We start from the raw sequence: 72,089 nt of genomic DNA on the forward strand, positions 1-72,089 counted from the left end.
GACTGACAGGCATTTAGAAGAACAGTGTACGTGATCTGCAGCCACTGCAAATAACACAAGGTGTTTTTAAATACGGGGTGTTATTTATATGTATAGCAGTATACACATGGTGCATACCAAGTAACGACAATAATCATTGAAGATGCACATGGGGTAATGGGGGAGATTACAGAGTGTGTTTGGGAATAGTACTAAGTGAATGAGGATGTGAAAGTTGTGTGATTTTGAGATATGATATATTAAGCTGTAACACAAATTATAGACATTTGGATATTAAATGCATTGAAAATAGTACTATTAAAATTGAAATTTACAGTTGAAGTCGGAAGTTTACATACACCTTAGCCGAATAAATTTCAACTCAGTTTTTCACAATTCCTGACATTTAATCCAAGTAAAAATTCCTTGTCTAAGGTCAGTTAGGATCACCACTTTATTTTAAGAATGTGAAATGTCAGAATAATAGTAGAGAGAATGATTTATTTCAGCTTTCATTTCTTTCATCACATTCCCAGTGGGTCAGAAGTTTACTTACACTCAATTAGTATTTGGTAGCATTGCCTTTAAAATGTTTAACTTGGTTCTATTGTTTTGGGTATTCTTCCACAAGCTTCCCACAATAAGTTGGGTAAATTTTGGCACATTCCTCCTGACAGAGCTGGTGTAAATGAGTCAGGTTTGTTGGCCTCCTTGCTCGCACATGCTTTTTCAGTTCTGCCTACAAATTTTCTATAGGATTGAGGTCAGTGTGATGGCCACTCCAGTACATTGACTTTGTTGTCCTTAAGCCATTTTGCCAAAACTTTGGAAGTTTGCTTGGGGTCACTGTCCATTTGGAAGACCCATTTGGAATTTTCCAAACTGTTTAAAGGCACAGTCAACTTAGTGTATGTAAACTTCTGACCCACTGGAATTGTGATACATTGAATTATAAGTGAAATAATAACAGTAACAATTATTGGAAAAATGACTTGTGTCATGCACAAAGTAGATGTCCTAACCGACTTGCCAAAATTATAGTTTGTTAACAAGAAATGTGTGGAGTGGTTGAAAAACAAGTTTTAATGACTCCAACCGAAGTGTATGCAAACTTCCATCTTCAACTGTAGCTGAATTACTGAGTGAATGAGAGATGTATGGGGACTAGCTCTGGTGTACAAGAGGATTACTGAGTGAATGAGAGATGTCAGGGGACTAGCTCTGGTGCACAAGAGGATTACTGAGTCGAATACCACAACCAGTTCTGTGAGCTGAGTTTTCAGATCTATAACATTATCTAGGAGGTTCTGTCCACCACCTCCCATCGATCTACAGGTAGTGAGCACTGACAGGAGAAGCCATTGAAACGTTTGAGAGGGTAACAGTTGAGATGGGTAACGGCTGTAACAATGTATCAATAGTTTATCGATGACCCCCGGACACTGAGATTTCCTTGAGAACCCGATATGTGTACCTCTCGGGCTGCTGCGCTGTGGTCGTTGCTGCCATGTGGACATGAATAACTATTTATAACGTTATATAGGGCTTCTGTATGGAGATATGAAAGAACAGATTATTATTCCCAAATATGCTGTTAAATAGAAGTAGTGTACATATCTAAACCCTTGTATGAATAGAACACTAGTCTAAAAGAGGAATTTTGTATAATGGGTTACTAGAGAAAAAGTAACATAATATTGAGTATAATGGGTTCTTATGATGATCTGATAAGGCAACAATAGAAAACTATAATAATGTCAAACTTGCACACCCACACGTAGACGTAGGAAAGTGGTGTAAAAACTATTCTGAGGAATGTTCAGAGTGGTCCCTTTATGGATCATTTGAGAAGGACAAGGTTGATGCATTGTACGGGACTTGACTTTCCCCTAACCAATAAAACTATAAACACTTGAGATGTCTTCCACTCTGGTAATAGATTTTTGAAATAAACCCCATACCCTGCTAAATAGAACCAATGATTTTCTGTATTCACCTACTCAACCGTTTAACTTGCTAGGTAGAGACTTTTCATGGACAGAGCATACCATCTACAGGGGACTGATAGACAGTGCCATCACAGTGAATTCATAATAATCCCTACAAACCATTACACATGAATCTTAAAATACAGACATTTCATAAATATTGAAGCAGAAAGTGAATATCCAACAGAGATTGGTAATAAACAAATAGAGAGTAACTTTCTGAATGTATACTAAAATGAATACAATGCATTCCAATACGGAGAAATATATCATGTTTGTTTTGTTTTAAACCTTGCAATAGGGGGGGAAAAGCAAAATGTTGTTTGAGAGTGATGCTCATAATGCAGTATTTTAGTAATTTGAAGATTGAGCATTGGGACTGATGTTAAATTAGAGGCCGCTCACCCTTCAAGGCCTGGTCCACTGCTCTTGTGCGTAAGTCATCTGTTGTTTGTGATAGATAAGCTTCCTGTGGAACAATAGAAGGCTGCAAGAGACACAGTGGGGAAATTTGGGACAGAGGTATGAATAATTGAGTAAGACACGTTTTTGACAATTTATTACAAAATTCTATAGTTTCTGGGTAGCACCAGGGATTTAAGTAAGAATCTAATGTCATCTAAAACAATAATCTGTTTTCATTATGTGGAACTGTGTTCAGAATTGAAGTAGATCCAGGTAAATGTTTTTAGTACAGAGTATTGAGCTGATAACACATCACCAACTCTTTTGAAGGTCCTAGCAAATTTGTTAAATAGCAGGTTTTATATTTCAACTAAGTTCATGTCCCAGAGACAGGTTGTACAGAATTGTATGTCAATGCTACAGGTCAAAATTACATTGATTACAAGAGAGGGGCTCTGAGATTGTTTACTTTAGAAAGTGCCTAAATTCAGCTTTACGGGACACTGTATCATCTTAAAGGTACCCGGATCCAGCTGTTAAGGGAACTCCCAAATTTAGTAAGACCTGGCCATTTAGTTTGTTATTACCCTACTATTTTTACTATATACATGCCAGCACCCACACACAACCCACCTTTTAATTAATATTTGTTAGCGGTTAATACTCTGTTTGAGTTATTGTGTGGGGTCTTTTAATTTTGGTTTTAGGATGCTGTACCCAAATTACCTTTTCTGAAGTTTCTATTGTCAGAGTTTTGGGTGCACACATGTAAATTCTCTTGATTAGAAGAAATGTACTAAAAAAACAAATGTAAACCTGATACACAAAATGTCTGAAATGTTTGAAATATCTTTAAATAATGTCTAAGGTACAGGAAAAAAAACACTCACTTAATAGGGCTGACTGACCTCTGACCTCTGTTCTGACTTCCTGGTAAGGCCTCATGCCTTTCATGCCTTTCATGCCTCTCATGCCTTTTCTCTCAGGAGTGCGACATGAGTTCACGTGGTTTGAGCATGGAGAGAGAGATCCCCGTCCGAACTTGCTGGTGTACTGGTAGGAAAATGGACAAGACATAATGGACTGTAAATGACAGCGGAGACATAATGGACTGTAAATGTGGTGGTTCAGGTGAGAGACATTATCAAGGGCCATCCACTTTGAACATGTGCTATTGGGAGGACAAACTGAAACACTATCTGAAGAAGAACATGAAGAAACGCCAGAAAGATGAGTGCCGGGATGGAGGGGGGTGGTTAACCATGCCCATAATTGATTTAGGCTTATCCAAAATGGTTAATTTGGGGTATCAGGTTGATTGTGGAGGTCTGCACACTGCAAAATGTATAGTAATTTAGACTAAGATTGAATGGAGATACCAATCTGTCAATACCACAAGTATTGAGAATAGTTAATACTAGAAATATAAGATGAATATACTGTATGTCAACGTAAATGTACATTCTGCCAGTGTCGTCGGTGTGTGCTAAGTTGAGGGTCTTAAATTAAAGTGATAAAACCAACGTGACGCACTAAGGACTGTCATTCTAAATCTGGGTTGGATCATTTATGAATAGTTCTAATTATGATATGGAAAGGTGAGGCTTCTAGAGAGAGAGCGATGCCGCTAAAATATGAGGAGAGCCACTAGATTGTAGCTTGCCCCAATCTCATTCTTATCAAGGTTGGTGTGAAACTTTTATATCATGTGTTCTCGCTCTTCCCTGTGAAAGTCAATATGCATGTGCCCTAGATCAAATTCGGGAGATCTCTAGAAAATAATTGTGTAAATTGGCTCTGCAAAACAGAGAGGCTCTTGACTATCTTTTGGCAGGTCAAGAGTGCGATCATTGGCAATAAATGTTGTACTTTTGTCCCAGATCACTCATCTAATATGACTGATCTCACCGAATACATTGCCACTGTTGCTAAGAATAATTCCCCACAAACAGAGTGGACGCCTGCAACTTGGTTGGATTCCCTGTTTGGAAGATCCCAAGTTGCCAAATGGGCTGCAGCGTGTGTTATTTAATATGCTGTGTGTGTGTATTTTTAATAAATACACTCTCATTAATAGAAGTACAACCTTAATTAAGAGGATAGTACACCATACCAATTGGATTGTACAACCCAGAGTGAAGGGCTTGAATTGATGAAGTGTCTGGTTTGTGTTGATTTCCCTTACTTCAATAGACAGATTGATATAGAAGTTAAACACTTGCTTACCTTAAAATGTAATTACTATTATCACACAAGTCATAAAAGGATGGAATGTGAAGGACATTTTACTTAATTGTACTTACTTGACTTTGGTGTCATAAACAATCATTGGGTCCTGCCTGTGCCTGGTAAAGATATGAGGGGTCATGACCTCCTTAGACTATTTGGCAGAGGAGACGGTGCCAGATACATGCCGGAACCAACACTATGAACTATGCCTATGTAATGTGTCTGTAACCAGTATATAAGGGAACTAACGGGACTGTCCCGTTAGAGCTCCCTTCAGACCGGTACTTTATATACACTGCTCAAAAAAATAAAGGGAACACTTAAACAACACAATGTAACTCCAAGTCAATCACACTTCTGTGAAATCAAACTGTCCACTTAGGAAGCAACACTGATTGACAATAAATTTCACATGCTGTTGTGCAAATGGAATAGACAAAAGGTGGAAATTATAGGCAATTAGCAAGACACCCCCAAAAAAGGAGTGATTCTGCAGGTGGTGACCACAGACAACTTCTCAGTTCCTATGCTTCCTGGCTGATGTTTTGGTCACTTTTGAATGCTGGCGGTGCTCTCACTCTAGTGGTAGCATGAGACGGAGTCTACAACCCACACAAGTGGCTCAGGTAGTGCAGTTCATCCAGGATGGCACATCAATGCGAGCTGTTGTGACTAATGTTGACTGGTGCTTTTAACTAGAAAAAGAAATCCTCTTTGGGCTGACTAATGTGGACTGGTGTTTTTAACTAGAAAAAGAAAGGCTCTTTGGGCTGACTAATGTTGACTGGTGTTTTTAACTAGAAAAAGAAAAGCCCTTTGGGCTGACTAATGTTGACTGGTGTTTTTAATTAGAAAAAGAAAAGCCCTTTGGGCTGACTAATGTGGACTGGTGTTTTTAACTAGAAAAAGAAAAGCCCTTTGGGCTGACTAATGTTGACTGGTGTTTTTAATTAGAAAAAGAAAAGCCCTTTGGGCTGACTAATGTGGACTGGTGTTTTTAACTAGAAAAAGAAAGGCTCTTTGGGGTGACTAATGTGGACTGGTGTTTTTAACTTGAAGGGAAGGTACTCTCTCAATGTTGTTTATGACACGCTCTCAGGGATTTTCCCCACCAACAGCTTTCAACCAAGTGGAAGCATTTCCCACAGCATTTGGTGGAGGTAAAGACAAACTCTTATCGCCTATGTGTTATTGAATTAAAAGCGTATGTGCTCAGGGTAAGCATGTCAACTGAATGGTCCTATTTCATCGGAATAAATAATTGGTGTAAAATGGTGAAGAAGGGAGGGGGGGTAGTACATTGATCGCTGTCATTGTCTGTAATTCCTATTCATTCTGACTGTAATCATTGTGAGAGACATGTTCATCCATCCCACAGTGTGTGCTATGCCTGTCCATAATCTGCATTCAGCGGTCCTCAACACCACTTCGTTTTTTTAATGTCAAGTCATTAAATTAATTAATTAATTAAAGGAGTGTTTTAAAGGAGTGTTTTCTTCAAAGAACATATTTTGCATAATTTGCCGCTGACTTGGGAGTTTAACCTGTAGCCATTTGTTGAGAGTAAGGGATATCTTAAAGGATCTCAGGGGTAAATGTGATGAAATTGCCTGAGTACTTTCAGATTGACATTCAGCTGTCACCTGTTTTTGCTTTCAAGTGGTTTAACATTCTGGGGAATAAAGTAGAGGACGAGAGATGTGATGTTAGTTCCTGGCATTTCAACGGGAATTCGTTGCGGTGACCAACGCAATTTCCCCCTCAAAGAATATTTAAATTTATGCAGATGAGCTCATCAGAGTTGCCTGCTGAGCGACAACATCTCGGTCTGGAATTGTGTCAATACTAGCAACGGAAACAAATACCAATCGAAATCAAAATGAATATGTTTTCCCCCTGAGGAGGTAACATGACAGGATCCTGGGAAACCAGCACTGTGCCGTTCCCGGTGAGATGACACACAGAAGTCACACGTCTACAGATAAGAGACAGCGGAAAATAGAAACACCAATTGGTGGGGATCATTTGGCTATTGTGAAACACAGCCTTTTTTAGAGGCTGCTGACGCGTACGGTGATCTAACTAGAAATCAATGCGTCATAATAATAAAAGCATTGAGTGAATAGCCAGTAGAGGAGCAGTAGAGTAGCTTACCGTATAAGAGCCAGATGAGCTGCAAGGGATTCAAGTTTTTCTATGAGTATTCTGACCTGAAATGAAAATAGCTTGCTATTCACTCGCTATTAGTTTGAGATCGAATAAATTAAGGTGGAGGAGGTGTGTCTACAGATCGAATAAATTAAGGTGTAGCGGAGGTGTGTCTACAGATCAAATAAATTAAGGTGTAGCGGAGGTGTGTCTACAGATCGAATAAATTAAGGTGTAGCGGAGGTGTGTCTACAGATCAAATAAATTAAGGTGTAGCGGAGGTGTGTCTACAGATCAAATAAATTAAGGTGTAGCGGAGGTGTGTCTACAGATCGAATAAATTAAGGTGTAGCGGAGGTGTGTCTACAGATCAAACAAATTAAGGTGTAGCGGAGGTGTGTCTACAGATTTAAATAAATTAAGGTGGAGGAAGTGTGTCTACAGATCAAATAAATTAAGGTGTGGCGGAGGTGTCTACAGATTGAATAAATTAGGTGGAGGAGGTGTGTCTACAGATTTAATAAATTAAGGTGGAGGAAGTGTGTCTACAGATTTAATAAATTAAGGTGGAGGAAGTGTGTCTACAGATTTAATAAATTAAGGTGGAGGTGTGTCTACAGATTTAATAAATTAAGGTGGAGGTGTGTCTACAGATTTAATAAATTAAGTTGGAGGAAGTGTTTCTACAGATACGCCGTATTCTGACTTTGACTTAATTCCCTAATAATTCCCTAATAATTCCGTATTAATTTCACCACCTTTACATGAGAAAAAAACATGAATAAGGTCCAGCGAACCTCATTTGCTTCCTCTGTAAAACGCTGTCATGTGGTTGTTACTGAGGATCATTATTTACAGTTGATAATACATATATATATATATATATATATATATATATATATATATATATATATATATATATATATATATATATATATATAAAAGAAACATAGGCTAATTAAATCATTATGGAGCGGAGCGCATACCAAGCCATAACCGTTTGAACCCAATGCATGGCGCAATACTTGGCCGTGTCATCACGAAGTTCCATGGTTAGTGCAGGCGAATTGAGGCTGTTCTGAGGGCAAAAGTGGGGAGTGCAACTCAATATTAGGAAGGCGTTCCAAATGTTTTGGGCTGCCATATCATTGCTGTTGTCCATCAATTTTACCTGAAGTACTTACCACTGCTGCAGATTGTAGTACACTGAGGCGTTTTTCTTGTGTCTCTTGAGATTCTCTTGACAAACTGTTTCTATACTTCTCAGGGTGGTTCTTCTCAGGGTGATTTCTCCTCAGGGTGGTTCTCCTCAGGGTGATTCTCCTCAGGGTGATTTCTCCTCAGGGTCATTTCTCCTCAGAGTGGTTTCTCCTCAGGGTGATTTCTCCTCAGGGTGGTTCTCCTCAGGGTGGTTCTCCTCAGGGTGATTTTCCTCAGGGTGATTTCTCCTCAGGGTGGTTTCTCCTCAGGGTGATTTCTCCTCAGGGTGGTTCTCCTCAGGGTGGTTCTTCTCAGGGTGGTTCTTCTCAGGGTGGTTCTCCTCAGGGTGGTTCTCCTCAGGGTGGTTCTTCTCAGGGTGGTTTCTTCTCAGGGTGATTCTCCTCAGGGTGGTTCTCCTCAGGGTGACTCTCCTCAGGGTGGTTCTCCTCAGGGTGGTTCTCCTCAGGGTGACTCTCCTCAGGGTGGTTCTCCTCAGGGTGGTTCTTCTCAGGGTGGTTTCTTCTCAGGGTGATTCTCCTCAGGGTGGTTCTCCTCAGGGTGACTCTCCTCAGGGTGGTTCTCCTCAGGGTGATTCTCCTCAGGGTGGTTTCTTCTCAAGGTGGTTCTCCTCAGAGTGGTTCTCCTCAGGGTGGTTCTCCTCAGGGTGGTTCTCCTCAGGGTGATTCTCCTCAGGGTGGTTTCTTCTCAAGGTGGTTCTCCTCAGGGTGGTTCTCCTCAGGGTGGTTCTCCTCTGGGTGATTCTCCTCAGGGTGGTTCTCCTCAGGGTGGTTCTCCTCAGGGTGATTCCTTCTCAGGGTGGTTTCTTCTCAAGGTGGTTCTCCTCAGGGTGATTCTCCTCAGGGTGGTTCTCCTCAGGGTGGTTCTTCTCAGGGTGATTTCTCCTCAGGGTGATTTCTCCTCAGGGTGGTTCTTCTCAGGGTGATTTCTCCTCAGGGTGGTTCTCCTCAGGGTGATTTCTCCTCAGGGTGGTTCTTCTCAGGGTGATTCTCCTCAGGGTGGTGCAGAGGTAGAGGAACATTGATTCAGCTGGCCTTACATTCAGGCACACTAGTGCTACTACATCAACAAATGTCCTTGTACCATACATACATTGGAGTCTTGTTTAAAGTAACTGACCATTGTTTCAAGATTTATATGGAATATGACCTATAATTACTTACAGTACAATATGAGTGAAATAGTTTTCCTTCAAAAAAATAAGGTAATTAGGTATGCTAAAAAGCAGCTTTTCTGTGTTGGAATGGTGTGGGCGTATCCCAACAACAGAATGTTGTGGGTGTATACTCATTACAAATATTCACGCAAGTAGACTGGTGATTGGCCAGCTTATCCTCCTCAGGGAGATGACATCATGTTCTATGAGAAAATAGCAAGCATTTTTTAAACGTTCTGTTTGAAATACAACTTTAAGCTTTAAGTGTTTTTTCTCCAATTTATGCTTTTGCCACAAATTCGAGTATAGGAGGAGTCAACAACATTATTTGGAGTTAACAGAATATGAACTTTTTAAAGTGAGATTTTCATTTGGCAGTTACTTTAATGCTTGAGCAGCATAGAAGCAGCATAGACTTGGCTGATTTGCTGTGTAATGAGGTACACTAGCTGAGGTCGACACACCTTGAATAAACTAAACCACTTCACATGGTCTGATTTAATTTATGTGCTGTTAAAGATAATTAGTTGGTGTTAAAGATAATTAGTTGCTGTTAAAGATAATTAGTTGGTGTTAAAAAGAAAGGTGACTGTGGTAAGAGTCATGATCGCATAATGAGTATGATAATATCAAGTTAACTAGAGTGGGGTCGCGACCGCTATTGTAAATAGTCACGGCTCGTTTTGGTGTGTTTGTGGGGTTGCAGCCTTTTCTGACAGTTGATTAAGCAAGATAAATCATGTCGGCCCTTGAACCACACCTTGGAGAGATAATTATGATCCTCAGGCAGAATAAAGCTTGATAGCTTTAGAGGCACCATTTGTCAAAAAATAATGACATTCTGTGTTCCGCTGTAGCACGTGTGTATACAAATTTAATACAATACACAAGTACAGTAGCTCATATTCACTTGAAAGCTCAGCTTTTTTTGCACATAAACCGACAATAAAATTACAAATACATTTGTAAAAAAACGTCTTGATTTTTCAGCAACCTCAAATGGTTTTATGAAAAGGGACATTCCCTGGTTTACCAGAGCAGAGTCGCATTTAAACGTTCATAAGACACTTCACGTTGTATTTCACTTAAATTATAAATCCAAGCGGATGTTTTTCATACACTACAGTAAGTGAAGACGAAAGCAAATCACTTAACAAAAGCAGACAGGACTCAATACCTTAACAGCAGCAATTCGTTCAACAGCCTCACAAAATTGGAGCTTGAATTGTGTAAAACACGGACATCTAAATTGAACAGTATAGCATGAAAACACATAATAGCATGAAAGCAATGATTTTCTTCCCCTTCTGCTCACAGCAGTCAGAACCATGGACATACATGTTTTTCTTTACTTTTAACAACAAACCACAGAATAAAAAAAGACAGAGTTAATGTCTGATGGTTTTTGGTTATACAGTACAATGTCTGGAACCTTCCTGGGTGAACATAAATTACCCTTCCGTCATTCATCTGTGACCTAATCACACGGCACCCAGATGAGAGCAAGGCCCAGACCCTGACCTTTCAGTCCCCAGAGTCCCGCTGGTTTGGACTGACACACTCCATCCCCCCACACTCCTGGCTGATGATCCCAGATCTGATCTCAGAGCTGTGGATAAGGCTGTTCGACAGGGACTTGGGCCTGAGGTCGCAAGCCATGTATGACGGCTCCTCCAATTCCGTATGGGGCGGTGAACATTGGCCGTCTGGGGGTCCATAGGCACTGCTGTCTGAGCCCCCCTCCCCGTCCCTCCCCACCTCCTCCCTAGGCCCTTTGGTGTGGGAGTCCAGGGGTGTGTTCCCTTTGGTGGGGCTGCTGGACGCAGAGGAGCACTCCTGCAACTGGGGACTGCGGGCACGCTGAGACTTGAAGTAGGGTTTGATGTTGGCCACTAGGATGGTGCTGTCCCGCTGCTCCTTGCCGAACGTGCTGAGGGTTTTTCTGGCTGCGCTGCGGTTGAGGCTGCCATAAATCTCTGTCTCCACCATGGCCTCCATTCCCACTGGGATGAAAAGGTCGGTGCGATTATCGCCGCTGTCTGCTTGGCCTCCTACCCGTAACTTTGGCATCCAGCATCTGTCAGAATGGCCCAGCGCACGACATTCATCTGTGCAGTGAACTGATCTGCCTTGTCCTAAGGAAAGAATTAAAAAGTTGCTATTAAATGACAACCACTTTACAAAGGGATGGGTGCATTTGAGGTATTATCAAATATTCAAGTTAAATAATAAAATGTAATTCAGAGCCAGCTCAATCTCAGCACTAGAGACCCATCTGTCCTCCCAAACCTACTCGAATAAAAACTATAGAAGGATGAATAAATGATTTCTAGGGAATTAGTACAACCACTCCAATTTCCAGTCTGTCAGGACTACGATCAAGAGAAAATGTGAATTCAAAATGCATATTAAATCAAAAGAAACAGTTCGATTTGGCAAAACTGAAACATGGATCCCACACATTACAATCCCTGTGCTTTTGAAGGCATATCCAGCAAGGCAGACGAACTACAGATTACAGTCAATCTAGCTAGCGCATAAAATTCTGAGAACCATCCTAGCTAGCACATAGTGTTCTGAAAACCATCCTAGCTAGCACATAGTGTTCTGAGAACCATCCTAGCTAGCACATAGTGTTCTGAGAACCATCCTAGCTAGCACATAGTGTTCTGAGAACCATCCTAGCTAGCACATAGTGTTCTGACAAGCATCCCAGCTAGCACATAGTGTTCTGAGAACCATCCTAGCTAGCACATAGTGTTCTGAGAACCATCCTAGCTAGCACATAGTGTTCTGAGAACCATCCTAGCTAGCACATAGTGTTCTGAAAACCATCCTAGCTAGCACATAGTGTTCTGAGAACCATCCTAGCTAGCACATAGTGTTCTGAGAACCATCCTAGCTAGCACATAGTGTTCTGAGAACCATCCTAGCTAGCACATAGTGTTCTGAGAACCATCCTAGCTAGCACATAGTGTTCTGACAAGCATCCCAGCTAGCGCATCACGTTCTGAGAACCATATGTTTCTTAGAGCTTGGTGAGAGCGTGGTTGTCCTATGGTTATTTAGCAAACAACCTTCCCACAACTTTCTGGGAATGTTGCAGGATAGTTGCTTGGCTTTGGAATAATCTCAGCACATTTAAGGAACTTGACAAAAAAACTTTTATTCTTGTCTTTAACAGAACATTTCCTAAAACTTCAAACATGGTTAGATTGAATTTAAATGTTGGCAATGTTCTAGGAACGTTCTCCAACTGGTTTGACATTGGGAATGTTCTCAAATAGTTCAGAGAATGTTAAGAAACAACAATCTTCTGGGGGAATTTCCATACTTCAGCATAACGTTTCCTTCAGGTGTCCTCATGGTTCTATTCATGGTTATTTAAAAACATATACATTCCATTCTCAGCATCAACAAAACTCTCTCTAACCTCTATCTTGTTAAGTGTGTTCAGGTGTGTTGGCCTCACCCACTAATTGGCCACACCGGATCTTAATGAGTGCTTGTTTCTTTGAAATGAGGTCTGTTTGAATAGACTAAAATGAACAGCTTTGTAAGCTTAAAAAACATGTCATCCTAGCTCCATCCAGGTGGCGCAGTGGACTAATTCCATGGACAGAGAAACCAAGATTATAGGTTTGAATCTCACAGATGTTTTTGGATGATTAATACCTAAGGAAATGAATTTCCATCTGTGCTTGGAGCTCAAAAGAGTTAACCCCAAAAATAATCTAGCATTGTTATTAAAAGTCTTCATTCTGTGAATGTTTTAAGAAAGTTATAAAAAAAAAACTCCAAATGGCCTCCTGAGTGGTGCAGCGGTCTAAGGCACTGCATTGCAGTGCTGAGGCGCCACTACAACCTTGGGTTTGATCCAAGGCTGTGTCACAGCTGGACGTGACCGGGAGCCCCATGGGGCGACGCACAATTGGCACAGCATTAGGGGAGGGTTTGGCTCATTGTGCTCTAGTGACTCCTTGTGGCAGGCCGGAGGCATGCAAGCTGACCTCCGGTTGTCAGTTGGATGGTGTTTCCTCCAACAAATTGGTGCGACTGGCTTCTGAGTAAAGCGAGCAGTGTGTTAAGAAACAGTGCGGCTTGGCATGTCATGTTTTGGAGGACGCATGACTCTCAACCTTCGCCTCTCCCAAGTCCGTTGGGGAGTTGCAGTGATGAGACAAGATCGTAACTACCAATTGGATATCACGAAAAAGGGGGGGTAAAACTTCCAACCTCAAAACAACCAATATTTTTTAGTATTAATAAAACTTTCAACGGACCAGAGTAAAACGTTCTCAGAACCTCCCTGCAACCTAAAATAAACGTTCCCAGAACAGGCAAAATTCACTTCCGATCACAGAATGTTTTATTTTTTTATTTTTATAGTTTTACTAGTCAGGAAATATATGGCTTCCTTACCAGAACCAATAGGAAACTAAAAACTTCTAAGGAACCAAATATGCTGCCTGGGAACTGCTTTTCATCTCCAGTCAGAGGAAAAACCCCAGCAGTTTTACATATCTATACATCTAGTGCATTCGGAAAGTATTCAGACCCCTTGACTTTTTAAAAACATTTTGTTACGCTATAGCCTTATTCTAAAATGGATGAAATAAATAAAAATCCTCATCAATCTACACACAATACCCCATAATGACAAAGATTTTTTTTGTTGTTGAAATATTGGCAAATTTATAAAATAACAAAAACTGAAATACCCTATTTATATAAGTATTCAGAACCTTTGCTATGAGACTCGAAATTGAGCTCAGGTGCATCCTGTTTCCATGAAATCATCGTTGAGATGTTTCTACAACTTGATTGGAGTCCACCTGTGGTCAATTCAACTGATTGGACGTGATTTGGAAAGGCACACACCTGTTATATAAGGTCCCCCAGTTGACAGTGCATGTCAGAGCAAAAACCAAGCCATGAGGTCGAATTGTCCGTAGAGCTCTGGGACAGGATTGTGTCGAGGCATAGATCTGGGGAAGGGTATCAAAACATTTCCGCAGCATTGAATGTCCCCAAGAACACAGTGGCCTCCATCATTCTTAAATGGAAGAAGTTTGGAAGCACCAAGACTCTTCCTAGAGCTGGCTGCCCGGCCAAACTGAGCAAATGGGGAAGAAGGATCTTAGTCTGGGAGGTGACCAAGAACCCGATGGTCACTCTGACAGAGCTCAAGAGTTCCTCTGTGAAGATGGGAGAACCTTCCAGGAGGACAACCATCTCTGCAGCACTCCACCAATCAGGCCTTTATGGTAGAGTGACCAGACGGAAGCCAGCGGCAGGGACTGGGAGACTAGTCAGGATCGAGGAAAAGATTAATGGAGCAAAGTACAGAGAGATCCTTGATGAAAACCTGCTCCAGAGGGCTCAGGACCTCAGACTAGGGCGAAGGTTCACCTTCCAACAGGACAACGACACTAAGCACACATTAAAGACAATGCAGGAATGGCTTCAGGACAAGTCTCTGAATGTCCTTGAGTGGCCCAGCCAGAGCCCGGACTTGAACCCAATCGAACATCTCTGGAGACCTGAAAAAAAATTCTGACACAGCTTGAGAGAATCTCCAGAGAAGAATGGGAGAAACTCCCAAAATACAAGTGCCAAGCTTGTAGCGTCATACCCATAAAGACTAGAGGCTGTAAAGCTTCAACAAAGTACTGAGTAAAGGGTCTGAAAACTTATGTTAAAAAATGTAAATATAAATTAGCAAAACATTCTTAAAACTGTTTTTGCTTTGTCATTATGGGGTATTGTGATGTCATTATGGGGTATTGTGATGTCATTATGGGGTATTGTGTGCAGATTGATGAGGGAAAACAACTATTTAATACATTTTTTAATAAGGCTGTAACGTAACAAAATGTGGAAAAAGTAAAGGGGTCTGAATACCTTCCTGAAGGCACTGTATAACAACCACAACATAGGCAGTACGACCAGGAAAGAGACTAATTTAAATGTATTTTTAAAGGTAGCTATCCCCACTGTAAAGAAACTAGCCTTTGACAATGATGTAGAGAGAGAGGTCTGTATATTGAAAAGGTTCATGGAAGCATTTGCACAGTTGATATTTTGGACTACAGTTTTTATGACTGTAGTAACTAAAAATCCAGTGTTACATTCACTACTCACTATGTGCGTTGAATTCAAATGAGTTCAGACAATTAAGAATTGATATATGGGTTGAGCATCTGTTGAGAGAGGTGCCAACAAGGCATTTTATGTTTATTTTGCAATGCATATGGAAAGTGGTTAAATATAGGAAACTATCATACCTTGACTCACAGTGATAGTTTATTTTCACAGCTTACAGGCGAAGACTCACTTTGCCCGAAACAATAGCTCTTTGTTATCAAAGTTAGTGTGTTTGTGTCAAACGAGTTGCACACCCCGTGCCAAGATACATCTTTCAGTGGTGGATGGTATGCGGATTTGCCATGTCTCACACAACACAGACCAACCACACGTTAGAAACTTCCCTTTGTACATACAGATGTAGGATCTTAATTTGACCAGTTTCTCACAGCAGGAAAAGAATCCTGCAGTAACAGGAAATGTTCATTATTATGTGGATTATAATTAATGGACATTTTTTTAGGGGTTGATACATTTTTCGTTAATGCAAATTAAGTCTGAAATTGTGGAAATTCAAAACTTTAGAAGCATTTTTATAACTCAAATACACGTTAGCATTTCCTGTGACGCAGGATTTATTTTTGCGACAACAGAGTGGTCAAATTAAGAGAGAACAGCTGTACTGTAGCTATTTCTAAAGACATTGTGGGGGATCTTACAAAACATAGCCAGAGTAGACATCTGGCTGTGTCTTGCCATGTACCTGCCAGAGTCAGTGTAATTAAAATCTCTTAAAGTACCATAGAGTTCCAAGACTAATCATCTTTAATGGGTCTACAATTGCAGGCGTGTGCCTTGTGGACGCTTGTTAAAAGCCAGGGACACAAAGAAGCCATTTAAAGGGATCACACGGGTGGTGGTATTACGGCTAAGCTGGGGGGGGGGGGGGGGGGGATGTTTTCAAAGACAAAGAACCTGCCTGGTCGTGGTAAATAGAAAAAGCCTAGTAACAGAGACGCCCGGTACGTACGCAGCTAGAGGCTCCTGGAGACAATACATATTTCGAGGGGGACAGCTATTGGTGCATTCATCGCCTGTATCACAGCTGAGAGGAGTCTATGATAAAGGTGAAAATACAAAAAAAAACAACACTCAATCCATCCTATTGTTAGGGCTTGTGGTGACTTTGTACTAAGTCTAAACTATTATTCCAGACCATATGATCCTGTCCAGGTAAAGAACACATCCACCTGCACCTCACTACGTGGGCAACTTGGGCCTATAGAGCAAATACATCATACCACAAACCGATTGCCCCAGAGGATCAACTGTCTGCAAACTGCATGTCAATTCAATATAAAACTGACCAACCCTTAGAGTAACCATTTAGTGTAACAATTAGTTTAGATTTAAAACAACATTTTGTACAACCAAAGACACAACTCTGAGTACGTCAGAAAAAAATCCATAACACAAGCTATTCATATTAAATGCATTGCCCCTGTTCTTTGCACTTATCTTATCTCACAAAATGCAGGTCTATAAATTAATTGACATTACAGTCAAGTAAGCATCTGTTCCGTTTGAATATATGAAACATTTCTTTCAATATCATTCCATTTGATTGGTCTTTGGACAGGGTCTGGAGAATAACATTCAGAAATATGTGCTCCAGAAAGGTGGGATTGAATTTACACATCCCACAGAGTCTGGCCCTGCCGTTTCCCCTGACAACACACACACACACACACACACACACACACACACACACACACACACACACACACACACACACACACACACACACACACACACACACACACACACACACACACACACACACACACACACACACACACACACACATCCCCCTGGCAACCATTTTTGTCCTCCTGAGCATACCACAAACACACAGCTCATAGCAATGGAGTGGAAAGCAGCCCACCTGATGACAACAGTACTGTCCACCTGATGACCACAGTACTGTCCACCTGATGACAACAGTACTGTCCAGGGACATGAAGACCACAGTACTGTCCACCTGATGACAACAGTACTGTCCACCTGAAGACCACAGTACTGTCCACCTGATGACAACAGTACTGTCCACATGATGACAACAGTACTGTCCACCTGATGACAACAGTACTGTCCACCTGATGACAACAGTACTGTCCACCTGAAGACAACAGTACTGTCCAACCGATGACAACAGCACTGTCCACATGATGACAACACTACTGTCCACCTGATGACAACAGTACTGTCCACCTGATGACCACAGTACTGTCCACCTGATGACAACAGTACTGTCCACCTGATGACAACAGTACTGTCCACCTGATGACAACAGTACTGTCCAGGGACCTGATGACCACAGTACTGTCCACCTGATGACAACAGTACTGTCCACCTGATGACAACAGTACTGTCAAGGGACATGATGACAACAGTACTGTCCAGGGACATGATGACCACAGTACTGTCCACCTGATGACAACAGTACTGTCCACCTGATGACAACAGTACTGTCCACCTGATGACAACAGTACTGTCCACCTGATGACAACAGTACTGTCCAGGGACATGATGACCACAGTATTGTCCACCTGATGACAACAGTACTGTCCACCTGATGACAACAGTACTGTCCACCTGATGACAACAGTACTGTCCACCTGATGACAACAGTACTGTCCACCTGATGACAACAGTACTGTCCACCTGATGACAACAGTACTGTCCAGAGACATAATGACAACAGTACTGTCCACCTGATGACAACAGTACTGTCCACCTGATGACCACAGTACTGTCCACCTGATGACAACAGTACTGTCCACCTGATGACAACAGTACTGTCCACCTGATGACAACAGTACTGTCCACCTGATGACAACAGTACTGTCCACCTGATGACAACAGTACTGTCCACCTGATGACAACAGTACTGTCCAGAGACATGATGACAACAGTACTGTCCACCTGATGACAACAGTACTGTTCACCTGATGACAACAGTGCTGTCCACCTGATGACAACAGTACTGTCCACCTGATGACAACAGTACTGTCCAGGGACATGATGACCATAGTACTGTCCACCTGATGACAACAGTACTGTCCAGGGACATGATGACCACAGTACTGTCCACCTGATGACCATAGTACTGTCCACCTGATGACAACAGTACTGTCCAGGGACATGATGACAACAGTACTGTCCACCTGATGACAACAGTACTGTCCACCTGATGACAACAGTACTGTCCACCTGATGACAACAGTACTGTCCAGGGACATGATGACAACAGTACTGTCCACCTGATGACAACAGTACTGTCCACCTGATGACAACATTACTGTCCACCTGATGACAACAATACTGTCCACCTGATGACAATAGTACTGTCCACCTGATGACAACAGTACTGTCCAGGGACCTGATGACCACAGTACTGTCCAGGGACATGATGACAACAATACTGTCCAGGGACATGATGACCACAGTACTGTCCACCTGATGACAACAGTACTGTCCACCTGATGACAACAGTACTGTCCACCTGATGACAACAGTACTGTTCACCTGATGACAACAATACTGTCCAGGGACATGATGACCACAGTACTGTCCACCTGATGACAACAGTACTGTCCACCTGATGACAACAGTACTGTCCACCTGATGACAACAGTACTGTTCACCTGATGACAACAGTACTGTTCACCTGATGACAACAGTACTGTCCACCTGATGACAACAATACTGTCCACCTGATGACAACAGTACTGTCCACCTGATGACAACAATACTGTCCACCTGATGACAACAGTACTGTCCAGGGACATGATGACAACAGTACTGTCCAGGGACATGATGACCACAGTACTGTCCACCTGATGACAACAGTACTGTCCACCTGATGACAACAGTACTGTCCAGGGACATGATGACAACAGTACTGTCCAGGGACATGATGACAACAGTACTGTCCACCTGATGACAACAGTACTGTCCAGGGACATGATGACAACAGTACTGTCCACCTGATGACAACAGTACTGTTCACCTGATGACAACAGTACTGTCCACCTGATGACAACAGTACTGTCCACCTGATGACAACAGTACTGTCCACCTGATGACAACAGTACTGTCCACCTGATGACAACAATACTGTCCACCTGATGACAACAATACTGTCCACCTGATGACAACAGTACTGTCCAGGGACATGATGACAACAGTACTGTCCAGGGACATGATGACAACAGTACTGTCCACCTGATGACAACAGTACTGTCCACCTGATGACAACAGTACTGTTCACCTGATGACAACAGTACTGTCCACCTGATGACAACAGTACTGTCCACCTGATGACAACAGTACTGTCCACCTGATGACAACAGTACTGTCCAGGGACATGATGACCACAGTACTGTCCACCTGATGACAACAGTACTGTCAAGGGACATGATGACAACAGTACTGTCCACCTGATGACAACAGTACTGTCCACCTGATGACAACAGTACTGTCCACCTGATGACAACAGTACTGTCCAGGGACATGATGACAACAGTACTGTCCACCTGATGACAACAGTACTGTCCACCTGATGACCACAGTACTGTCCACTTGATGACAACAGTACTGTCCACCTGATGACAACAGTGCTGTCCACCTGATGACAACAGTACTGTCCACCTGATGACAACAGTACTGTCCACCTGATGACCACAGTACTGTCCACCTGATGACAACAGTACTGTCCACCTGATGACCACAGTACTGTCCAGAGACATGATGACAACAGTACTGTCCAGGGACATGAATACAACGGTACTGTTCACCTGATGACAACAGTACTGTCCAGGGACATAATGACAACAGTATTGTCCAGGGACATGATGACAACAGTACTGTCCACCTGATGACAACAGTACTGTCCAGGGACATGATGACCACAGTACTGTCCACCTGATGACAACAGTACTGTCCACCTGATGACAACAGTACTGTCCACCTGATGACAACAGTATTGTCCAGGGACATGATGACAACAGTACTGTCCACCTGATGACAACAGTTTTGTCCACCTGATGACAACAGTACTGTCCACCTGATGACAACAGTACTGTCCACCTGATGACAACAGTACTGTCCACGGACATGATGACAACAGTACTGTCCACCTGATGACAACAGTACTGTCCACCTGATGACAACAGTACTGTCCACCTGATGACTACAGTACTGTCCAGGGACATGATGACAACAGTACTGTCCACCTGATGACAACAATACTGTCCACCTGATGACAACAGTACTGTCCACCTGATGACAACAGTACTGTCCACCTGATGACAACAGTATTGTCCACCTGATGACAACAGTACTGTCCACCTGATGACAACAGTACTGTCCAGGGACATGATGACAACAGTACTGTCCAGGGACCTGATGACAACAGTACTGTCCAGGGACATGATGACAACAGTACTGTCCACCTGATGACAACAGTACTGTCCAGGGACATGATGACCACAGTACTGTCCAGGGACATGATGACAACAGTACTGTCCACCTGATGACAACAGTACTGTCCAGGGACATGATAACCATAGTACTGTCCACCTGATGACCACAGTACTGTCCACCTGATAACAACATTACTGTCCACCTGATGACCACAGTACCCGTCCAGGGACATGATGACAACAGTACTGTCCACCTGATGACCACAGTACTGTCCACCTGATGACAACAGTACTGTCCACCTGAGGACCACAGTACTGTCCAGGGACATGATGACAACAGTACTGTCCACCTGATGACAACAGTACTGTCCAGAGACATGATGACAACAGTACTGTCCAACTGATGACAACAGTACTGTCCACCTGATGACAACAGTGCTGTCCACCTGATGACAACAGTACTGTCCACCTGATGACAACAGTACTGTCCAGGGACATGATGACCACAGTACTGTCCACCTGATGACCATAGTACTGTCCACCTGATGACAACAGTACTGTCCAGGGACATGATGACAACAGTACTGTCCACCTGATGACAACAGTACTGTCCACCTGATGACAACAGGACTGTCCACTTGATGACAACAGTACTGTCCACCTGATGACAACAGTACTGTCCACCTGATGACAACAGTGCTGTCCACCTGATGACAACAGTACTGTCCACCTGATGACAACAGTACTGTCCAGGGACATGATGACCACAGTACTGTCCACCTGATGACCATAGTACTGTCCACCTGATGACAACAGTACTGTCCAGGGACATGATGACCATAGTACTGTCCACCTGATGACAACAGTACTGTCCAGGGACATGATGACAACAGTACTGTCCAGGGACATGATGACAACAGTACTGTCCAGGGACATGATGACAACAGCACTGTCCACCTGATGACAACAGTACTGTCCACCTGATGACAACAGTATTGTCCAGGGAAATGATGACAACAGTACTGTCCACCTGATGACAACAGTTTTGTCCACCTGATGACAACAGTACTGTCCACCTGATGACAACAGTACTGTCCACCTGATGACAACAGTACTGTCCAGGGACATGATGACAACAGTACTGTCCAGGGACCTGATGACAACAGTACTGTCCAGGGACATGAATACAACGGTACTGTTCACCTGATGACAACAGTACTGTCCAGGGACATAATGACAACAGTATTGTCCAGGGACATGATGACAACAGTACTGTCCACCTGATGACAACAGTACTGTCCAGGGACATGATGACCACAGTACTGTCCACCTGATGACAACAGTACTGTCCACCTGATGACAACAGTACTGTCCACCTGATGACAACAGTATTGTCCAGGGACATGATGACAACAGTACTGTCCACCTGATGACAACAGTTTTGTCCACCTGATGACAACAGTACTGTCCACCTGATGACAACAGTACTGTCCACCTGATGACAACAGTACTGTCCACGGACATGATGACAACAGTACTGTCCACCTGATGACAACAGTACTGTCCACCTGATGACAACAGTACTGTCCACCTGATGACTACAGTACTGTCCAGGGACATGATGACAACAGTACTGTCCACCTGATGACAACAATACTGTCCACCTGATGACAACAGTACTGTCCACCTGATGACAACAGTACTGTCCACCTGATGACAACAGTATTGTCCACCTGATGACAACAGTACTGTCCACCTGATGACAACAGTACTGTCCAGGGACATGATGACAACAGTACTGTCCAGGGACCTGATGACAACAGTACTGTCCAGGGACATGATGACAACAGTACTGTCCACCTGATGACAACAGTACTGTCCAGGGACATGATGACCACAGTACTGTCCAGGGACATGATGACAACAGTACTGTCCACCTGATGACAACAGTACTGTCCAGGGACATGATAACCATAGTACTGTCCACCTGATGACCACAGTACTGTCCACCTGATAACAACATTACTGTCCACCTGATGACCACAGTACCCGTCCAGGGACATGATGACAACAGTACTGTCCACCTGATGACCACAGTACTGTCCACCTGATGACAACAGTACTGTCCACCTGAGGACCACAGTACTGTCCAGGGACATGATGACAACAGTACTGTCCACCTGATGACAACAGTACTGTCCAGAGACATGATGACAACAGTACTGTCCAACTGATGACAACAGTACTGTCCACCTGATGACAACAGTGCTGTCCACCTGATGACAACAGTACTGTCCACCTGATGACAACAGTACTGTCCAGGGACATGATGACCACAGTACTGTCCACCTGATGACCATAGTACTGTCCACCTGATGACAACAGTACTGTCCAGGGACATGATGACAACAGTACTGTCCACCTGATGACAACAGTACTGTCCACCTGATGACAACAGGACTGTCCACTTGATGACAACAGTACTGTCCACCTGATGACAACAGTACTGTCCACCTGATGACAACAGTGCTGTCCACCTGATGACAACAGTACTGTCCACCTGATGACAACAGTACTGTCCAGGGACATGATGACCACAGTACTGTCCACCTGATGACCATAGTACTGTCCACCTGATGACAACAGTACTGTCCAGGGACATGATGACCATAGTACTGTCCACCTGATGACAACAGTACTGTCCAGGGACATGATGACAACAGTACTGTCCAGGGACATGATGACAACAGTACTGTCCAGGGACATGATGACAACAGCACTGTCCACCTGATGACAACAGTACTGTCCACCTGATGACAACAGTATTGTCCAGGGAAATGATGACAACAGTACTGTCCACCTGATGACAACAGTTTTGTCCACCTGATGACAACAGTACTGTCCACCTGATGACAACAGTACTGTCCACCTGATGACAACAGTACTGTCCAGGGACATGATGACAACAGTACTGTCCAGGGACCTGATGACAACAGTACTGTCCAGGGACATGATGACAACAGTATTGTCCAGGGACATGATGACAACAGTACTGTCCACCTGATGACAACAGTACTGTCCAGGGACATGATGACCAAAGTACTGTCCAGGGACATGATGACAACAGTACTGTCCACCTGATGACAACAGTACTGTCCAGGGACATGATAACCATAGTACTGTCCACCTGATGACCACAGTACTGTCCACCTGATAACAACATTACTGTCCACCTGATGACCACAGTACCCGTCCAGGGACATGATGACAACAGTACTGTCCACCTGATGACCACAGTACTGTCCACCTGATGACAACAGTACTGTCCACCTGATGACAACAGTACTGTCCACCTGAGGACCACAGTACTGTCCAGGGACATGATGACAACAGTACTGTCCACCTGATGACAACAGTACTGTCCAGAGACATGATGACAACAGTACTGTCCACCTGATGACAACAGTACTGTCCACCTGATGACAACAGTGCTGTCCACCTGATGACAACAGTACTGTCCACCTGATGACAACAGTACTGTCCAGGGACATGATGACCACAGTACTGTCCACCTGATGACAACAGTACTGTCCAGGGACATGATGACAACAGTACTGTCCACCTGATGACAACAGTACTGTCCACCTGATGACAACAGGACTGTCCACTTGATGACAACAGTACTGTCCACCTGATGACAACAGTACTGTCCACCTGATGACAACAGTACTGTCCAGGGACATGATGACCACAGTACTGTCCACCTGATGACCATAGTACTGTCCACCTGATGACAACAGTACTGTCCAGGGACATGATGACCATAGTACTGTCCACCTGATGACAACAGTACTGTCCAGGGACATGATGACCACAGTACTGTCCACCTGATGACAACAGTACTGTCCACCTGATGACAACAGTACTGTCCACCTGATGACCACAGTACTGTCCACCTGATGACAACAGTACTGTCCACCTGATGACCACAGTACTGTCCAGAGACATGATGACAACAGTACTGTCCAGGGACATGATGACAACGGTACTGTCCACCTGATGACAACAGTACTGTCCAGGGACATAATGACAACAGTATTGTCCAGGGACATGATGACAACAGTACTGTCCACCTGATGACAACAGTACTGTCCAGGGACATGATGACCACAGTACTGTCCACCTGATGACAACAGTACTGTCCACCTGATGACAACAGTACTGTCCACCTGATGACAACAGTACTGTCCAGGGACATGATGACAACAGTACTGTCCAGGGACATGATGACAACAGTACTGTCCAGGGACATGATGACAACAGTACTGTCCACCTGATGACAACAGTACTGTCCACCTGATGACAACAGTACTGTCCACCTGATGACAACAGTACTGTCCACCTGATGACAACAGTATTGTCCAGGGACATGATGACAACAGTACTGTCCACCTGATGACAACAGTTTTGTCCACCTGATGACAACAGTACTGTCCACCTGATGACAACAGTACTGTCCACCTGATGACAACAGTACTGTCCACGGACATGATGACAACAGTACTGTCCACCTGATGACAACAGTACTGTCCACCTGATGACAACAGTACTGTCCACCTGATGACTACAGTACTGTCCAGGGACATGATGACAACAGTACTGTCCACCTGATGACAACAATACTGTCCACCTGATGACAACAGTACTGTCCACCTGATGACAACAGTACTGTCCACCTGATGACAACAGTATTGTCCACCTGATGACAACAGTACTGTCCACCTGATGACAACAGTACTGTCCAGGGACATGATGACAACAGTACTGTCCAGGGACCTGATGACAACAGTACTGTCCAGGGACATGATGACAACAGTACTGTCCAGGAACATGATGACAACAGTACTGTCCACCTGATGACAACAGTACTGTCCAGGGACATGATGACCACAGTACTGTCCAGGGACATGATGACAACAGTACTGTCCACCTGATGACAACAGTACTGTCCAGGGACATGATAACCATAGTACTGTCCACCTGATGACCACAGTACTGTCCACCTGATAACAACATTACTGTCCACCTGATGACCACAGTACCCGTCCAGGGACATGATGACAACAGTACTGTCCAGGGACATGATGACAACAGTACTGTCCACCTGATGACCACAGTACTGTCCACCTGATGACAACAGTACTGTCCACCTGAGGACCACAGTACTGTCCAGGGACATGATGACAACAGTACTGTCCACCTGATGACAACAGTACTGTCCAGAGACATGATGACAACAGTACTGTCCACCTGATGACAACAGTACTGTCCACCTGATGACAACAGTGCTGTCCACCTGATGACAACAGTACTGTCCACCTGATGACAACAGTACTGTCCAGGGACATGATGACCACAGTACTGTCCACCTGATGACCATAGTACTGTCCACCTGATGACAACAGTACTGTCCAGGGACATGATGACAACAGTACTGTCCACCTGATGACAACAGTACTGTCCACCTGATGACAACAGGACTGTCCACTTGATGACAACAGTACTGTCCACCTGATGACAACAGTACTGTCCACCTGATGACAACAGTACTGTCCAGGGACATGATGACCACAGTACTGTCCACCTGATGACCATAGTACTGTCCACCTGATGACAACAGTACTGTCCAGGGACATGATGACCATAGTACTGTCCACCTGATGACAACAGTACTGTCCAGGGACATGGTGACAACAGTACTGTCCAGGGACATGATGACAACAGTACTGTCCAGGGACATGATGACAACAGCACTGTCCACCTGATGACAACAGTACTGTCCACCTGATGACAACAGTACTGTCCACCTGATGACAACAGTATTGTCCAGGGACATGATGACAACAGTACTGTCCACCTGATGACAACAGTTTTGTCCACCTGATGACAACAGTACTGTCCACCTGATGACAACAGTACTGTCCACCTGATGACAACAGTACTGTCCAGGGACATGATGACAACAGTACTGTCCAGGGACCTGATGACAACAGTACTGTCCAGGGACATGATGACAACAGTATTGTCCAGGGACATGATGACAACAGTACTGTCCACCTGATGACAACAGTACTGTCCAGGGACATGATGACAACAGTACTGTCCAGGGACATGATGACCACAGTACTGTCCACCTGATGACCATAGTACTGTCCACCTGATGACAACAGTACTGTCCAGGGACATGATGACCATAGTACTGTCCACCTGATGACAACAGTACTGTCCAGGGACATGATGACCACAGTACTGTCCACCTGATGACAACAGTACTGTCCACCTGATGACAACAGTACTGTCCACCTGATGACAACAGTACTGTCCACCTGATGACAACAGTACTGTCCACATGATGACAACAGTACTGTCCACCTGATGACAACAGTACTGTCCAGGGACATGATGACCACAGTACTGTCCACCTGATGACAACAGTACTGTCCACCTGATGACAACAGTACTGTCCACCTGATGACAACAGTATCTGTCCACTGAGACGACAGTACTGTACTGAAAACAACAGTACTGTCCACCTGATGACAACAGTACTGTCCACCTGATGACAACAGTACTGTCCACCTGATGACAACAGTACTGTCCACCTGATGACAACAGTACTGTCCACCTGATGACAACAGTACTGTCCACCTGATGACAACAGTACTGTCCACCTGATGACAACAGTACTGTCCACCTGATGACAACAGTACTGTCCACCTGATGACCACAGTACTGTCCAGGGACATGATGACAACAGTACTGTCCACCTGATGACAACAGTACTGTCCACCTGATGACAACAGTACTGTCCACCTGATGACAACAGTACTGTCCACCTGATGACAACAGTACTGTCCACCTGATGACAACAGTACTGTCCACCTGATGACAACAGTACTGTCCAGTGACATGATGACAACAGTACTGTCCAGGGACCTGATGACAACAGTACTGTCCAGGGACATGATGACAACAGTACTGTCCACCTGATGACAACAGTACTGTCCACGGGACATGATGACACACAGTACTGTCCAGGGACATGATGACAACAGTACTGTCCACCTGATGACAACAGTACTGTCCAGGGACATGATGACCACAGTACTGTCCACCTGATGACCACAGTACTGTCCACCTGATAACAACATTACTGTCCACCTGATGACCACAGTACCCGTCCAGGGACATGATGACAACAGTACTGTCCACCTGATGACCACAGTACTGTCCACCTGATGACAACAGTACTGTCCACCTGAGGACCACAGTACTGTCCAGGGACATGATGACAACAGTACTGTCCACCTGATGACAACAGTACTGTCCAGAGACATGATGACAACAGTACTGTCCACCTGATGACAACAGTACTGTCCACCTGATGACAACAGTACTGTCCACCTGATGACAACAGTACTGTCCACCTGATGACAACAGTACTGTCCAGGGACATGATGACCACAGTACTGTCCACCTGATGACCACAGTACTGTCCACCTGATGACAACAGTACTGTCCAGGGACATGATGACAACAGTACTGTCCACCTGATGACAACAGTACTGTCCACCTGATGACAACAGTACTGTCCACCTGATGACAACAGTACTGTCCACCTGATGACAACAGTACTGTCCACCTGATGACAACAGTACTGTCCACCTGATGACAACAGTACTGTCCACCTGATGACAACAGTACTGTCCAGGGACATGATGACCACAGTACTGTCCACCTGATGACAACAGTACTGTCCACCTGATGACAACAGTACTGTCCACCTGATGACAACAGTACTGTCCACCTGATGACAACAGTACTGTCCACCTGATGACAACAGTACTGTCCAGGGACATGATGACAACAGTACTGTCCACATGATGACCACAGTACTGTCCACCTGATGACAACAGTACTGTCCACCTGATGACAACAGTACTGTCCACCTGATGACAACAGTACTGTCCACCTGATGACAACAGTACTGTCCACCTGATGACAACAGTACTGTCCACCTGATGACAACAGTACTGTCCACCTGATGACAACAGTACTGTCCGACCTGATGACAACAGTACTGTCCACCTGATGACAACAGTACTGTCCACCTGATGACAACAGTACTGTCCACCTGATGACAACAGTACTGTCCACCTGATGACAACAGTACTGTCCACCTGATGACAACAGTACTGTCCACCTGATGACAACAGTACTGTCCACCTGATGACAACAGTACTGTCCACCTGATGACAACAGTACTGTCCACCTGATGACAACAGTACTGTCCACCTGATGACAACAGTACTGTCCACATGATGACAACAGTACTGTCCACCTGATGACAACAGTACTGTCCACCTGATGACCACAGTACTGTCCACCTGATGACAACAGTACTGTCCACCTGATGACCACAGTACTGTCCAGGCACTGATGACAACAGTACTGTCCACCTGATGACAACAGTACTGTCCACCATGATGACAACAGTACTGTCCACCTGATGACAACAGTACTGTCCACCTGATGACAACAGTACTGTCCACCTGATGACAACAGTACTGTCGCACCTGATGACAACAGTACTGTCCACCTGATGACAACAGTACTGTCCAGGCGACATGATGACCACAGTACTGTCCACCTGATGACCATAGTACTGTCCACCTGATGACAACAGTACTGTCCAGGGACATGATGACAACAGTACTGTCCACCTGATGACAACAGTACTGTCCACCTGATGACAACAGGACTGTCCACTTGATGACAACAGTACTGTCCACCTGATGACAACAGTACTGTCCACCTGATGACAACAGTACTGTCCAGGGACATGATGACCACAGTACTGTCCACCTGATGACCATAGTACTGTCCACCTGATGACAACAGTACTGTCCAGGGACATGATGACCATAGTACTGTCCACCTGATGACAACAGTACTGTCCAGGGACATGATGACCACAGTACTGTCCACCTGATGACAACAGTACTGTCCAGGCGACATGATGACAACAGTACTGTCCACCTGATGACAACAGTACTGTCCACCTGATGACAACAGTACTGTCCACCTGATGACAACAGTACTGTCCACCTGATGACCACAGTACTGTCCACCTGATGACAACAGTACTGTCCACGGGACATGATGACAACAGTACTGTCCACCTGATGACAACAGTACTGTCCACCTGATGACAACAGTACTGTCCAGGGACCATGATGACAACAGTACTGTCCACCTGATGACAACAGTACTGTCCACCTGATGACAACAGTACTGTCCACCTGATGACAACAGTACTGTCCACCTGATGACAACAGTACTGTCCACCTGATGACAACAGTACTGTCCACCTGATGACCACAGTACTGTCCACCTGATGACAACAGTACTGTCCACCTGATGACAACAGTACTGTCCACCTGATGACAACAGTACTGTCCACGGGACATGATGACAACAGTACTGTCCACATGATGACAACAGTACTGTCCACCTGATGACAACAGTACTGTCCAGGGACATGATGACCACAGTACTGTCCACCTGATGACAACAGTACTGTCCACCTGATGACAACAGTACTGTCCACCTGATGACAACAGTACTGTCCACCTGATGACAACAGTACTGTCCACCTGAAAACAACAGTACTGTCCAGGGACATGATGACATACAGTACTGTCCACCTAATGACAACAGTACTGTCCACCTGATGACAACAGTACTGTCCACCTGATGACAACACAACTGTCCACCTGATGACAACAGTACTGTCCACCTGATGACAACAGTACTGTCCACCTGATGACAACAGTACTGTCCACCTGATGACAACAGTACTGTCCACCTGATGACAACAGTACTGTCCACCTGATGACCACAGTACTGTCCACCTGATGACAACAGTACTGTCCACCTGATGACCACAGTACTGTCCACCTGATGACAACAGTACTGTCCACCTGATGACAACAGTACTGTCCACCTGATGACAACAGTACTGTCCACCTGATGAAAACAGTACTGTCCACCTGATGACAACAGTACTGTCCACCTGATGACAACAGTACTGTCTACCTGATGAAAACAGTACTGTCCACATGATGACAACAGTACTGTCCACATGATGACAACAGTACTGTGCAGAGACATGATGATAACAGTACTGTCCACCTGATGACCACAGTACTGTCCACCTGATGACAACAGTACTGTCCAGGGACATGATGACCATAGTACTGTCCACCTGATGACAACAGTACTGTCCAGGGACATGATGACCACAGTACTGTCCACCTGATGACAACAGTACTGTCCAGGGACATGATGACCATAGTACTGTCCACCTGATGACAACAGTACTGTCCAGGGACATGATGACCACAGTACTGTCCACCTGATGACAACAGTACTGTCCACCTGATGACAACAGTACTGTCCACCTGATGACAACAGTACTGTCCACCTGATGACAACAGTACTGTCCACATGATGACAACAGTACTGTCCACCTGATGACAACAGTACTGTCCAGGGACATGATGACCACAGTACTGTCCACCTGATGACAACAGTACTGTCCACCTGATGACAAGAGTACTGTCTACCTGATGACAACAGTACTGTCCACCTGATGACAACAGTGCTGTCCACCTGAAAACAACAGTACTGTCCAGGGACATAATGACAACAGTACTGTCCACATGATGACCTCAGTACTGTCCACCTAATGACAACAGTACTGTCCACCTGATGACAACAGTACTGTCCACCTGATGACAACAGTACTGTCCACCTGATGACAACAGTACTGTCCACCTGATGACCACAGTACTGTCCACCTGATGACAACAGTACTGTCCACCTGATGACAACAGTACTGTCCACCTGATAACAACAGTACTGTCCAGGGACATAATGACCACAGTACTGTCCACCTGATGACAACAGTACTGTCCACCTGATGACCACAGTACTGTCCACCTGATGACAACAGTACTGTCCACCTGATGACAACAGTACTGTCCACCTGATGACCACAGTACTGTCCACCTGATGACAACAGTACTGTCCACCTGATGACCACAGTACTGTCCACCTGATGACAACAGTACTGTCCACCTGATGACAACAGTACTGTCCACCTGATGACAACAGTACTGTCCACCTGATGAAAACAGTACTGTCCACCTGATGACAACAGTACTGTCCACATGATGACAACAGTACTGTCCACCTGATGACAACAGTACTGTCCAGGGACATGATGACCACAGTACTGTCCACCTGATGACAACAGTACTGTCCACCTGATGACAACAGTACTGTCTACCTGATGACAACAGTACTGTCCACCTGATGAAAACAGTACTGTCCACCTGAAAACAACAGTACTGTCCAGGGACATAATGACAACAGTACTGTCCACATGATGACCTCAGTACTGTCCACCTAATGACAACAGTACTGTCCACCTGATGACAACAGTACTGTCCACCTGATGACAACACAACTGTCCACCTGATGACAACAGTACTGTCCACCTGATGACAACAGTACTGTCCACCTGATGACCACAGTACTGTCCACCTGATGACAACAGTACTGTCCACCTGATGACAACAGTACTGTCCACCTGATGACCACAGTACTGTCCACCTGATGACAACAGTACTGTCCACCTGATGACCACAGTACTGTCCACCTGATGACAACAGTACTGTCCACCTGATGACAACAGTACTGTCCAGGGACCTGATGACAACAGTACTGTCCACCTGATGACAACAGTACTGTCCACCTGATGACAACAGTACTGTCCACCTGATGACAACAGTACTGTCCACCTGATGACAACAGTACTGTCCACCTGATGACAACAGTACTGTCCACATGATGACAACAGTACTGTCCACATGATGACAACAGTACTGTCCAGGGACATGATGACAACAGTACTGTCCACCTGATGACCACAGTACTGTCCACCTGATGACAACAGTACTGTCCAGGGCCATGATGACCACAGTACTGTCCACCTGATGACAACAGTACTGTCCAGGGACATGATGACCACAGTACTGTCCACCTGATGACAACAGTACTGTCCACCTGATGACAACAGTACTGTCCACCTGATGACAACAGTACTGTCCACCTGATGACAACAGTACTGTCCACCTGATGACAACAGTACTGTCCACCTGATGACAACAGTACTGTCCAGGGACATGATGACCACAGTACTGTCCACCTGATGACAACAGTACTGTCCACCTGATGACAAGAGTACTGTCTACCTGATGACAACAGTACTGTCCACCTGATGACAACAGTGCTGTCCACCTGAAAACAACAGTACTGTCCAGGGACATAATGACAACAGTACTGTCCACATGATGACCTCAGTACTGTCCACCTAATGACAACAGTACTGTCCACCTGATGACAACAGTACTGTCCACCTGATGACAACAGTACTGTCCACCTGATGACAACAGTACTGTCCACCTGATGACCACAGTACTGTCCACCTGATGACAACAGTACTGTCCACCTGATGACAACAGTACTGTCCACCTGATGACCACAGTACTGTCCACCTGATGACAACAGTACTGTCCACCTGATGACCACAGTACTGTCCACCTGATGACAACAGTACTGTCCACCTGATGACAACAGTACTGTCCACCTGATGACAACAGTACTGTCCACCTGATGAAAACAGTACTGTCCACCTGATGACAACAGTACTGTCCACCTGATGACAACAGTACTGTCTACCTGATGAAAACAGTACTGTCCACATGATGACAACAGTACTGTCCACATGATGACAACAGTACTGTGCAGAGACATGATGATAACAGTACTGTCCACCTGATGACCACAGTACTGTCCACCTGATGACCATAGTACTGTCCACCTGATGACAACAGTACTGTCCAGGGACATGATGACAACAGTACTGTCCACCTGATGACAACAGTACTGTCCACCTGATGACAACAGGACTGTCCACTTGATGACAACAGTACTGTCCACCTGATGACAACAGTACTGTCCACCTGATGACAACAGTACTGTCCAGGGACATGATGACCACAGTACTGTCCACCTGATGACCATAGTACTGTCCACCTGATGACAACAGTACTGTCCAGGGACATGATGACCATAGTACTGTCCACCTGATGACAACAGTACTGTCCAGGGACATGATGACCACAGTACTGTCCACCTGATGACAACAGTACTGTCCACCTGATGACAACAGTACTGTCCACCTGATGACAACAGTACTGTCCACCTGATGACAACAGTACTGTCCACATGATGACAACAGTACTGTCCACCTGATGACAACAGTACTGTCCAGGGACATGATGACCACAGTACTGTCCACCTGATGACAACAGTACTGTCCACCTGATGACAAGAGTACTGTCTACCTGATGACAACAGTACTGTCCACCTGATGACAACAGTACTGTCCACCTGATAACAACAGTACTGTCCAGGGACATAATGACCACAGTACTGTCCACCTGATGACAACAGTACTGTCCACCTGATGACCACAGTACTGTCCACCTGATGACAACAGTACTGTCCACCTGATGACAACAGTACTGTCCACCTGATGACCACAGTACTGTCCACCTGATGACAACAGTACTGTCCACCTGATGACCACAGTACTGTCCACCTGATGACAACAGTACTGTCCACCTGATGACAACAGTACTGTCCACCTGATGACAACAGTACTGTCCACCTGATGAAAACAGTACTGTCCACCTGATGACAACAGTACTGTCCACATGATGACAACAGTACTGTCCACCTGATGACAACAGTACTGTCCAGGGACATGATGACCACAGTACTGTCCACCTGATGACAACAGTACTGTCCACCTGATGACAAGAGTACTGTCTACCTGATGACAACAGTACTGTCCACCTGATGACAACAGTACTGTCCACCTGAAAACAACAGTACTGTCCAGGGACATAATGACAACAGTACTGTCCACATGATGACCTCAGTACTGTCCACCTAATGACAACAGTACTGTCCACCTGATGACAACAGTACTGTCCACCTGATGACAACACAACTGTCCACCTGATGACAACAGTACTGTCCACCTGATGACAACAGTACTGTCCACCTGATGACCACAGTACTGTCCACCTGATGACAACAGTACTGTCCACCTGATGACAACAGTACTGTCCACCTGATGACCACAGTACTGTCCACCTGATGACAACAGTACTGTCCACCTGATGACCACAGTACTGTCCACCTGATGACAACAGTACTGTCCACCTGATGACAACAGTACTGTCCACCTGATGACAACAGTACTGTCCACCTGATGAAAACAGTACTGTCCACCTGATGACAACAGTACTGTCCACCTGATGACAACAGTACTGTCTACCTGATGAAAACAGTACTGTCCACATGATGACAACAGTACTGTCCACATGATGACAACAGTACTGTGCAGAGACATGATGATAACAGTACTGTCCACCTGATGACCACAGTACTGTCCACCTGATGACCATAGTACTGTCCACCTGATGACAACAGTACTGTCCAGGGACATGATGACAACAGTACTGTCCACCTGATGACAACAGTACTGTCCACCTGATGACAACAGGACTGTCCACTTGATGACAACAGTACTGTCCAGGGACATGATGACCACAGTACTGTCCACCTGATGACAACAGTACTGTCCACCTGATGACAACAGTACTGTCCAGGGACATGATGACCATAGTACTGTCCACCTGATGACCATAGTACTGTCCACTTGATGACAACAGTACTGTCCACCTGATGACAACAGTACTGTCCACCTGATGACACCAGTACTGTCCAGGGACATGATGACCACAGTACTGTCCACCTGATGACCATAGTACTGTCCACCTGATGACAACAGTACTGTCCAGGGACATGATGACCATAGTACTGTCCACCTGATGACAACAGTACTGTCCAGGGACATGATGACCACAGTACTGTCCACCTGATGACAACAGTACTGTCCACCTGATGACAACAGTACTGTCCACCTGATGACAACAGTACTGTCCACCTGATGACAACAGTACTGTCCACCTGATGACAACAGTACTGTCCACCTGATGACAACAGTACTGTCCAGGGACATGATGACCACAGTACTGTCCACCTGATGACAACAGTACTGTCCACCTGATGACAAGAGTACTGTCCACCTGATGACAACACAACTGTCCACCTGATGACAACAGTACTGTCCACCTGATGACAACAGTACTGTCCACCTGATGACCACAGTACTGTCCACCTGATGACAACAGTACTGTCCACCTGATGACAACAGTACTGTCCACCTGATGACCACAGTACTGTCCACCTGATGACAACAGTACTGTCCACCTGATGACCACAGTACTGTCCACCTGATGACAACAGTACTGTCCACCTGATGACAACAGTACTGTCCACCTGATGACAACAGTACTGTCCACCTGATGAAAACAGTACTGTCCACCTGATGACAACAGTACTGTCCACCTGATGACAACAGTACTGTCTACCTGATGAAAACAGTACTGTCCACATGATGACAACAGTACTGTCCACATGATGACAACAGTACTGTGCAGAGACATGATGATAACAGTACTGTCCACCTGATGACCACAGTACTGTCCACCTGATGACCATAGTACTGTCCACCTGATGACAACAGTACTGTCCAGGGACATGATGACAACAGTACTGTCCACCTGATGACAACAGTACTGTCCACCTGATGACAACAGGACTGTCCACTTGATGACAACAGTACTGTCCAGGGACATGATGACCACAGTACTGTCCACCTGATGACAACAGTACTGTCCACCTGATGACAACAGTACTGTCCAGGGACATGATGACCATAGTACTGTCCACCTGATGACCATAGTACTGTCCACTTGATGACAACAGTACTGTCCACCTGATGACAACAGTACTGTCCACCTGATGACACCAGTACTGTCCAGGGACATGATGACCACAGTACTGTCCACCTGATGACCATAGTACTGTCCACCTGATGACAACAGTACTGTCCAGGGACATGATGACCATAGTACTGTCCACCTGATGACAACAGTACTGTCCAGGGACATGATGACCACAGTCCTGTCCACCTGATGACAACAGTACTGTCCACCTGATGACAACAGTACTGTCCACCTGATGACAACAGTACTGTCCACCTGATGACAACAGTACTGTCCACCTGATGACAACAGTACTGTCCACCTGATGACAACAGTACTGTCCAGGGACATGATGACCACAGTACTGTCCACCTGATGACAACAGTACTGTCCACCTGATGACAAGAGTACTGTCTACCTGATGACAACAGTACTGTCCACCTGATGACAACAGTACTGTCCACCTGATAACAACAGTACTGTCCAGGGACATAATGACAACAGTACTGTCCACATGATGACCTCAGTACTGTCCACCTAATGACAACAGTACTGTCCACCTGATGACAACAGTACTGTCCACCTGATGACAACAGTACTGTCCACCTGATGACCACAGTACTGTCCACCTGATGACCACAGTACTGTCCACCTGATGACAACAGTACTGTCCACCTGATGACAACAGTACTGTCCACCTGATGACCACAGTACTGTCCACCTGATGACAACAGTACTGTCCACCTGATGACCACAGTACTGTCCACCTGATGACAACAGTACTGTCCACCTGATGACAACAGTACTGTCCACCTGATGACAACAGTACTGTCCACCTGATGAAAACAGTACTGTCCACCTGATGACAACAGTACTGTCCACCTGATGACAACAGTACTGTCTACCTGATGAAAACAGTACTGTTCACATGATGACAACAGTACTGTCCACATGATGACAACAGTACTGTCCAGAGACATGATGACAACAGTACTGTCCAGGGACATGATGACAACAGTATTGTCCAGGGACATGATGACAACAGTACTGTCCACCTGATGTCAACAGTACTGTCCAGGGACATGATGACAACAGTATTGTCCAGGGACATGATGACAACAGTACTGTCCACCTGATGACAACAGTACTGTCCAGGGATATGATGACCACAGTACTGTCCACCTGATGACAACAGTACAGTCCACCTGATGACAACAGTACTGTCCACCTGATGACAACAGTACTGTCCAGGGACATGATGACAACAGTACTGTCCAGGGACATGATGACAACAGTACTGTCCAGGGACATGATGACAACAGTACTGTCCAGGGACATGATGACAACAGTACTGTCCAGGGACATGATGACAACAGTATTGTCCAGGGACATGATGACCACAGTACTGTCCACCTGATGACAACAGTACTGTCCAGGGACATGATGACAACAGTACTGTCCAGGGACATGATGACAACAGTACTGTCCACCTGATGACAACAGTACTGTCCACCTGATGACAACAGTACTGTCCACCTGATGACAACAGTACTGTCCACCTGATGACAACAGTACTGTCCAGGGACATGATGACAACAGTACTGTCCAGGGACATGATGACAACAGTACTGTCCAGGGACATGATGACAACAGTATTGTCCAGGGACATGATGACCACAGTACTGTCCACCTGATGACAACAGTACTGTCCAGGGACATGATGACAACAGTACTGTCCAGTGACATGATGACCACAGTACTGTCCACCTGATGACAACAGTACTGTCCAGGGACATGATGACAACAGTACTGTCCAGGGACATGATGACAACAGTACTGTCCAGGGACATGATGACAACAGTATTGTCCAGGGACATGATGACAACAGTACTGTCCACCTGATGACAACAGTACTGTCCACCTGATGACCACAGTACTGTCCACCTGATGACCACAGTACTGTCCACCTGATGACAACAGTACTGTCCACCTGATGACAACAGTACTGTCCAGGGACATGATGACAACAGTACTGTCCAGGGACATGATGACAACAGTACTGTCCAGGGACATGATGACAACAGTACTGTCCAGGGACATGATGACAACAGTACTGTCCTGGGACATGATGACAACAGTACTGTCCACCTGATGACAACAGTACTGTCCAGGGACATGATGACCACAGTACTGTCCACCTGATGACAACAGTACTGTCCACCTGATGACAACATTACTGTCCAGGGACATGATGACAACAGTACTGTCCACCTGATGACAACAGTACTGTCCAGGGACATGATGACCACAGTACTGTCCACCTGATGACAACAGTACTGTCCACCTGACGACAACAGTACTGTCCAGGGACATGATGACCACAGTACTGTCCACCTGATGACAACAGTACTGTCCACCTGATGACCACAGTACTGTCCACCTGATGACCACAGTACTGTCCAGGGACATGATGACAACAGTACTGTCCAGGGACATGATGACAACAGTACTGTCCAGGGACATGATGACAACAGTACTGTCCAGGGACATGATGACAACAGTACTGTCCACCTGAGGACCTCAGTACTGTCCAGGGACATGATGACAACAGTACTGTCCAGGGACATGATGACAACAGTACTGTCCACCTGATGACAACAGTACTGTCCAGGGACATGATGACAACAGTACTGTCCAGGGACATGATGACCACAGTACTGTCCACCTGATGACAACAGTACTGTCCAGGGACATGCTGACAACAGTACTGTCGAGGGACATGATGACAACAGTACTGTCGAGGGACATGATGACAACAGTACTGTCCAGGGACATGATGACAACAGTACTGTCCAGGGACATGATGACAACAGTACTGTCCAGGGACATGATGACAACAGTACTGTCCAGGGACATGATGACAACAGCCATTCCATTCCAAGACAATTCTGTCTCTGACTAAGGGAAATGAGAGCCAGCCCCACTTCAGTCAAGTCCTCCACTATGTTTCTAACTGCAGACAAACTGTGACTATTACCTCCTTCACAGACAGACTATTGTATGTTGCCTATAAAACATTTCTGGCAATAGTCTTTAGAGCCTAATTAATACAGTCCCACTTTCTTCCTGGAATCAGCCTATTATATCTCCCGTGCACATGGCGGCTGGTTCAAGAGTGGGAGTAGATATGGGCCGATGTGGATGTACGTCTATTTTAATACATCCATTGAATTTACACCATCACAAAGAAATCCCATTATTCATTTGTTTTAGGCAGGTCCTGGAAGTAATGTACAGTATATATGGAGATAAACTATATACATTTGAAGTCGGAAGTTTACAAACACCTTAGCCAAATACATTCAAACTGTTTTTCACAATTCCTGACATTTAATCATTTAAACATTCCCTGTCTTAGGTCAGTTAGGATCAACACGTCATTTTAGGAATTTGAAATGTCAGAATAATAGTGGAGAGAATTATTTATTTCAGCTTTTATTTCTTTCATCACATTCCCAGTGGGTCAGAAGTTTACATACACTCAACTAGTATTTGGTAGTATTGCCTTTAAATAGTTTAACTTGGGTGAAAAGTTTCGGGTAGCCTTCCACAAGCTCTCACAATAAGTTGGGTGAATATTGGCCCATTCCTCCTGACAGCTGGTGTAACTGAGTCAGGTTTGTAGGCCTCCTTGCTTGCACACGCCTTTTCAGTTCTGCCCACAAATGGTTCTATTGGATTGAGGTCAGGTCTTTGTGATGGCCACTCTAATACCTTGACTTTCTTGTCCTTAAGCCATTTTGCCACAACTTTGGAAGTATGCTTGGGTTCATTGTCCATTTGGAAGACCCATTTGTGACCAAGCTTTAACTTCCTGACTGATGTCTTGAGATGTTGCTTAAATATATCCACATCATTTTCCTGCCTCATGATGCCATCTATTTTGTGAAGTGCACCAGTCCCTCCTGAGCAAAGCACCTCCACAACATGATGCTGCCACCCCGTGCTCCACGGTTGGGATTGTGTTCTTGGGCTTGCAAGCCTCCCCCTTTTTCCTCCAAACATAACGATGGTCATTATGGCCAAACAGTTATATTTTTCTTTCATCAGACCTGAGGACATTTCTTCAAAAAGTACGATCTTTGTCCCCATGTGCAGTTGCAAACCGTAGTCTGGCTTTTTTATGGCGGTTTTGGAGCAGTGGCTTCTTCCTTGCTGAGCGGCCTTTCAGGTTATGTCGATATAGGACTCGTTTTACTGTGGATACAGATACTTTTGTACCTGTTTCCTCCGGCATCTTCACAAGGTCCTTTGCTGTTGTTCTGGGATTGATTTGCACTTTTCGCACCAAAGTACGTTAATCTCTAGGAGACAGAACGCATCTCCTTCCTGAGCGATATGACGGCTCCGTGGTCCCATGGTGTTTATACTTGCATACTATTGTTTGTACAGATGATAGTGGTACCTACAGGCGTTTGGAAATTGCTCCCAAGGATGAACCAGACTTGTGGAGATCTACAATTTTTTCTCTGAGGTCTTGGCTGATTTCTTTTGATTTTCCCATGATGTCAAACAAAGAGGCACTGAGTTTGAAGGTAGGCCTTGAAATACATCCACAGGTACACCTCCAATTGTCTCAAATGATGTCAATTAGCCTATCAGAAGCTTCTAAAGCCATGACATCATTTTCTGGAATTTTCCAAGCTGTTTAAAGGCACAGTCAACTTAGTGTATGTAAACTTTTGACCCACTGGAATTGTGATACAGTGAATTATAAGTGAAGTAATCTGTCTGTAAACAATTGTTGGAAAAATGACTTGTGTCATGAACAAAGTAGATGTCCTAACCGACTTACCAAAACTATAGTTTGTTAACAAGAAATTGTGGAGTGGTTGAAAAACAAATTTTAATGACTCCAACCTAAGTGTATGTAAACTTCCGACTTCAACTGTATACTAAAGTATGTGGACACCACTTCAAATGAGCGAATTTGGCGATTTCAGCCACCCCCTTTGCTGATATGTGTATAAAATTGAGCACACAGCCATGCAATCGCTATAGACAAACAAAGGCATTAGAATGGCCTTACTGAAGAGCTCAGTGACTTTCAATGTGGCACTGTCATAGGATGCCACCTTTCCGACAAATCAGTTTGTCAAATTTCTGCCCTGATAGAGCTGCCCTGGTCAACTGTACGTGCTGTGGAAATGTCAAGGAGCAACATCGGCTCAGTCGCGAAGTGGTAGGCCACACAAGCTCATAGAACGGGACCCCAGAGTGCTGAAGCGCGTAGCGCGTACAAATCATCTGTCCTCGATTGCAACACTCACTACCGTGTTCCAAACTACCTCTGGAAGCAATGTCAGCACAAGAACCGTTCGTCGGGGGCTGCATGAAATGTGTTTCCATTGCCGAGCAGCCGTACACAAACCTAAGATCGCCATGTGTAATGCCAAGCGTCGGCTGGAGTGCTGAAAAGCTGGAGCAGTGGAAACACATTCTCTGGAGTGATGAATCACGCTTCACCATCTGGCAGTCAGACGGAGGAATCTGGGTTTGGCAGATGCCAGGAGAACGCTACCTGCCCCAATGCATAGTGCCAACTGTAAAGTTTGGTGGAGAAGGAATAATAGTCTGGGGTTGTGTTTCATGGTTCAGGCCCCTTAGTTCCAGAAAAGGTACATCTTAATGCTACAGCATACAATGACATTTTAGACTATTCTGGGATTCCAACATTGTGGCAACAGTTTGGGGAAGGCCCTTTCCTGTTTCAGCATGACAATGCCCCCGTGCACAAAGCGAGGTCCATACAAAAATGATTTGTCGAGATCGGTGTGGAAGAACTTGACTCGCCTGCACAGAGCCCTGACCTCAACCCCATCAAATACCTTTGGAATGAATTGTAACGCCAACTGCGAGCCAGGCCTAATCGCCCAACATCAGTGCCCGACATCACTAATGCTCGTGGTTGAAAAGAAGCAAGTTTCCGCAGCAATGTTCCAACATCTGGTGGAAAGCCTTCCCAGAAGAGTGGGGGCTGTTAAAGCAAAGGGGGGACCAACTCCATATTAACGCCCGTGATTTTAGAATGAGATGTTCAACAAGCAGGGGGATAAATAAGGGGATAAATACAATGCATTCAGAAAGTATTCAGACTTTTTGTTACGTTACAGCCTTATTCTAAAATGGATTATAATTTCCCCCCCCCCTCATCAATCTACACACAATACCCCACAATGAGGAAGCAAAAACAGGTTTTTAGAAATGTTGGCAGATGTATATAAAAAAACAAAACAGAAATACCTTACTTACATAAGTATTCAGACCTTTTGATGTGAGACTCGAAATGTAGCTTAGGTGCATCCTGTTTCCATTGATCATCCTTGAGATGTTTCTACAACTTGGAGTCCACCTGTGGTAAATTCAATTGATTGGACATGATTTGGAAAGGCACACACCTGCCTATATAAGATCCCACAGTTGACAGTGCATGTCAGAGCAAAAACCAAGCCATGAGGTCGAAGGAATTGTCCCTAGAGCTCCGAGAGAGGATTGTGTCGAGGCAAAGATCTGGGGAAGGTCCACAAGAACACAGTGGCCTCCATCATTCTTAAATGGAAAAAGTTTGGAACGACCAAGGCTCTTCCTAGAGCTCGCCGGCCAGCCAAACTGATCAATCGGGGGTGAAGGGCCTTGGTCATGGAGGTGACCAAGAACCTGATGGTTACTCTGACAGAGCTCCAGAGTTCCTCTGTGGATATGGGAGAACCTTCCAGAAGAACAACCATCTCTGCAGCACTCCACCAATCAGACCTTTATGGTAAAGTGGCCAGACGGAAGCCACTCCTCAGTAAAAAGCACATGACATCCCACTTGGAGTTTGCCAAAAGGCAAAGGGTCTGAATACTTATGTAAATTATATTTCAGTTTTTTATGTTAAATTTGCAATTTGAAACAATTTCTAAAAACCAGTTTTTTGCTTTGTTTGTTGTGTGTAGATTGATGAGGGAAAAAAACAATTGAATCCATTTTAGAATAAGGCTGTAACGTAACAAAATGTGAAAACAATCAAGGGTCGGAATATTTTACGAATGCACTGTACATGTAAAAAAAATATAAAAAAAAATATATATATATATAGTTTACTGATCATTCTTATAACTCTCAGATAAAGGACAAACACACTTCAGAACAAACTTCATTTTGAGACTATCTGTTGTTCCATGTAGGGAATCTTTTATTCGATGCATTTCTATTGGCTTATAGCAGTAATGCCAAATTCAAAGTTTCATCCAATAATATTTTCATATTTTCATTAATACCTGAAGGGGTCTTAAAATTCTAAATCAAATAGCTAAATGATCCTTGGTATGACCATCTTAAAACAATTCCATATGTTATAACCCCCCCCCCCCCCTCCCGGGGCTATCACAGAGCTTGGACTCTAGAGGGTTATTGGTCACAGGCTTCTGGTCTGGAGTAGGCCTTGGCTACTAAGCGACTGCAAGTGAAGAGAAAAATAATCCACTTGTTAAAGCAGTTAAAACAATAACAAAGTGTACTCCCCATCACTGTTTGGGTAAAAAGCAGGGTGATGGGGCTGGAGAAATGTAACCACTCTCAAATTCAAAGACATAGCTATGGTTGTAAGAACTGACCATCCATGTTATCAGAAGTATAGTTATGAACATGTTTTGAGGCTATACAGTGTGTTTACATTTTCTTTGTTTACAAACATTGGAGTTAAACAAGCTTATATTTTGGGTTCTGATCGGGAAGGAATGTTGAACTACTGGGCTTCCTGAGTGGCGCAGCAGTCTAAGGCACTGCATCTCAGTGATGGGACAAGACTGTAACTACCAATTGGATATTACGAAATTGGGGAGAAAAATGGGTGAAATAAAATAGAGAAATGAATGTACTTCTGGTGTACCAAAATGCAATGTTGGTGTGATCAAGTCGTAATAATGACTAGGTTGGTTATACATTTGATTTATAACAAAAAGTAGGCAAAAAATTGATGGGATGCTAAAGTTGACGAGATGCTAAAGTTGACGAGATGCTAAAGTTGACGAAATGCTAAAGTTGACAGAAAAACGTCTTGGTTTGAAAGGTGTATATGAGAGATGTGCCTCATTGTATCACACAGAAAAAGAGCTACATAAACCAATCATAATCCGACAAGTGGTGAAAAGCACTTGACTGGTGGAAAGTGTTTCAAACTCATCAACGCTTGTATGTATTGAGAACATCAACAAGACTTTTGACATAACTGGCACGAAATAGTCCTATTTATCATTCCCTATCGTACGCACATCTTTACCATTCTAACAGTCCATTAAAGGCACCTGAGAAAGAAAGCTCTGTCAGCAGTCACCAAAAGCTACATGTCTGTTTGTACTGAAAGTGTCTGTTATGCTCTTTTGTCCCTGTCTTGTGAGTCAAGCAAGGCTTGCAGAAAGTTCATAATCAAATAATGAAATGTTCAAATGAGACAGCCGTAGAGGTACACTTTACAATGCATATGAGCTCGTTTGATTGCTAAAGCTGGCAGAGGATGTTTGAACATCATTTCCTTCAGTCAATGGACCCTTTTATCCGCTTAACTATCATCTATTTTCCACCATGGCGCCTTCATGTCATCTTGGCAGTGTAGTTCAACATTTCTGCACCAGCATTGAGCTACAATATGAAGCTGTCTCACACAGCTAAGAATTCATTACTGCTGCAAAGAATTCATACTGCTACAATCTCTTTAAAGTATTATGATTTCAGTAATCTCTTTGAGGTGTACACTGTGTAATCGTCATTTACTTTAGCTTTACACTGAGGGCGGTTCTGTAGGATTAGGGATAGACAGACTGTCAACACACGTGTTTGTAGTGCATGTTGGCTTGGTGCAGGGGTCTGATACAAGGGTCTGTTAAGCATCTTCACAATGTCAGAGAAAGACAGAGAGCTTCCACTCACCCTGGTCAAGAGGCTGGCCATTAACTGCTGTGGCTTTCATCTTGAGGGCCTCCCTGGCAGACGTGTTGCAGGCGCAGCCTTTATTAGTATCCTGGTCACTATCAGCCAGGTCACTGTCACCATGGCCACTGTCTCGGAGGCTCGCGCGCTCTGCATCCTTAAAAGTTGAGCTGCTGCAGGAAGGGGAGAGAAACATGACATAAAACAATAACTCACTGGTGGTAGTGTCTATCTATCTTTCTTGTGATCGCCTCTGCGCCCTATTTTGACATGCTTGGCCTGATGCCATGATATTGACTACGATGCAAATTGAGGTGGTTAGGTAGTTATCATTTAGCGACGTTACCTTTGAGCAAATGGTTGCCTGTTGGCCACGTTATTCGGCTCCGAAGGAAAATTATCCGTCTGAGAATAAAATCAGAGAGAAATTATTAGTTTATTGTGCTCCAGACATTTTTTTTCATTTTTATGTGTGCAACATGAGATATTCAAAGGACATGCCCATAGCTGTGCCTTGGCCTACATTCTGATCTGTACATTTGAATCATTTAGGAATATATAAAACATGGTAATAAAACATATTCCAAAGTGGCACCCTGAAAAGAACAAATCTCCTTCGTGTCCATACTATACGTGCCTGTTTGGCGAGGCTGAGCGGTAATGCAGCAGCCACTGCCATCTGCATCCACGTTTCTACTTATCATGAGAATTATTGTGTTTGTGTTGATCACACCCACATGCCCTAGCAACATGGCCTAGCAACAGACCTTGTCATCAGTGTTATCATCTCGGAGACTGTCCTAGATATTTACATCATTAACAACTGAAAAACACTGCTGTGCTAAATACAATTACATGCATTCCCTGTCAATTGAATATGCTGGCTTGCATAAGAAACCCTGTCATTTTGTACAAGGTAGAGCTGGACCCTGGTAAAGGCCTTATCGTGCCAACATAGGATTTGGATTTGTGGAACTGGCCCATGTTTGTGGAGGGCAAGAAGTGGGATTGTAAGGTTATGCTGTATGCATCTAGCTGTCTGCCACATAATATTTTACTAATGTGATCAGACAAGCTGCTGTCCAATCCCACATTTTGGGCAGGGTTTTGTTTTCACAGACGGATCTGGCAGTGGTAGCACAGCAGCGCAGTCCAAGACTCACATGGTTTGCATATCTAACAGAAATGGGTTTCGGATTATTCAGACCACCTGTAAGGTGCTGCTAGAAGCGACTCATAATGGGCCAATTTCAGAATGGTTAGGATCTCTGTGGAGGAGAAGTAGATTGCAAACAGTCTATTCAAGCACGCTAACAACCGGTGCCAACATATATTTTAATATATTTCTTCAATATGGCGTATTATCCTGTATCGGCTGCATTTTTCGAGTCCTTCAAATGGCAATATTGTAGGGCGCCAGACAGGGAATAAAAATGATAATAAGGATGTGTGATTGCATGGTGCCTGAGAGTATTGATTTGAAGAATTACCTCTCTTGTGGCAGATTTAGAATCCATGAATGGAGAATAAAAGGCTGACAATGATTCTGTTTCTTACCTGTATCACTGACATTCTATTCATAGGAGTCTCTGTGGTAAGCCCCGCAAAGCTTGAGTGACAGCCAGCCCGAGGTACCGTCAGGCTGTTAAAAGTGGTTTTCAGATACATGACCTCTGACCTGGGCAGCGTGAGAGGCAGGGGGCTGGTCGCCTGGTAGTCGAAACAGATAGGCGAGGTGATGAGAGACGGGCTGCTCACCACGTTCATCCTGCTCACAGAGTCCCTCTCCTCCACCTCGCTCTGCACCAGCATGATGTCGCTCTTGTTGATCTTCTTCTTCTTGCCGTTTCCAACCGGGGGATTGGAGTTGGAGTACTCGGCCATACGGCAGTTATAATTCCCAGCCTCCTTATCTTGATGCTTGGACTTAACGGCGATGGTAGTCATGACAGCCAGGAGCATGAGGGAGATGATGCAGAGGGTGATGATGAGGGGCAGGGACATGTCCCAGTGCTGCTGCTCCCCGCTGGCGCTGGACTCCCCTGCTGCCATGGCTCCTGTGTTGGCCTTAATGATCAGCTTAGCCACGGCATACAGTGGGGGCTTGCCGTGATCGGTTACCTTCACTACCAGCTCCACAGCTGGGGCCACGTCCTCCCACACAGCATGGGCAGTCCTCACCTCGCCGGCCACAGGGTCCATCTCAAACAGGTGTTCCTCGTTACCTTCCCAGATCTCGTAGGTCAGACGACCGCTCTCCCCGTGGTCCTGATCGACTGCTCTCACTGTGGTCACTATGTACCCCAGGCCTACATTTCTAGGGACCATGATTTCCGCAGTATCATTTAGCATTAGGGGTAATACAATAACTGGTAGATTGTCATTGACGTCAAGCACACTGACCCTGACTGTGGCACTGCCCTCCATATGAGGAGACCCTGCGTCTTTAGCTTGAACTTTGAACTCAAAGAACTTAGTTTGTTCGTAGTTGAAAGACCTTGAGGCGTAAATGGCTCCGTTGGTAGGATTGACAGACACGTAGGTGTAAACTGACACGTCTCCGATGTGCGACGGTAAAATGGAGTAAGACACAGTTCCATTCTGACCTATATCTGGATCATGAGCCAGAACTGAGCCTAAGTACTCCCCTGGGATGTTGTTCTCAGGCACCTGTAGCACGTACACTGTCTTGGTGAAACGTGGCGCATTGTCATTCTCATCTAAGATTTTCACTGTAAATGATTTGGTGTAATTCAAGGAGGGTATTCCATTGTCTCTGGCCACTATGGTCACATTATATTCGTCTTTCAGTTCCCTGTCTAGAGGTCTGTCTGTGAGCAGAGTGTAAAAATTATCATTGTTTTCCTGCAGCCTGAAAGGTACATTGCCAAGCACCCTGCACTGGAGCTGGCCATTTCTCCCAGAATCCTTATCAGTGACTCTCACCAGGGCTATGACAGATTCTGGAGGCGCTGCCTCACTGATAGCTCCCTGGCGGACGGAGACAAAACTTATCACGGGCCAGTTATCATTCTTGTCAAGCACTTTGACTGAAATCTTACAATGGCCAGGGATGGGGTTAGGCCCCAGGTCCATGGCCTGCACGTCAAATTCAATGGTTGGATTATCCTCATAGTCAATTTCTCCCTGAATCTTAATGACACCTGTTTTGGGATCAATAGAAAACAACTCCTGGACTCTATCAGATGCATATCCACTGAAAGAATAGACTACCTGTCCATTGCTGCCCTCATCTTGGTCTGTTGCATTCACATCTATCAGTATTCTTCCAGGTGGTGAGTTTTCAGGAAGCTCCAGCATGTAGCCGGGTTTGTCAAATACTGGGCTATTATCGTTTGAATCAGTAACTCTCACATTGATTTGCATGGACCCTGATCTTGGATACTCCCCTCCATCAATGGCTGTCAAAAGGAGAGTGTGATGAGACTGATCTTCCCTATCTAGAGGGCGCTGAACCACCAATTCTGGATATATGGTTCCATCACCCCTCAATTTCAAGTCCAAAGAAAATGTATTGTAATCATCTCTGGTGACCTGATAAGTCTTTATTCCGTTTTGTCCAGAATCTGAGTCGTGTGCAATTGTTAAAGGGAACCGCGTCCCAGCAGCTGCGTTCTCTGAAATATCAATATTGATGTGATCTGAGGGGAAACTGGGGGAGTTGTCGTTTATATCCACTACATCAATCTTGATCATGCATATTTCCTTGTCGTTGGCAAACACTTCCATGGAGAGCTGACACTTGGGGTTGCGTTTGCACAATGTCTCCCTGTCAATCCGCTGTTTGGTAAAAAGCAGCCCACTCTCCGAATCCACATCAATGAGATGTGGAGCAGAATTCTCCAGAACTCGAAAGTTCGATTTTTTTCCTTTCTCCACCGGTCCAAATCCGGCATCCTTAGCAATGTTTCCGATAACAGTTCCAGGTCCCTGCTCCTCCGGAACAGAATAATTGAGATTTTTCAGTGTCCGGGCTTTAGCCCAGAAGAGAAGGAAAAATATGACAGGAAGACGCATATCCCTTTACCGTGTAGGATGCGCGTGCTTAAAAAATGTCCCTTTTAACTTCCAACCTGTTGATTTGTCCAGGTGCCACACTACGACTAAAATCACACGAGACAGGTAGTTTTGTATCCAACACGACAGCGGATATTTAATCGATTTATGAGCCAGCCTTTTCCCTCTTTTACGCGGTTATTCTAACCTCCTTCACATGCCATATACAGCTATAATGAACTCTTTCTGTAAACAAAGATGAACGCCCAAAGATATATCACGCATTAGCCTAACGCAATACACAATTGAACATGTGGCAGACGTGATTCACTTGTGAGATGAATAAAATATATTTAGTGATTTTAAAGCGTTCATGATTTCCCTTGTTGCTACAAGGTTACAACCGTTTGTTCAACAGTCTATGCTGAAGGTTAGGCAGTACAAATGCGCAAAGCCCATGCGGCATCTACACCTAGTTTACAGAAAAATACGGAGATATTCATTCATTTAACTACACATTTTCCAGCGTAGCCGGCTACCATCTACAGTATACTTTTTTTGTGTGAGAGCTAGTCTACACACTGTTGCATACTGGTTATGAACATGTAGTCTACATGAACTAACCCATAAAGTATCCTATAGCAGATGCACCAATAAATATGCTCCTTCGGGACCACGTTTTACATCCTTTCATTCACGAACATCTGGAGAGCGATAGGGACTTTTGCCCGATAATTGTCCTATAATCAGTCCAGTAATCCGGTAATCCAGTCCAGTTGGACCTTGTGCTCTTGCATCCTGCATTGATTCGGGGGTAAGAGAATCAACACTGCCTCTTTAGAGGTTACACAAATCCCCAAAAATCAGGTGCACAACGTTGTAGATTTTCCGATATGCTCAAAATTGTTTTTTTTTCTTCCTGTGTTCAATTCTCCAGTCACGTCAACAGTTGAAAACAGCTCGTCTTGGCATTGAGATCTGGTTACCACTAGAATCCTCAATACGCCCTACACCGACTCCAGTTTATATCTTGGTGCATTTAACATGTTTCTGATCGTCTTCCAGCCAATGAGTGAAACAGTGACAGATCCTGCCTTGGGGGTTTTCTCCAATAGGTCTGGCAAGTTCGCATTGAAGGAGGGCTGTTCCGCTGGTACGTGACTCACTTACTGATGTGAGCGCACTGAGCAGAGAGCTGGAGATGAGAACGTGCTTGTGGATGTTGTTCCCGAATACATCTGGATGTGCAGTAGAGATAGTGTGTGTGGATCATAGAAAAATGTCAGAATAAGAATACATATAAAAAGACTGATAAAAACCTGTGAGGTCTTGGGTAGAGTGGTGACCCAGTGCTTGACTTGGACTGAAATTTTGGGTGCAAATTGTTATATTTAGATGCAGGAGCTCCACAATAGTTTTAAACTAATATTCTATAAGAGGAACCAACCTGGTCTCAGAGCATTTCTTATTATTCTGTACATAAATCCGAGATACTCCATTTAGAATGATATGTTACGTTTGGGATGGTATTTATTAATTTGTGGATGTCCATCATCCATTTCGTATGATATGTTACAAATTACAATTCGTATGATATGTTAGGAATTTGCTAAATGTATTATATATTGCGAATTCCAATTTGTTGTTGCTAATGTTACCTAGGCTAGGGGTTAGGGTTAGGGGCGGTTTAGCTAAAAAGTTTATGGTTGGGGTTAGGGGGGGTGGGGGTAGATAACATGCTAAATAGTTGTTGCAAAGTAGCTAAAAAGTAGTAAATAGTTGAAAAATTGCTAATTAGCTAATATTCTAAAGTTGTCCGTGATGAGATTCAAACACGCACATTTTGGGTTGCTAGACATTTGCGTTATACGTCCCCACCCCAACCAACCAATCACCATCTTTTTGTTTTTGCCTCAAGAAACCTTCTGTAACCATACCAAACACAACATGACATATCATACTAATTTGAGTGTCCCGGATTTACTTTTAATATGTTACGTCTAGTCTATGAGACCAAGCTGGAGGAACAGGAGCTCAAGCAGTAGAACGTTTGAGTTACTGGTACTCAGGAGAGCTCCTGCCCAAGTCAAGCACTGGTCATACCAGAAAGAGTTCGTTAAAGGTGGTCAGTCCTGTTGTGCCAGAAAGGCGGGTCATGCCAGGCTACTTGGCATGGCAGGTAGCCTAGTGGTTAGAGCGTTGGGCCAGTAACCAAAAGGTAGCTGGATTGAATCCCAGAGCTGACAAGGTAAAACATCTGTCGTTCTCCCCCTGAACAAGGCAGTTCCCACGTAGACCGTCCTTGTAAATAAGAATTTGTTTCTTTAACTGACTTGCCTAGTTAAATAAAGGTTAAAAAATTCAAAACGACAGCCCTGTTTTTTCTGACTGTGGAAATGCTTGCGGACATGATCACCCAAAATAACTTTGTACAGCATGTGTCCAATACTCCCATTCCACCCAATTATACTTTTCATATTACTGTAATGACACATTTTGATTTGGTCTTGTCTCCTTTCACTGCAGGGTCTTGATAATGACTGTGGTTCGTGATTCAAGGATACAGGCTGTAAGTGAGTCGCTATAGATAGAAGTCTCACAAGAGGATAAAACTAAAGAAAAAGCACTATCACAGTGGTGACATAACAAGTCGTCAGTTCCTATAAGGGATTATTGGTCTACGTGGGGATATGCTAAAAATTCAGAGAATGTTTCCTATTTCATATCGTTCCACCTTTTCTATGCACTAGCCATAGTTATTATCACCGACAGATCCTGGGAAGATCGACTGACATTTAATCCATTCTTCTTTCCAATCAGGTGACATTTGCATTTCAATTCTCACCTGACCAGAGCAGTGCAATACCGGTCTCCTAGGTAATACACAGGTATGCGCCGACATATTCTTTCTTAGAGGGAATAATGTCAGTGTAAGGGCAAGATCAGTGTGGTTGCAGGTTCATCATTAAATTGCTTGTTGCTCCTCGCTCTAAATCAACCTTGAGTTGTCCCCAGGTTAGTTTATATTGTCTGGAACACGCTACCATCTTCCTCTTGGGAGCATCAACTTTGCCAGCCCAGGGTGCAGCCTGCATAAATTGGACATTTCTGCAGGTGAGAGATAAGAGCAACAAAGGCAAGCTGTAATTATCATTCCGTCTGTTAAAACCCCCTCTGGAAAGGATGGCTATTGACAATACTGTTTGCATTGACACACTCATCCATTTTTCTTACTATTATCATAGCTCCCTTTGAATGAATGTGAAATTCAGATCCATAATTCATGCCTCTATCCTCCACGTGTGCCTCTTTTTGTTGTTGTGGAGATTGAAGAGCCTGTGACATGGCGAGAACCCCCCCCCCCCCCCCCCCGAGCATGTTGCTTTTCTTTCAGTGATCAACTTTCATCTGCATCTGTTTGTGGCATGAACACGTGTGTGAATTGATTGTTTCACTGTGAATTGAGCCGCAGTCAAATGTGCATCACAATGCCAATGCACATTTTGAGCTGCTGTAATACTGGAGAAGCCGGAATGACAAGTAGTAAACAGTAGTTACACAGCTTCGAGCATGAATACAATATTTAGCCTATCTCCTTTATGAAATTGACTTTCCACCTTGTAACGGTGTGATTAGAGGGTGAGATTAAACTGTTTATCACCTCATATCTGAGTCACAGCCAGCCTGGACAGTATATCACCTCATATCTGAGTCACATCCTGCCTGGACAGTATATCACCTCATATCTGAGTCACAGCCTGCCTATACAGTATATCACCTCATATCTGAGTCACAGCCTGCCTGTATATCACCTAATATCTGAGTCACAGCCTGCCTGTTTATAACCTCATATCTGAGTCACAGCCTGCCTGTACAGTATATAACCTCATATCTGAGTCACAGCCTGCCTGGACAGTATATCACCTCATATCTGAGTCACAGCCTGCCTGTACAGTATATAACCTCATATCTGAGTCACAGCCTGCCTGGACAGTATATCACCTCATATCTGAGTCACAGCCTGCCTGTACAGTATATCACCTCATATCTGAGCCACAGCCTGCCTGTACAGTATATCACCTCATATCTGAGTCACAGCCTGCCTGTACAGTATATCACCTTATATCTGAGCCACAGCCTGCCTGTACAGTATATCACCTCATATCCGAGTCACAGCCTGCCTGTACAGTATATCACCTCATATTTGAGTCACAGCCTGCCTGTATTTAAGCTCATCGCCTTCAAGAAATACCTCCAAAACACCAAGTTAATATATGTCTAGTAGGTGACACAAATGTGGTACAAGACATCACAGAAAGCATTTCACTCCTGAACCACAATAATGTGTAGGTGTAGGAACACAGAATGTTGGTCCGTGTGTGATCTCCAGCCCTGTGGGCTGCCCTCCTGAGGTGGGTGGACATACGTGTCTCCACGCCCTACAGATGTCCCTCACCAGTCTGCCTGCTCAGGTTTAGCTAAACCATTCTGATAGCTGCCTTTGGTCAGGTAAGCCTATGGAGATCAGCTCTCTGTTTACCACGGACAATGTACCTTCGAAAGACCTAATGTAATTATATGATCTGAACAATGCAACTGAACTGCTTATCAAACAATTATTTTCAAGGAACTCCAGTGGAGAATCCTGCACTTTTTCAGACTGGGTATTCTAAGTGGTTGTGTTGGTTAGCCCGTTCAGTACCCTCCGCTGGTGCTGTATGATAGTACAGTAGTGAACTTGTTGTAGAACCGTCAACATTATAATGTCTCTTGAGCCATTGTGTAAATGTTATAATTCAAAGTATGAGAGCATATACCCTACTGTACACCCCGTGAGCCAGACAACAGCTTGGTGCAGATTCTCTTATCCCTGTGTAGTGACGCTGTAATCACATTAGAGTAACAACATTGTTCCTTAGGGTTAGGGAAAAAATAATAAAGGAAAATATATTAAAAATATCTATATGTAGTATATTTGTTAAGGCTGTCAATGTCGTTCTCCTCCTCAGACGAGGAGGAGCATGGATCAGACCAAGATGCGGAGAGGTAAGTGTTCATGATTTAATGAAACAACAAGAAAACACTTAAACCTACAAAATAACAAACGTGACTAACCTTAAACAGTCCTGTGTGGTCCAAACACTGACACAGGAAACAATCACCCACAAACAAACAGTGAGAACACCCTACCTAAATATGACTCTTAATTAGAGGAGAACGCAAAACACCTGCCTCTAATTAAGAGCCATACCAGGCAACCACAACCAACATAGAAACAGATAACATAGACTGCCCACCCAAAACACATGCCCTGACCTAAACACATACAAAAACAACATAAAACAGGTCAGGACCGTTACAGAACCCCCCCCTCAAGGTGCGAACGCCGGGCGCACCAGCACAAAGTCCAGGGGAGGGTCTGGGTGGGCAGTTGACCACGGTGGTGGCTCCGGCTCTGGACGCTGTCCCCACACCACCATAGTCACTCCCCGCTTCTGTCTTCCCCTCCCAATGACCACCCTAAAACTAACATCCCCTAAATGAACGGCCAGCACCGGGACAAGGGGCAGCACCGGGACAAGGGGCAGCACCGGGACAAGGGGCAGCACCGGGACAAGGGGCAGCACCGGGACAAGGGGCAGCACCGGGACAAGGGGCAGCACCGGGACAAGGGGCAGCACCGGGATAAGGACCAGCACCGGGATAAGGGGCAGCACCGGGATAAGGGGCAGCACCGGGACAAGGGGCAGCACCGGGACAAGGGGCAGCACCGGGACAAGGGGCAGCACCGGGACAAGGGGCAGCACCGGGACAAGGGGCAGGTCCCGGCTGAGGGACTCTGGCAGATCCCGGCTGAGGGACTCTGGCAGATCCCGGCTGAGGGACTCTGGCAGGTCCCGGCTGAGGGACTCTGGCAGGTCCCGGCTGAGGGACTCTGGCAGGTCCCGGCTGAGGGACTCTGGCAGATCCCGGCTGAGGGACTCTGGCAGGTCCCGGCTGAGGGACTCTGGCAGGTCCCGGCTGGAGGGACTCTGGCAGGTCCCGGCTGGAGGGACTCTGGCAGGTCCCGGCTGGAGGGACTCTGGCAGGTCCCGGCTGGAGGGACTCTGGCAGGTCCCGGCTGGAGGGACTCTGGCAGGTCCCGGCTGAGGGACTCTGGCAGGTCCCGGCTGAGGGACTCTGGCAGGTCCCGGCTGGACGGCTCTGGCAGGTCCCGGCTGGACGGCTCTGGCAGGTCCCGGCTGGACGGCTCTGGCAGGTCCCGGCTGGACGGCTCTGGCAGGTCCCGGCTGGACGGCTCTGGCAGGTCATAGCAGGACGGCTCTGGCAGGTCATGGCAGGACGGCTCTGGCAGGTCATGGCAGGACGGCTCTGGCAGGTCATGGCAGGACGGCTCTGGCAGGTCATGGCAGGACGGCTCTGGCAGGTCATGGCAGGACGGCTCTGGCTGGTCATGGCAGGACGGCTCTGGCTGGTCATGGCAGGACGGCTCTGGCTGGTCATGGCAGGACGGCTCTGGCTGGTCATGGCAGGACGGCTCTGGCTGATCATGGCAGGACAGCTCTGGCTGGTCATGGCAGGACGGCTCTGTAGGGAGGAGAAGGAGAGACAGCCTGGTGCGTGGTCTAGGCACTGGCTGCGCTGGAGAGGAGGAAACAGCTGGAGAGAGAACCCGGAGAGACAGCCTGGTACGGGGGGCTGCCACCGGAGGACTGGTACATGGAGGTGGCACCGGGTCTACCGGACCGTGAAGGAGGACACGTGCTCTTGAGCACCGAGCCTGCCCAACCTTACCAGGTTGAATGGTGCCCGTAGCCCTACCAGTGCGGCGAGGTGGAATAGCCCGCACTGGGCTATACTGGCAAACCGGGGACACCACTCGTAAGGCTGGTGCCATGTATGCCGGCCCGAGGAGACGTACTGGAGGCCAGATACGTTGGGCCGGCTTCATGACATCCAGCTCGATGCCCAACTTAGCCCTCCCAGTGCGGCAAGGTGGAATAGCCCGCACTGGGCTAAGCACGCGTACTGGGGACACCGTGCGCTTTACCGCATAACACGGTGTCTTACCAGTACGACGCCTTCTACCTCCACGGTAAGCACGGGGAGTTGGCTCGGGTATCCTACCCGGCTTTGCCACACTCCTCGTGTGCCCCCCCCCCCAAGACATTTTTTTTGTCTGACTCACGGGCTCCCAACCGCGTCGACGCGCTGCCTCCTCATACCAGCGCCTCTCAGCCTTCGCTGCTTCCAACTCCTCCTTGGGACGGCGATATTCCCCTGGCTGAGCCCAAGGTCCTCTACCATCCAGGATCTCCTCCCAAGTCCAGGAGTCCTTGTTGCTCTGTTGAGCATTCCCTTGCCGCTTGGTCTTAGCGTGGTGGGTGATTCTGTTAAGGCTGTCAATGTCGTTCTCCTCCTCAGACGAGGAGGAGCATGGATCAGACCAAGATGCGGAGAGGTAAGTGTTCATGATTTAATGAAACAACAAGAAAACACTTAAACCTACAAAATAACAAACGTGACTAACCTTAAACAGTCCTGTGTGGTCCAAACACTGACACAGGAAACAATCACCCACAAACAAACAGTGAGAACACCCTACCTAAATATGACTCTTAATTAGAGGAGAACGCAAAACACCTGCCTCTAATTAAGAGCCATACCAGGCAACCACAACCAACATAGAAACAGATAACATAGACTGCCCACCCAAAACACATGCCCTGACCTAAACACATACAAAAACAACATAAAACAGGTCAGGACCGTTACAATATTGTATATTTACAAAAAAATATGGGGGATTGAAAATGATGCAGACCATTACATTGATGAAAGCCACAATCTATCTGCACTGTTAAAGCTGATCTACCCCTCCCCTTCAAAAAAACCACAAACTCCACTTTTGTTTTCTTTCAGTAGGAAATAACAACACTACAATAGAAAACAGCAGGTCTACAAGCATTATGCTGTATAACAGGTTGTTCTGTTTGTGTTGAACTGGGAATAGAGCCCTTGGCTTGTAAATGGAGTGGTGAAGTGTAGTGATGTCATTCAGTCCACAAGACCCGTGTGTTATCAACAACAATATAACATGTGTGCTACTTGACTTCTGGGCCTGTGCCTGCCTGTGTACCACCGAGACAGAATCTAGCACACTGATCCTCAGCCTCGGGAGGGTTGTGTCAGATGCCTAGTCTAACTCCTATCTCAAGGGCCCCACATGCAGCATGGGGAAGTGATATACAGTAGGTGGATGGATGGCTGGATCAGCACTGAAGGATCAGGTTAGGAAAGGAATCACCCCTAGAGAAATAGTTGGAGCTACTGGAGAGAGCCTGAGCAGAGAATTAAAGTTTTCATTTCAAAGGGATTATAATGAGGGTCACTGCTTTTTGATGTCTCCGTTCTGATCATGAAAATAACTTGGGGACGATGAAATCAATTACTACACCCTAGGATGGAATATGAATGGAGACACATTTAGTTATGCAATATTTAATTAGACCCTAGGTTCAGATGTCATTTTTCTGCTTTGACAAAATGAAGTGCAGCTATCTGAAACAGTGCCATGGTGATATCTGCAATCTGAAGGCAATAATACTTACTACGTGATGGATGGGTGATTTGGAGCTGTCTGCTCCTTGTGTTTTGTGTGATGAGTGAGCACAAGGTCAACGTGAGTTGTATCCTTTGATATCACCTGCCAGTCCAATCAGGGGAGTAATGTGCATTCAAGGTTACATCACGTTGCTCTGTCCCTCCATAATATCAATTTCCCGGAAGCTCAGAATGTACAACTTCTCCTGTGACAGTAAAGGGGCATATTTGGACGACGTTGCGGTCCTCTGCCATCCTCTGTTATGGATAAGGACAATTAAAGTCTGATAAGGAGTGTAGCATGGAAGGAAGTACCCCACTCCAGCCCTTATAAAAGGCTGTTAATGATTGTACTTTAACTCAGAATAAAATCATTTTATAGGGTCGACTGCCTCTCCTTGTCAATTGAAGGGTGCCTCAAATGAGAACAGTGGATATCCCCTCCAACAAGTCAATGGCATCTCAGTGCCTGCCTAATTGGAGACTAGGCAGAAAAATCAAGTGAAAAGACAATGCCTACTGGGTTGTAGCAGCAAATCAACAGAAAGGACAAGGTCTACTGGGTTGTAGCAGCAAATCAACAGAAAGGACAAGGTCTACTGGGTTGTAGCAGAAAATCAACAGAAAGGACAAGGCCTACTGGGTTGTAGCAGAAAATCAACAGAAAGGACAAGGTCTACTGGGTTGTAGCAGCAAATCAACAGAAAGGACAAGGTCTACTGGGTTGTAGCAGAAAATCAACAGAAAGGACAAGGTCTACTGGGTTGTAGCAGCAAATCAACAGAAAGGACAAGGTCTACTGGGTTGTAGCAGCAAATCAACAGAAAGGACAAGGTCTACTGGGTTGTAGCAGCAAATCAACAGAAAGGACAAGGTCTACTGGGGGGAGACATGTCTTATCTTCACATGTGTATGTTTTACGTGCGGTTTGTTGCTAACGTTACTTTGCTACCTGCCGACTTTACGGTTTTTACTTTCTAATTTTTAATAACTGTTTAATATACAGTATATATTTTTTTTTATCTCTTTCAACTTTTTTCATTAAACTTTTTGACCTCGGACGCTTTATCTGGAAATGGCTCTACAGGACCTCCACCAGCCGAAGCTAAGTAGTAACATAAACATTATGCCATTTAATTGCAGTCGTTATGCTCATAATATACAGGAGAACTATCGCCTTATGGCGAGGATAGCTGTGCTGCAAGCCCAGCTTCAGACGCAATCGTTAGGCAAGGGTAATTTAAGTGTAGGAAAGGATGAAACAGCGTCTGTGCCACCAGTAAGTACAGATAGTACTATAAATCCCCTTCGCACGGTCCCCGCAGCCGGTTTCGCTCATTCAGCCACAGAAACTTTCAACCGGTTCTCCTCATTAAGCAACAAGTCAGAGTCAGAGGCCGAGCCTTCTCTGGTCTCTACTCCACCCTTTACGGGTTCTGAGCTTCCGAAGCCTCCCACCATTAGCTCAGACAAATTGAAAACGCTAGTTATTGGCGACTCCATTACCCGCAGTATTTAAAAATAATCATCCAGCGATCATACACTGTTTACCAGGGGGCAGGGCTACCAACTTGAAGACTAATCTGAAGATGGTGCTGGCTAATACCCTGACTACACCGTTGCAAAATAAATGTTGAAATCTATGTTATTCAATTATTGCACCCACACTGCTTATGCGCGTCAACGAGCATCTGCGTTGCCAAGGGCTAAAATAGAAGTCCTTTCTATTTCTGATGCAGATCGCACTGCAAGTCCTGCCTCTCCCATCTCCTCATTGGTTTATAGAAGCAGGTACCCACGTGCCATCTCCTCATTGGTTATACACACGTGGGTGATTGAAAGACGAACTGTGTTGCCGGTCGTCGTGGTAATACTATGAAAGTTTAGATGCCAATCACCATATACTGTAAGTTCAAAGATGACAAAGCCTGGAAGGAGGAGAGATGACTAGAAATTATTTGGTTGACCATTTTATGTGTGGACTAATTGTCGGAGTAGAGGACCTTGTGCATTTCAGGTAAAATAACAACTCAATGTTTATATCCCAGGACAAATTAGCTAGCAACAGCACGCTAGCTAAATAGGACAAATTAGCTAGCAAGAGCAATTAACTAGCTAAATTGCCATAAATGTTTAATGCTTTTCGACCTGTCCCCAAATTAATGTCATTGGTTCAGAGTTTGTTTTGATATTTTAACCTGCGTGTCGTGATTGCGTTTGGTGTAGGGGGTCAAAATAAATTTATGCACGAAGCTGCACCCGCGCAGCCGATTTGGGTTCCGTGTTAGGCTACAACTGGCGAGTGTAGAGAGTATAGGGATATTGTTATCCACGTCGGCACCAACGATGTTAGGATGAAACAGTCAGAGGTCACCAAGCGCAACTTAGATTCAGCGTGTAAATCAGCTATAAAGATGTGTCGGCATCGAGTAATTGTCTCTGGCCCCCTCCCAGTTAGGGGGAGTGACGAGCTCTACAGCAGAGTCTCACAACTCAATCGCTGGTTGAAAACTGTTTTCTGCCCCTCCCAAAAGATAGAATTTGTAGATAATTGGCCCTCTTTCTGGGACTCACCCACAAACAGGACCAAGCCTGGCCTGCTGAAGAGTGACGACTCCATCCTAGCTGGAGGGGTGCTCTCATCTTATCTACCAACATAGACAGGGCTCTAACTCCTCTAGCTCCACAATGAAATAGGGTGCAGGCCAGGCAGCAGGCTGTTAGCCAGCCTGCCAGCTTAGTAGAGTCTGCCACTAGCACAGTCAGTGTAGTCAGCTCAGCTATCACCATTGAGACCGTGTCTGTGCCTCGATCTAGGTTGGGCAAAATTAAACATGGCAGTGTTCGCTTTAGCAATCTCACTGGAATAATGACCTCCTCAATTCCTGTCATTATTGAAAGAGATTGTGATATCACACATCTCAAAATAGGGCTAATTAATGTTAGATCCCTCACTTCCAAGGCAGTTATAGTCAATGAACTAATCACTGATCATAATGTTGATGTGATTGGCCTGACTGAAACATGGCTTAAGCCTGATGAATTTACTGTGTTAAATCAGGCCTCTCCTCCTGGTTATACTAGTGACCATATCCCCCGCGCATCCCTCAAAGGAAGAGGTGTTGCTAACATTTACGTTAACAAATGAAAATTGACAAAAAAATAGATTCTGCGTTTTCGTCCTTTGAGCTTCTAGTCATGAAATCTATGCAGCCTACTCAATCACTTTTTACGGTTTACAGGCCTCCTGGGCCGTATACAGCGTTCCTCACTGAGTTCCCTGAATTCCTATCGGACCTTGTACTCATGGCAGTTTATATTCGCATTTTTGGTGATTTTAATATTCACATGGAAAAGTCCACAGACCCACTCCAAAAGGCGTTCGGAGCCATCATCGACTCAGTGGGTTTTGTCCAACATGTCTCTGGACCTACTCACTGTCACAGTCATACTCTGGACCTAGTTTTGTCCCATGGAATAAATGTTGTAGATCTTAATGTTTTTCCTCATAATCCTGTACTATCGGACCACCATTTTATTACGTTTGCAATCGCAACAAATAATCTGCTCAGATCCCAACCAAGGAGCATCAAAAGTCGTGCTATAAATTCTCAGACAACACAAAGATTCCTTGATGCCCTTCCAGACTCCCTCTGCCTACCCAAGGACGTCAGAGGACAAAAATCAGTTAACCACCTAACTGAGGAACTCAATTTAACCTTGCGCAATACCCTAGATGCAGTTGCACCCCTAAAAACTAAAAACATTTGTCATAAGAAACTAGCTCCCTGGTATACAGAAAATACCCGAGCTCTGAAGCAAGCTTCCAGAAAATTGGAACGGAAATGGCGCCAAACCAAACTGGAAGTCTTCCGACTAGCTTGGAAAGACAGTACCGTGCAGTATCGAAGAGCCCTCACTTCTGCTCAATCATCCTATTTTTCCAACTTAATTGAGGAAAATAAGAACAATCCAAAATGTATTTTTGATACTGTCGCAAAGCTAACTAAAAAGCAGCATTCCCCAAGTGAGGATGGCTTTCACTTCAGCAGTAATAAATTCATGAACGTCTCTGAGGAAAAGATCATGATCATTAGAAAGCAAATGACGGACTCCTCTTTTCAATCTGCGTATTCCTCCAAAGCTCAGCTGTACTGAGTCTGCACAACTCTGCCAGGACCTAGGACCAAGAGAGACACTCAAGTGTTTTAGTACTATATCTCTTCACACAATGATGAAAATAATCATGGCCTCTAAACCTTCAAGCTGCATACTGGACCCTATTCCAACTAAACTCCTGAAAGAGCTGCTTCCTGTGCTTGGCCCTCCTATGTTGAACATAATAAACGGCACTCTATCCACCGGATGTGTACCAAACTCACTAAAAGTGGCAGTAATAAAGCCTCTCTTGAAAAAGCCAAACCTTGACCCAGAAAATATTTTTAAAACTATCGGCCTATATCGAATCTTCCATTCCTCTCAATTTTTTTTTGATAAATCTGTTGCGTAGCAACTCACTGCCTTCCTGAAGACAAACAATGTATATGAAATGCTTCAGTCTGGTTTTAGACCCCATCATAGCACTGAGACTGCACTTGTGGTAAATGACCTTTTAATGGCGTCAGACCGAGGCTCTGCATCTGTCCTCATGCTCCTAGACCTTAGTGCTGCCTTTGATTCCATCGATCACCACATTCTTTTGGAGAGATTGGAAACCCAAATTGGTCTACACGGACAAGTTCTGGCCTGGTTTAGATCTTATCTGTCGGAAAGATATCAGTTTGTCTCTGTGAATGGTTTGTCCTCTGACAAATCAACTGTACATTTCGGTGTTCCTCAAGGTTCCGTTTTAGGACCACTATTGTTTTCACTATATATTTTACCTCTTGGGGATGTAATTCGAAAACATAATGTTAACTTTCACTTCTATGCGGATGACACACAGCTGTACATTTCAATGAAACATGGTGAAGCCCCAAAATTGCCCTCGCTAGAAGCCTGTGTTTCAGACATAAGGAAGTGGATGGCTGCAAACATTCTACTTTTAAACTTGGATAAAACAGAGATGCTTGTTCTAGGTCCCAAGAAACAAAGAGATCTTCTATTGAATCTGACAATTAATCTTGATGGTTGTAGAGTCGTCTCAAATAAAAGTGTGAAGGACCTCGGCGTTACTCTGGACCCTGATCTCTCTTTTGACGAACATATCAAGACTGTTTCAAGGACAGCTTTTTCCCATCTATGTAACATTGCAAAAATCAGAAACTTTCTGTCCAAAAATGATGCAGAAAAATGTATCCATGCTTTTGTTACTTCTAGGTTAGACTACTGCAATGCTCTACTTTCCGGCTACCCGGATAAATCACTAAATAAACTTCAGTTAGTGCTAAATACGGCTGCTAGAATCCTGACTAGAACCAAAAAATTTGATCATATTACTCCAGTGCTAGCCTCCCTACACTGGCTTCCTGTTAAGGGCTGATTTCAAGGTTTTACTGCTAACCTACAAAGCATTACATGGGCTTGCTCCTACCTATCTTTCCGATTTGGTCCTGCCGTACATACTTACACCTACGCTACGGTCACAAGACGCAGGCCTCCTAATTGTCCCTAGAATTTCTAAGCAAACAGCTGGAGGCAGGGCTTTCTCCTATAGAGCTCAATTTTTATGGAATGGTCTGCCTACCCATGTGAGAGACGCAGACTCGGTCTCAACTTTTAAGTCTTTACTGAAGACTCATCTCTTCAGTGGGTCATATGATTGAGTGTAGTCTGGCCCAGGAGTGTGAAGGTGAACGGAAAGGCTCTGGAGCAACGAACCACCCTTGCTGTCTCTGCCTGGCCGGTTCCCCTCTCTCCACTGGGATTCTCTGCCTCTAACCCTATTACAGGGGCTGAGTCACTGGCTTACTGGTGCTCTTTCATGCCGTCCCTAGGAGGGGTGTGTCACTTGAGTGGGTTGAGTCACTGACGTGGTCTTCCTGTCTGGGTTGGCGCCCCCCCTTGGTTTGTGCTGTGGTGGAGATCTTTGTGGGCTATACTCGGCCTTGTCTCAGGATGGTAAGTTGGTGGTTGAAGATATCCCTCTAGTGGTGTGGGGGCTGTGCTTTGGCAAAATGGGTGGGGTTATATCCTTCCTGTTTGGCCCTGTCCGGGGGTATCATCGGATGGGGCCACAGTGTCTCCTGACCCCTCCTGTCTCAGCCTCCAGTATTTATGCTGCAGTAGTTTATGTGTCGGGGGGCTACGGTCAGTCTGTTATATCTAGAGTATTTTTCCTGTCTTATCCGGTATCCTGTGTGAATTTATGTATGCTGCCTCTAATTCTCTCTCTCTCCCTCCCCTTCCGGAGGACTTGAGCCCTGGGACCTTGCCTCAGGACTACCTGGCCTGATGACTCCTTGCTGTCCCCAGTTCACCTGGTTGTGCTGCTGCTCCAGTTTCTACTGTTCTTCCTGCGGCTATGGAACGTTGACCTTTTCACCGGACGTGCTACCTTGTCCCGGACCTGCTGTTTTTGACTCTCTCTCTCTACCGCACCTGCTGTCTCTAATTCTGAATGCTCGGCTATGAAAAGCCAACTGACTTTAACCTTTTACTCCTGAGGTGCTGACCTGTTGCACCCTATACAACCACTGTGATTATTATTATGTGACCCTGCTGGTCATCTATGAACGTTTGAACATCTTGGCCATGTACTGTTATAATCTCAACCCGGCACAGCCAGAAGACGACTGGCCACCCCTCATAGTCTGGTTCCTCTCTATGTTTCTTCCTAGGTTCTTGACTTTCTAGGGAGTTTTTTCTTACCACCGTGCTTCTACGTTGGCATTGCTTGCTGTTTGTGGTTTTAGGCTGGGTTTCTGTATAGCACTTTTGACATCAGCTGATGTAAAAGGACTTTATAAATACATTTGTTTGAATTTGATTGATCTGTTGGCAAGGAAATTTCATTTTCAAAAATGGTGTCACAGTGTTTTTTGTATCCAAATTTTACTACAAGAATATCAAAGTATTCATTGCTAATGATTGAAAGAGTAATGTATTCATTTTTAATGGTTGAAAGAGCAATGTATTCATTACTAATGGTTGAAACAGCAATGTATTAATTTCGAATGTTAAATTAGTATTGTGTGCTAGTATAAAGTGACAGGGTAACTAACCCACTGGGGATACAATATGATAGAGTTACTGGTCTGGACATCTTGTAACCAGATCACATCCAGATTAAGACGTCTTTGTCATGACATTTTTTTGACGTCATGAAAAATACGTCTTATTTTGGTAGATATCTGTTTAAAAAAAAATCTTATTTAACTACTTACCAGTTATCTAAATGCTACTCAGTTAATATACTCCAATCTATATAAACATGTGCATAGTGTTTGTGGGCCAATATGTATATAATATAATATACGCACCAATTGCATATAAGACACTAGAACCATTACAATTATAACAATTGGAGAAATTATATTTTTCTGCAGGGCATGATTCAACTAGCACACTTGGCAAACAACAGCTGGCAGAGTGTACCAAAGCGGGTTAGGGTCTCGTGGCATACTGTACCCAGGTAACACGCTAGGCTCGGGCCTATTCCATTTGAGACTCTGGGAACTCGGCATGGACTCAGACTCGGTGGACTTCATGCGGGCAGAGTTTTTCCCGAGTCTGGCAGAATCATATTACTCTGGGCTCCGGCTAATGGTACTCGGGCCGAGTCCACTTCAGCTTATCCTGCCGATGTAACTTTTTCTGGAGTATGGCCATTTGAGGTTTTTATTCAGCAGGTGATGAAATACACATTTAAAACACTAAGAATTGTGATATTTCACCTCCAAGTCATCGGAACTGATAGGTCATTAATAGCTCAAATTTGTGACAGTCTCTGCGGTCCTATAGCTATTAGAGATGATCTCCAATGCTTTTGCTTTTACTACAGGCTATTGCAGTGTTTTCCGTAGTTGCAGTCCACCCAATTGAAAAGTGCACATTCACTTCCATAACATTTGTTCTAGACTACCAGCATGTAAGATAAACATACACAATAATACAGGATACCCTCAAAACAATGCACTGCTGTTAAAATGGAGTAAGTGCAATTAAATAATGGTTGTTTAATTAATGATATCTGGTAGCTTGCTGTGTGTGTGTGTTGGCTTCTAATGGTTGTCTTTTGATAATGTTAATAGAACAGTTTATTGTGCTGGACATTCCTACTAAATGCTGTTTTGATGTTCATTATAACCAACACCATTTGTTTTCAGGATTTTAACAAATAACACTATATATTTTTTATTTCAATATCCTACCACAATCCACCAGGATTTACAAAACCTTATTTTTTCCCCAATATATTTCCATCAACAATTAGTAAACAATTATTGTGTCACATTCCTGACCTGTTTTTCCTTTTTCTTGTATTTATTTAGTTGGTCAGGGCGTGAGTTGGGGTGGGTTGTCTATGTGTTATTTTCTATGTTGGGTTAATGTGTTGCCTGATATGGTTCTCAATTAGAGGCAGGTGTTTGACGTTTCCTCTGATTGAGAACCATATTAAGGTAGGCTGTTCTCACTGTTTGTTTGTGGGTGATTGTCGCTGTGTCTGTGTTTTGTTGCACCACACGGTATGTCTCATTCGTTTTTCCTGTTCGTGCGTTCTTCGTTTTTATGTAGTTCTCATGTTCAGGTCTGTTAACGTCGTTTTATAGTTTATTCAAGTGTATTTCGTGTCAGTGTTCGTCTGTTCAATTAAATTCATTATGTCTACATACCTCGCTGCGTGTTGGTCCGATCCATGCTCCGAGGAGGAGGAATATGACGAACGTTACATATTGCACCTGAATTTGACCCTGAGAATATGACATAAAAAAAAGAGTAATTAACATAATGTGTGCAATAATTTTATTTACATTTCAGTAGCTAAATAAGAAGGCATATCAGTTCCAGCTAAAACTTGGATTGGAATCTGTGCCTCGTGCAGCAATAGATCTATGCATGCAGGCACTGCTTGTTCGAGTGGCAACATTTCATAAGGTACATTGGGACAAAGTGCCCAGCAGGCTACACAGCAACACAGATGGAAAACAGCTGACATAAAAACTGCTATGTGGTAGTCCCTGTTCTCCTAAATTCTTGTAAAACTTGTTGGCGAGAAGAACGTCAGGGAAAGTTTTGCTAACTAGCTAGCTGGCTAATTTCAGCTAGCTAACGTTAGCTCTCTGGCTAATCCTCCATGGACATGGCAAGTTTGAATTTTTACCTGTTATAGCTAGCTAGCTAACTTTTTGACATTTTGATATCTGTTTAGATAGTGTATGTGTAATGACAGTGTATGTGTGTGTCATGACGTTGGCCTGGGGGTAGGTTTATGACTGTCATAAATACCTCTTTCCCCCCTCCCCCGTTCCTCTCCCTACTCTACTGATGTGACATTAGAAAGCCCCTTTGGTTAACATAGAGATTCTGGGAACATCAGAAGTTGGGGGGAAATGAACTATATTCTGGTAATCCGACCAACTGAACATATTCGGTGGTACTTAAGGTATATTATGTCAGTTCGGTTGCCCTCTGACACATTCTCATCAATGATAGAATGACATAAACTCTACTGTGGAAAGTCTAAACATCAGAGGTATCGGATTCACATGGAATTGTTTTTTAATTCAAATGTTTGAATATGAAATTATTTGTGAAGAGATTAAATGTAATTTTAGCTCCAAATGAGAGATTTGGGTTTTCATAAGTTTGGGCCTCTGCTCAACCAGTGGCCCGCCCCTGTGAAGAGACATGGGTAATAAACTTTTCAGACACACCCCTCTCCCTCCACTATATAAGCCATTGACAAAAATATAACTTCCTGTTCCGAGGATGAGGATGACGGTCCTATGTCAGAATGGTTCAGATAATAACTACAGAACTAAGGCAACATCAGCATGAGCTTTGGTTGTGAATGGTATGAACTTTGAACTCATATTCACTACAGAAGTGATACCTCCTAGCCGTTGAGTTAGCAACAGCTGCTACAAACGCAGGTTAGGAAGGACAGTCAGAGTATCCCGTCTACTACACAACGACGTTACTACAACGTATCCAGTGACCACCAGAGACATTCTTCAAAGGACAGAGGACTCGGTTTGGCAACACGGTCTTCCATCTACCACCAACCTACTGAAGCGCAGCTCAGAGTAAATATTTATTGCATTTTCCATTTCCAAATGGGCGGTAATTTAGAATGCATAAGATACTGTATTTACGATAGCACAGCTTCGCCTCTGTTCCAGTCTCCCGCTCTTTCACTAAAACCCAGCTCCCTTTCCTTTGTGTAACAAGCTGTCATATCTGTTCCGCCCGCTAGGGACGTTTTCCTTTATGACGGCAATTTGTAATCAAGTTATGATTTAATTGTGTATGTGTGATTCTGTGTGAATAGTTAGGTATTTAGTAAATAGATATTTAAACACAATTTTGTATTGCTGATTCAACTTGTTAGCCAGGGTTCGTGAAGATAACCAAGAATTTACACCTTTCAGATGAGACTGAATAAGATGACGATTAATATTGACTGCTATTGATGTAAAATATGATTAGGTCTTTAAGAGTTTATTCGGAAGATAACAGCTCTATAAATATTATTTTGTGGTGTCCCTCCTCTCTAGTTAATTACATTTACATGATTAGTTCAATCAGGTAATATTAATTACGGAGAAAGTATTTTATAGAATAGCATGTCATAAAACTTAATCCGGCATAGCCAAAGACACGACGTGTGTGTGTGTGTGTGTGAGAGAGAGACAGAGAGAGGATGAACACAACTGTATAAAACATGTCAATGTTGTCATGCTAGCTGTGTGTGTGTGTGTGTGCATTTGCATGTTCTGTGTGAGAGAGAGATGATGGTGATCACAATAACTTATGGAAAAGATTGTCATCGTGTCAACATTGCAGATAGAAACTTTAATTGGTGACTATGGAAACAGATGGAAATTGAAAACATTGTTCATTTCATTTCTAACATTTTCCTCAGCAATACTTACTTTACAGTATGTAATACGCTGTAGTCAGGTGGTCATTGCCAGGTCTTAACTATGACCAGTAGGCTGCATAATATAGTGGTCACAATTGTGACCAGCTGGTCGTATGGTGGTCAGAAAAATACATAATTCTAGTCAGTAAAAAAGAAGTTAAAAAAACTTCAGTTTTCAGCCAGTTTGCGACCAGAATGAGACGTCATAAAAATACTTCATACTGACGTCTTTTCAAGCTGATTTTGCCCACTGAGATGCCTTGTTCACACTGCAGGCCTTTAATGTTCAAAACAGTTTTGTTTTCAACTCTGTTTTGGAATACTGACTGTCCAAACAGCATGCAACAATTGATCAAATCGGAAATTGTGTGTATTCAGACTGCAGTCATTTGCTGACATGGCTATGCTAGTTGTGCAGTGGTGTAGGCTGATTGGTGATGGTGCTCGGGGTTCCTATCACTCACACGTTGTTGTGTATCAAGCTAAGGTGACAACAATGTCTGCCATGGAAGTCTCCCAGTGGCTTTGAATGTAAGAAAGGATAGTATAAGAATACTGTTAACGCCTCAAAGGATAAGATGATCCAACTTTCAAAACAAGTCCTTTTTTGGCTAACCACAACAGTCAACTAACTAGCTAGGTCAGTATGCATGTTTTGTGTGTGTGGGCGTATGTAGTGTGTGTGTGTGTGTGTGTGTGTGTGTGTGTGTGTGTGTGTGTGTGTGTGTGTGTGTGTGTGTGTGTGTGTGTGTGTGTGTGTGTGTGTGTGTGTGTGTGTGTGTGTGTGTGTGTGTGTGTGTGTGTGTGTGTTGGGGTGTCAGTGTAAGTATGTGTGTGTGTGTGTGCGTAGAGTCCAGTGTGTGTGCAGTGCAAGGGAATTAGCTGAAAAAAGGGTCAATTCAGGTAGACCGGGTATCGATTTGAAGACCTATTTGGCAGTCTTGTTTAGCAGACTTATGGCTTGGGGGTAGAAGCTGTTAAAATCAAATTTTATTGGTCACATACACATATTTAGCAGATGTTATTGCAGTTGTAGCGAAATGCTTGTAAAGATTTTTGTATGCATTTCTAAAAGTTGAGTAGCAGTGGTCCAACGTTTTCCCAGCGCGAGTACTACAGTCAATGTGTTGGTAGAACTTCGGTAGCGTTTTCCTCAAAGTTGCTTCGTTAAAATCCCCAGCTACAATAAATGTCGCCTCAAGATATGTGGTTTCCAGTTTGCATAAAGTCCAGTGTAGTTCTTTGAGGGTGGTCGTGGTATCAGTTTGATGGGGAATATACACGGCTGTGACTATAACCGAAGATAATTCTCTTGGTCGGTATTTGATTGTGAGGTATTCTAGGTCGGGTGAACAAAAGGACTATGTTATCACAATCACACCATGAGTAGTTAATCAGGAAACATACACCACGCATTTCTTCTTCCCGGAGAGTTCTTTATTCCTGTCTGCGCGATGAACTGAGAACCCAGCTGGCTGTATGGACGGGGACAGTATATCCTGAGAGAGCCATGTTTCCGTGAAACAGAGTATGTTACAATCCCTGATGTGTCTCTGGAAGGAGATCCTTGCCCTGGGCTCGTCTACTGTAATATCCAGAGACTGAACATTAGCGAGTAATATACTCGGAAGCGGTGGATGGTGTGCATGCCTCCTGAGTCGAACCAGAAGTCCACTCCGAATACCTCTACTCTGCCGAAGGTGTTTTGGCGCAGCCTCCAGAATAAGTTCAATTGCCCTTGAGGGTACGAACAAAGGATGCAATTCGGGAAAGTCGTATTCCTGGTCCTAATGCCGGTGAGTTACCGCCGCTCTGATATCCAAAAGTTATTTCCGGCTGTATGTAATAACACAAATATTTTTGTAGCAACATGAAAGAGGAGGGAAGTCGCCCACCGAGAAAATAAACTGTCACTCCTGCACAGATACAACAACACCAAGTGTTGTCTCTGAGGTGTTCCAATTACTTTAAGGCAAACTGGCAAACCACTAATAACTTCTGGGAACCTGAGAACATAGCACAGCGGCTAATTACACAACCAAGTCAGTCAGACTGATTGTTGACACATAGGTCTCTCATTTCTTCATCCACATGGAATGGAAGACAATTGGCAACTAGACCAATGTTTAATTTGACTGCTGTCAACAGGGTGACCAGTATTGACAATATGAGACAATACGCTCTCACCAGTGTGCAGAAACAACTGTTGAGCAACTGGTACAGTGAGTAACTGGTACAGATTCATCCCTATCAACAGCCTCATCATCCCGGGACTAGGGATTTCTCTAGCAGAGTGTTGACACAGTCTGCAGAAATGGGACTGCAGACAATGACATGTGCTGAGTAAGACACGGGTTTAAATCAATTCTCTCTGCACATCCCATGCCGTGTGTGGGATTACAGTAAAGGCTGCATGTAATGAAGTCTGTCTATAAGAGAGGTAAGACGTAACAGATTACAGTAAAAGCTGGATGTAATGAAGTCTGTCTATAAGAGAGGTAAAACGTAACAGATTACAGTAAAAGCTGGATGTAATGAAGTCTGTCTATAAGAGAGGTAAAACGTAACAGATTACAGTAAAAGCTGGATGAAATTAAGTCTGTCTATAAGAGAAGTAAGACGTAACAGATAACAGTAAAAGCTGGATGTAATGAAGTCTGTCTATAAGAGAGGTAAGACGTAACA

The 72,089-nt window shown here is 44.5% G+C and overlaps 1 protein-coding gene across 4 annotated transcripts; it reads right to left on the reverse strand.

Moving 5' to 3' along the window:
• Nucleotides 1–9,975: 9,975 nt before the first annotated feature.
• Nucleotides 9,976–50,934, reverse strand: LOC139546281 (protocadherin-17-like). 4 transcript variants are annotated; one of them, XM_071354463.1, is made up of 4 exons: nt 47,516–50,934; nt 46,104–46,162; nt 45,758–45,927; nt 9,976–11,258 (listed from the first exon to the last, which is right to left on the reverse strand). In XM_071354463.1, exons 1-4 carry the CDS (start codon nt 49,793–49,795, stop codon nt 10,648–10,650), a joined length of 3,120 nt encoding a protein of 1,039 aa, XP_071210564.1. In that variant the 5' UTR covers nt 49,796–50,934; the 3' UTR covers nt 9,976–10,647. The 4 variants fall into 4 exon arrangements, with proteins under 4 accessions (XP_071210564.1, XP_071210563.1, XP_071210562.1 ...); XM_071354462.1 differs by having other exon boundaries at nt 45,758–45,930; XM_071354461.1 differs by having other exon boundaries at nt 47,315–50,934.
• Nucleotides 50,935–72,089: the final 21,155 nt, after the last annotated feature.

The sequence above is a fragment of the Salvelinus alpinus genome, chromosome 20 (genome assembly GCF_045679555.1).
Source record: "Salvelinus alpinus chromosome 20, SLU_Salpinus.1, whole genome shotgun sequence".
Classification (NCBI taxonomy): Eukaryota; Metazoa; Chordata; class Actinopteri; order Salmoniformes; family Salmonidae; genus Salvelinus; species Salvelinus alpinus.

Bases quoted from the DNA above. Each gene is read 5' to 3' on its own strand.
- LOC139546281 (XM_071354459.1), bottom strand. From the start codon at position 49,795: ATGCGTCTTCCTGTCATATTTTTCCTTCTCTTCTGGGCTAAAGCCCGG. The intron at 45,931-46,103 runs GTAACGTCGCTA...CCCTTCCTGCAG, and splicing joins AGGCAACCATTTGCTCAAAG to CAGCTCAACTTTTAAGGATG. The intron at 11,259-45,757 runs GTGAGTGGAAGC...TTCTTTCCTTAG, and splicing joins TGGCCAGCCTCTTGACCAGG to GACAAGGCAGATCAGTTCAC.